Raw genomic sequence first — 66,197 nt, forward strand, 5'->3', positions numbered from 1 at the left:
ACTTCAATGTATAATGTCCTAAGTGCAATTGAGCAAACACCACCTCTCCTTCCTAATCTGACTTTTTAATCTTGGTCCACCAACCTTCCTTTTGAGGGCATATAAATACCAGCCCTTGGGCTCAGAGTCCCATCTCTTCTGCCACATATCTATCAAAATGGCTCTGATCTTACATTTGGTCTCACCTCTACACAGTGGAACATTAATATCAATTCTATCTTGTTTCAAAGCTCTTTAGCTAACTGGTCTATAATGTCATTCCCTTCCACACCTGAATGTGCTGGGACCCAGCAGAATCTCTGTGTCCTTGGATCCATCTGTGAAAAGCGGTAAAAAAGCATAAAAACTTCAACCAATGTAATTGTCAACCAGTTTCCCTTTATCACTGACTTCTAGTGGGTCAATTTCTGCAACAACGAGGAGCGTGAAGAGCGAGACTAAACTTCTCTGATGTTTTGGTCCTGTAGGTACCACGTTGTAGCAGTGTGAAGCACACCCGTGCACATGCATTGGTCACCGCCTTTCAAGGGTGTTGCATTCTGGGGATTAAAAATAGTCTGACTTGTAGGAGCATTACAAAAATCATGTGATCAAAGGTCAAGAAGTTTTGACTGCAGTCAACTGCAAGTTTCTGCAATTGCTCTTCACCAACTTCACCCTGCAGCCATCGCCTGCATTGTGAGAGGCTCTTTTGTCAACCAATCATATGGTTGTTTTTGTTTGACCCACACAAATGTGACCAAAGACATGACTGAAACAGGAACCAATTTGTCGTGATTAATGTGTACAGTGGATATAAACAAATACATTTGATATTTGAGGCTCTCTCTCAGTAACTGATTGTACAACGTGTACACACCTAATATTATATTATGATTTCAGTTTGTGAGTATGTGATATGGGGTTAGATACTGGTAACTGCCAAAATAATGGAAACACTTGAGTAAATGAAGGATAAAAAGTGTATTGAAAGCAGGTGCTTCCACACAGGTGTGGTTCCTGAGTGAATTAATTCATATCTGTTCATGCTTAGAGTCATGTATAAAAATGCTGGGCAGGCCATTATTTTGGCTACCATGGCTATGCCCCCATAGAATGACAATGCCCCCATCCACAGGGCTTGAGTTGTCATCGACTGGTTTGATGAGCATAAAAACGATGTAAACCATATTCCATGGCTCTCAGTCACCAGATCTTAACCCAATTTAACATTTATGAGAGATTCTGGAGCGGTGCCTTAGACAGCTTTTCTTGTGGAAGAATGGTGGGGCATCCCTCCAAAAGAGGTCCAGACACTTGCAGAATCTATGCTAAGATGGATTGAAGCTGTTCTGGCTCGTGGTGGCCCAACGCCCTATTAAGACACTTTATGTTGGTGTTTACATTATTTTGGTAGCTACCTGTCCATATTTATTTCAACATTATAAAAAAACATGTATTGTATTTAATTTCACCTTTATTTATACAGTTAAGTCAATTATGAACAAATTATTATTTAGAATGATGACCTGCCATGTTGATGTGGGCCTTGCTGTTAGAAAACCAGTGTCCGACTTTCGGCTGTCGCAGATGCACCTCCCCTTATTTCACTCCTCGACTTTTATCTACAGTCGGTTGCTTTAGTCTTACCACTCAAACACGTCTATTGTCTGCAGTGCTGCTCGTGGCAACGTCAACTTGCTGAATCTACCTGTAAATGATAAAGTCAATCTCAATGTGACCCGTCAGATTCAGAATCTTGAAAACCCTATTAGAAAGAAAAGCTTGAAAACCCCTTTTCATATTGGCCCCCCAAAAAACTAAAACCTGACCTGACCTGGGGGGCTCTGATGTTCCAGAACGAAAAGATTATTTATAATAAAGTTTACATGCATTAGCATCACTTCTGCGTACTGGCATAGAGCAGTAGAGGAGAGGTGTGCACACATGGGTAAAAAGGTTTGTAGCCTGTGGTCCAGGCAAATTTAGGCTTTTTATAAACGCATTTCATGCAATTCTACATCCTTTTAAATGACTGGAGACTTTAGACACATTTTTTTTTTAAATACCTCACAAATTATGGAAATTACAGGCAATTGTACACTGACACACTGAGAATCTGTGATCAATAAAAAATGACCTTGTCTTGAATCCATTAATAGCCTAGACCTACAGTAGGTGTGTGTGGAGACACATATTGTACAATATGAGGAAATTATAGTGTAAAAAAGTTACATTGACTCACCCAATGATGCGCAGCTCACTCACCTGCAATGGCTGATGCCTTGTGTCAAAAAACCTGTTTTACTATGGAAAACAATGCTGCTCACTCAATAGGCCTATTTGTTTTCTCTTTTCAGCAGGAGCCATTTGCTTTCCAATCTGTGTTTTCCCGCGATTGCATTTGAAATATTGGCCTGTTTTGGCTGCATGCTGTTTGTTCACTGACAGATTTGCCGTGTGTGCCCAACTGTAAGCATGTCTTGTGATTGGGCTACACAGAATCGACAGCTAAAATATTTTTTTTACAAGTTATTGACCCTCTGTGGTTAAATTATAGGCCTACGGCTGGTGTAGTCTTCTGAATTATTTCCTTTATTTCTGAACAGACATATATAACTTTGTTAAATATATTAAGATTTTTCAGGGGTGCTGCGGCACCTCCAGCAATCTTCTCGCAGCTATGATTCTATTTAAGCAATAAGGCCTGAGGGGTTGTGGTATATGGCCAATATACCACGGCTAAGGGCTGTTCTTATCCGCGACGCCGAGTGCCTGGACACAGCCTTTAGCCGTGGTATATTGGATATATACCACAAGCCCCCAAGGTGCCTTATTGCGATTATAAACTGGTTACCAATGTAATTAGAGCAGTACAATTTTATATTTTGTCTTGCCCATGGTATACATTCAAATATACCACGGCTGTCAGCCAATCAGCATTCAGGGCTCGAACCACCCAGTTTATAAAAGGAAATAAATGATGAAGTGAAATGCTGGAGAGATGAAAGCTGCAGGCTCGTGTCTATCAGAGCAGAGCGAGAAAGGGAATGTCATTCTAGTTCTGTGAGAGATACAGGCAAGCACCTCTCTCACCACACCTCTATCTCACCACCGCAATAGCCACGTGTTGGTCTATAGGCTACAATGTTGTGCAAACCAAACCATAAGCCCAGGCCGGCACAACTCAAATGCATTTTTTGAATATCAGGCATCTGCCATAGTTTCTGCCCTTGGGATAGAAAGAACATTGCTTACTAACTTCAACCTTCTGCAGAGGCAATAAAGGCAGCAGTATCACTCCATAGGCAACAAAACAATTGTATAACTCCTCTTCCAATGCAGCACAGTTCTAATCGTACCTTCTCTGCACATCTGCCATAGTTCCTGCCCTTGGAGTACCAATCTCTGCGTACATCCCCCACACACAAGGACCAATATGTGAGCACCGCTCCAGATCAGAGTTCTAGAGAAACATCCAGCTTGGATTGCATGGGGTAGGCACTGATGTCTGACTCTGCTTCTCCCTCACAAAACCTTCCCCAAAGTAATAATATCTATTGAGGAAAGTGTTTTATAATATGTGGGTCATTCCACCAATTGAGTACCTTTTTGGGTAGTGCAACTTGGTCTTTCACCAAATTTTAACATTCTGTAGTAAAGATTACATGGTAATCTTACAAGATTACAATTTAATAAAGAAATACGTTATCCAATCTCAACAGGTTAAATACAAAAAAGGGTTGACTGTAAAGGAGGAATGGAAGCTTGTGTGCAACAGGGAGGGGCAATTGAATGCAAATTTGAAATTGTCTACCTATCGGTAAAAGGGTTGACGTTATGCTCGACCCGCTCAGTTTTCCACCATAAAACACCAGAAAATGAAGATTAGAACCAGCTCACCTGCTTTTACACTAGAAGTTCAATGTTTCTTTTGACAAAAAAATAAAAGCAAAAGTTTCACCATATTAAAATGAGAGTTCAGTTCACGTAACTGTGTTGACCTTGTCATGAGGGACATACGTAAATAAATCACATTAAATAAATAATTGTCACGCTCGCTATCCTCAAACTCCCTGTCAGAAATCAACCAAGGCACAGCGTGCATGTAGTTCCACATCTTTTAATGAAAGTGAAACAACCAAAAAAAAACAAACAGGTAAACAGCAACGACCGTGGCGCAACCGCAGTGCCCACAAACACACACGGAAAAATAATTATCCACAAAACACAGGTGGGAAAAGGCTACCTAAGTATGGTTCTCAATCAGAGACAACGACAGACAGCTGTCCCTTATTGAGAACCATACCCAGCCAAAAAAAAAGAAATATAAAATATAGAAAAAATAACATAGAATGCCCAACCTAGTCACACCCTGGCCTAACCAAATAGAGAATAAAAAGCCTCTCTATGGCCAGGGCGTGACAATAATAATAATCTTAACTGGGGTTAAGTGGGTTAAAATCTTCCTAGAAATCACAGAGGGTGCACTGAGGGACTTTAGCAAGTCTTTATTCATATATATAATCAGATGTATTGAATTTTACATGTGGTTTATATTAAAGATCCGCAGTAGGGGAAATAGAGCCACTGTCAGTCCCACCTCCATTGTTATTGTTGACGAAGTGGAGGTGAGCGTCGTGCAACGTGGTGTTCTATCGTTTGTGCAATGATGTCTGAGGGGAAAAACTGTTTGTTGATGCAGTAACATCTTTGTTGTTGTTATATTGCAAAACGGATGAGGAATTCTCACCGTTAAGGATTCCAACTTCAAAGGAAACTTAATTTAATATAGCAGGCTTTTAAAACTCAATATTGGTGCACATGACAGTCATGTGACAGTATTTACATATACGTGTGGAGATACTCAAAGGGTGTCCTAGCCTGTGGAATAGGGAGTGTGTATTGCAGGCGAATCTGCCTGACACTTGTCCTCTGTAGGCAGGTAACCAGTCTCTGAAGGAGGACTTGAACAGGGAGACTGCAAAGTCCAGGCACAGTGAGAGCAGTGAAAATAAGAGGAAGTAACAAGCTGCACACACAGTAGTAAAATGTTAATGTGTATTAACAGAAATGCTGAGAAATTGACTGGTGAAGCAAGAGTGGGCAGATTTACATCAAGGCTAACACAAGCAAAGATCTTTAGCGCTTTGCCCGGCTCTCACCCAACCTAGGGCTCTATTCAATCCGTATCATGGAAATTTAGAGTTACAGAGATGTTGTGGTAGAATTGGTAATGGCTGTTGTAACTTCTCAAGAGTTATGCTATTGCTCTGTGTTAGACTGTGATGCATTTCATAGACTGCTATTATCACTGCACCCTAACAAAATGTCATTGTGTTCTGGAACGGTTGCCTGTATAAAATAACTGTTGTGTAACAATATGATTATATTATCACCTCCCACTATGTAAGGAACATGTAACCATTTACTGTTCAAGCTCCTTCCCTGACTGTGATCAGAGACGGATCTACCTGCCAGCTGCTCGTATGCATTAAAGATTTTTCTATTATACAATTAAACAGTCTCTGCCTTAATCTTTGGATCTAATTATCAACAACATTTGGTGTCGTAACACGGATGAGAGCGACTTGACTTTTTGGCCCGTTTCACTCAGCTGGGACACAGACATACCTCTGGCCACAATTAAGAAGGTAAGAGGGACTGTTTGTTTTCCAGCCAAGCCTTAATGGTGAAAGATCTCTTGCCCTCTTCATCCACAAAATGTTAGGGTTCAATACTTTTCTATATTTTCCTATAATAATTAATCTGACCAGTTAACATTGATCAATGGGAGCACAGGGGTGTCTAATAGTAAGGATTGGTTTTCCTACAATCACGTGAAAATACTGTTGGGGCGTATTTAAATAGAGATTGGTTTCTCTACACTTGCAGGTGAAGACTGTTGGATCAGTGTAAATACTTTTGGATCAGTTTAAAATACTGTTAGTTCAGTGTAAAATATTGTTTGATCACTATAAAATACTTTTGGATCAGTTTAGAATACTGTTAGTTCAGTGTAAAATATTGTTTGATCACTATAAAATACTTTTGGATCAGTATAAAATACTGTTGGACACAGACACACCCAGTTTATTTATTTATTTTTATTTAACCTTTATTTAACTAGGCAAGTCAGTTTAGAACTAATTATTATTTACAATGACGGCCTACCAAAAGGCCTCCTGTGGGGACGGGGATTAGGTTTGGATTCTCTACACTTGCAGGTGAATGCTGTTGTGTCAGTAGGAATACTGTTGTATCAGTGTGAATACTGTTGTGTCAGTATGAATACTGTTGTATCAGTATGAATACTGTTGTATCAGTGTGAATACTGTTGTATCAGTGTGAATACTGTTGTGTCAGTATGAATACTGTTGTATCAGAATGAATACTGTTGTGTCAGTATGAATACTGTTGTATCAGAATGAATACTGTTGTGTCAGTATGAATACTGTTAGGTCAGTATGAATACTGTTGTATCAGAATAAATACTGTTGTGTCATTATGAATACTGTTGTATCAGAATGAATACTGTTGTGTCAGTATGAATACTGTTAGGTCAGTATGAATACTGTTGTGTCAGTATGAATACTGTTGTGTCAGTATGAATACTGTTAGGTCAGTATGAATACTGTTGTATCAGTATGAATAATGTTGTGTCAGTATGAATACTCTTGTGTCAGTATGAATACTGTTATGTCAGTATGAATATTGTTGGGTCAGTATGAATACTGTTGTGTCAGTATGAATACTGTTATGTCAGTATGAATATTGTTGGGTCAGTATGAATACTGTTGTGTCAGTATGAATACTGTTGTATCAGTATGAATACTGTTGTGTCAGTATAAATACTGTTGTGTCAGTATGAATACTGTTAGGTCAGTATGAATATTGTTGGGTCAGTATGAATACTGTTATGTCAGTATGAATATTGTTGTATCAGTATGAATACTGTTATGTCAGTATGAATACTGTTGTATCAGTATGAATACTGTTATGTCAGTATGAATACTGTTGTATCAGTATGAATACTGTTATGTCAGTATGAATACTGTTGTATCAGTATGAATACTGTTATGTCAGTATGAATACTGTTATGTCAGTATGAATACTGTTGTATCAGTATGAATACTGTTATGTCAGTATGAATACTGTTATGTCAGTATGAATACTGTTGTGTCAGTATGAATAATGTTGTGTCAGTATGAATACTGTTGTGTCAGTATGAATACTGTTGTATCAGTATGAATACTGTTATGTCAGTATGAATACTGTTGTATCAGTATGAATACTGTTATGTCAGTATGAATACTGTTGTATCAGTATGAATACTGTTATGTCAGTATGAATACTGTTATGTCAGTATGAATACTGTTGTATCAGTATGAATACTGTTATGTCAGTATGAATACTGTTAGGTCAGTGCATTCGGAAAGTATTTAGACCCTTTTCTTTTTCCAAATGTTATTACATTACAGCCTTATTATAAAATTGATTAAATTAAGTTTTTCCTTATCAATCTGCACACAATACACCATTTTCATTGATCATCCTCAAGATGTTTCTACAACTTTATTGGAGTCCAGCTGTGGTAAATTCAATTGATTGGACATGATTTGGAAAGGTACACAGTAAAGCAAATCGTAGCCTACTATAGGAAACAAAATGCCACATCTGCAGTAACCAAGCTTTCCAGCCACTATCTTCCTATGAGCCAGTTTCTATTAATACGAGTCTATTGATGCATCCTCATAAAAATCTGTCAGTTTTAGCTAGAGATACATTTTTTTTGTTACATGGGCTGCATCTCAATCCACCGGATCCGCCTATCAAATCAAATCAAATGTTATTGATCACATACATATTTAGCAGATGTTATTGCGGGCGTAGTGAAATGCTTGTGTTTCAACAGTGCAGCAGTATTTAACAATACACAACAATACATACAAATCTAAAATTAAAAGAATGGAATTAAGAAATAGAATACAGTTTATAAATATGAGATGAGTAAAGCAGTATATAGCATTATTAAAGTGCCATTATAGTGCCCATTATTAAAGTGGCATGTGATTCCATGTCTATGTACATAGGGCAGCAGCCTCTAAGGTGCAGGGTTGAGTAACCAGGTGGTAGCCGGCTAGTGATGGCTGTTTAACAGTCTGACAGCCTTGAGATAGAAGCTGTTTTTCAGTCTCTCGGTCCCAGCTTTGATGTATCTATGTAGGCCTTCCGCATCTGCTGTAGAAGGTGGCAGAGCTACAGTGGTGTTTGTCAGACCATGAGACATCCCGAAAATCGGTCTTCTCATGAAAACATCTGTGAGTGTCCAAACGTTTTGGCCTACAAATGAATATGATCACTCTATGAAAGATTCGATTTTTATGAACAGATTTTTGCAGTTTTGCTACATCCCCCACAAGTGTCATGGGACTCCTCTGAAGGTAACCCTGAACTGGTAGAAAGAAAAAAAATGAATGGAAGTATGTAGGTAGTTTGGTGCCAACAAATAAAAGAGTGTTAAATATGTGTCCAAAAAAACTTTCTTATATATCCTAGATATAGGACAGACACATCAACGTCTTATTCCTTATGAAACACTTTTTGACTGTCTGTTTTGCCATTCATGAATCCATCATTCAATGCGTTTCTATGGGCAATAGTAGTAAAGGCCAAAATCAAAGTCAAATAGAATGTTTTGGGACAGAAAACCTGCAGCTAGGGTAGGATTATAGGCTAACCTGCGCTGGCTCCTCTCTTCCAAGCTGGTCAGGAACAGTCAGTGGAGGGGGCGGTGGATCCATTATCCTGGCAGCACTTGTTGAAGGGTGGGTAAGCTTAACACGTGGAGCTAGCTGCTGGGCTTGGCATCACTAGCCGGCTACCACCTGGTTACTCAACCCTGCACCTTAGAGGCTGCTGCCCTATATACATAGACATGGAATCACATGGGCTTGCTGCGGCTGCTCATCACTCTCCTTTTCCTTTTGGCCTTGTTTGGGTACTTTGTCAAAGCCAATTTCTGATTGAGATTATTGAAGTAAGCATATTGTTAGCTTAGCACAATTACTGGAAGTCTCCCACAGTAGCTCCTCTCAAAAACATGGAAATAGACATTCTAACTACTACAAAGCTGGGTGGGGTGGTTAGTCATTTATAGTCTTACAAGGCAATACATAGTCATCTAGATTGCATATATTTGTTTATTTTACTGATAATCATAAGAAACAAGATTTTATCCAATTTGTCATTCACTTTGCCGTTGGCATCACAATATTGTGTTTGTTTCATTATGACATCTGTAAGCGCACCATTGAGACAGATGCAACTTTGCGATCTACTGGCTACTGTACCAGGAGACTTCCAACAATTGTGCTAAGTTAACGATATGCTAACTCCAATAATCTCCAAACTACACACAGAGAAATAAAAATGGTATTCATGAGTTCATTTGACTCTGGGTAAGTAGAAAAACAACCTAAATCTCGCAGAATCCCAAATAGTGTTATTTGACCTGTGTCTTTTTTGACACGCAAAAGACACAAACGGCGTTCCATGAATTTGCTAGCTAACATAATCTGACTCCTGACCTTTTTCTGCTTCAAAAAGTCCCGTGGTTGATGACGTTTCCCATTTCCACCAAGCTATTGTTTATTTTTTTTAAACACATTTTAGTGTCAACTTAACCCGATTAGCATCATCTGATTGATGCTAGAGACAAAACCATTTGAACCAAAACACTTAATCAAAGATTTTAGATTTCATTAGAATAAATCCCTCCATAAGGCAGACATATTCAGGTCATACAAGCTAAAAGAAATAAACATCCACAAAGAAGATAAAGAACACAGATCACACACACTCCTTTTCATGTTTGTGTATTTGGCACATCCTTGCTATTAGGGGACAGTGTGTATGAGTCTGTATTGTCACAACGTAGGCCAATAGTTTATCCACAAATCACCTCAGTAATTCATTATTTTCTGTCTTTTGTAATATTGCTATTCAGACTTTCATTAATTGGGCACACCATCCAAATGGTTATTCCTGTTTGCTCTTCATCTCTTAAAGTCAGGGAGGCAGTTAGGTTTAAATCAGATCAGCAGGAAGAGTCTGCATCTCTGGAAAACATTCCCAAAACAACCATTTGGCAATGTGAGTCATGCAGCCACCCAACTAACAAATATTATCTAGTATGTACTCCAATAAGCTTTGTTCATCTGTGTCTGCAGATGTGTAAACTTTTCCCTTCTCCTTTGAGTGGATATAAATGATGTTTGATGTGCCAGGGTGAGCTTTCTGTAGAGTCAAATGCCCATGCCTCTCTCCAAAATGTCAAATTTGACATCCAGAATAATTCAATAATCATCTCTACCTGACCAACTTAAGAGCACTGCTCTTCAAACTATCACTGATGTCTGGCGAGGCAAAGGCTGAGTTTAGACAAGGCCAAAGGTAGCCATGCACAACCTGCAGTGCTGGGTTGAGTGGAAGGGGTCCTTCCCCAATCGCAGCATCATACAGATTGTCTCATCAGAAAGAATATTTTTTTTTAAATGACCTTTTGTGTGATGCAATATTTACAGTATAGGCAATAAGAATGCTGCACTGCTTTACTACAACTGCGAAATGTTATTGAATTGTAATCATGTGTTCAACCCTATAATTTCACAAGAAACTTAATTCATGTAATGGCCATTGCTAACTGTAATAGTTTATCTTCCAGAGTAATCCAAGGTTCCGCATTTTCAAACAAGTAGACCAAAAGAAATGCAAATGTTGACATAACGCTTCTTTAATTTATAGAAGGCACAATAGTTAGACACGTGTTTAGTAAGTACATACATTCTTAGTCAATCACATTCTTTTGAAATATCAATCACTGGATTAAAGATTCACAAATAGTACCAATCAAAATTCACAGCACTGGCACTTTGGTTATCACTTGTCTATTTTTGCTTAATTGTCTTCAACTCTTAAAACTTAAGCATTTGAAATAAGATGTTCAGTGGAGCTGCAGATTTCCAAGTACAGATTTATACATGTGTAACATTACAGTAGAATCACAAAAACATAAGTGCCACAAACTTTTGAGAAACATTAATTAGTGTGCTTTCAATGCTGGATCAAGTGTCGCTTTTTTATTTGCGCTGTTGAATCCTTCATGCAGTTGGTCAGGAAATCCAGGCATCTCTTGGAGTACTCCTCTGGAAAGTCACGGAAATGGCTCACGTGGGCAGGGGTTTTGAAGTCAAAGCTTTCCACAGACACCCCTTTCTCCTTTAGAGTCTTGACCATGAGCTCAACATCACTGTACCGAATCACTCGATCAGCTCTGGAGTACAGGTACAGCTGGGGCCAGGTAGGAGGGTGCTCCCAGATGGCATCATAGTGGTTCTTGTGGATGTACTTGGTTATGGGGTACAGAACCACCCTAAGCAGGAAAACAGTTACAGCAAACAGTGCCAAGAGAACACACCTCAACATCACATTGATTTTGGGTCCCAGAGTGGCTGTAAGAGCCCGTAATGCCCCCCTCACATTTCCACTGCCTGGGGCACTGTCCACCACAGTCCCAACTATACATAGGGTACTGAACTGTTTATGACTGTGCAAGAGCTCAACAATGTAGCGGTACAGCATGAATCCCCCGTTGCTGAACACGTGGAAAAATATAGGGCTGTTTTCCACCTCGTAATCATAGAGTATCTCAAGTAGTTTGTGGGCAGTATTACTCAGCTCCTTGTAGCCAAATGATTCAGAGACGAATACTGTCTTCAAGGGCGCAGTATAGCAAATAGTGACACAACCCTGGAACAAAGAGAGGGGGAAAGGTAAGTCACACATGAATAATGAAGTAGAATAATAATTTATTGAAATGACAGGAGACATTTACCACCACAATAATAGTTTTTACGCCAACCTGTTCGTTATAAATGGAGCTGTACTTGGCAAGATGTTTGTCTCTGCAACCAGCCCATCCCAGCAGTATGACAACTGGTTCCTTTGTTCCATGCCAGTGTCTTTCTAAAAGGAGAAAAACAAATCAGTTATCTGCTAAGTAAACTAACTGCATAACCAGGAAAACGAATTTAGCTAGCTAGCAAGCAGTCTTTTAGTCAGTCCAATTCAGCTATAAATGAATTATGGACAAACCTGCCAGTGCCCACGTTAACGTTGTCTAAATAGCTCATGGGTCTGTCTGACAGCTAACGTTAGCTAGATTAGTGTTGTTAGCTAGCCTAAGCAAGGCTAGATAAAGTGCTCACCCGAGATCAATGCATCTGGAAACACAATGTTATAGTCCATGCCATCATCTTCCATTCTGTAGCCGATTATATTACAGAACAATGAGCCCTTTTGCTATACGATTCATTTGGCTGATGCGCTGAACCTTAACGTTCTCGCAGGTTCGCTAGTCGCTACGGAAGTCAAGAGTTCGTTCATTGTTTCTGATTGGTTCGTTTTCCCTTCACTATACATCCAGTTCCATGTTCCTCCACGAGGTGACAGCCAATGTCCATATTTGAGTTTTCAAGCTACAGTAGAAAACGAATCGAATATTTCACTCAGAATAACAATTATTTGACAACATTATGCAATCTGTGGAATAACAATTTTGTAATTTATTTCGTTTGACCAAAATATATTTAGAGGTGTACCCTGTACCACATTATGTGATGAGTGTTGTAAGTTAGTAGTGTGAAATGTGAAATAACTGTATACTTCTAGAGTCAATGCATAGTAGAGGTAAATTAGTATTCACAGCTGGTGAAATTATTATATACGTTCAAACTACCATCAATATTCGAGTTAACACAGTCAAATATTGTACATTACACACACCCCATCAAAAACAAAAACATTAGTGTGTTGCATTCTTGTCCCTGAATGGAAGCCTCAGCTGTCAATCTGGACGTGAAAAGGGGGATCGCAGTTTAGTGGGAGTGTTAAAGGCGGTACATGGTCAATCTGCAGTCTGCACTGACCGTGCAGCATTACGGTGATATGGCCATTCATACCTCTTGCGCTTCGCAGATAAGCGCAGAGCTGTTGTGAAGGAAGTTGTCAAGAAAGTGAGTTTATGTTTAGGTTATACAGGACCTCCCGCCTTCACCGACCGTCAACCAATCATGTCAATGCGGAGCCATCCACAATGTTAAAACATTTAAGAGGCGCACAGCGATGCGGCACAGAGCTCAATATGTGCTTCTGTGTGTCTCTGGGTGCTCCGCAAAATTGCGTCACACCATCCATAAGGCCTCCGACCACATTTTCGGATCAAGCATAAATTGGCTCTTAGGGGAGCCAGTCAACACTGCGTAGCAGAGCTGTCAAACGACTGAACTGTCTTTAACCACTGCGATTGTGTTTTAATGAGAAAACAAATGCCACATAAGGTGAACCGCGAGTTTACATTTCGATTTGAGGTAAGCTATAATTCGTGTAGTTAAGAGTTACTTCGGCGTTGGCTGCGTAACTTCTCGTTTGTTAGCAAAGTGGAGTGGCTACCGTTAACTAGCTTCGCATCTTCTCTTGTTGACAAACTAAACTAACGTTACCGAGACCAGCTAACTACAAGCAAGTTAGCCAACTGGCCGCTACTAGCTCGTGCATGGTGAGTAGACCGACTGGCCTGCAAACTATTGCAATGAGATGGAAGTAACTGAGTTTGGCCTGTCATTTCATCAAGTTGTTGTTGAAGAGTCCAACATCTCATCATCTTCATGACAAACGACAAGGTAAGAACTCTGGCTAGCTCTGCCAGCATGCGAAGTTTGCTAGCTAGGTAACGTTAACGTTGGCGGATGAAGCCTGCCATACTGAGGTATGTGTCCGTTTCGTAACTAACGTTAACGTGAGCTAGTTGGTCAGCTAGTTTAGCAAGCTAAAATAAGCTAACTCACGTAATCACGGAAAGTGAAACGCGTGGGGTAAACAGACCAACATTTGTTGCAAGTAGTAGCTAGGTACCAGTAACAACAAAGTTACTTTAATTAAATAGTTTCAACGTTGTAGCTAATGCAGTAACTCATTGTTTATAATGGATTATTGCACTGAACTAATCAAACGGTAAGTGTTCAGATAATGCTGGCCAGGTATTTGATTAGCGTATTGTATCCGAACTCTTATTGTAGGTTATAAACAGATGTTATCAGATCAGAAGAAACTAGTCCCTCCCCTATGAACAAGACTGGGTCATTATTTAAAATGTCAGGTATGCCGTTGCTGCCTCGGATACCCATCCTTTACAGCTGACTGGGCTCTGAGAGTGATCATAAAAAATACATTTTAGTGAATAGAATCCATTGACTATTTCACAACCGAATAGAAACCTAACTAAATGTTCTCTACCCTCAAACACTCTCTGATCATCCCTCTTTTTTTCATGGGGATTCTTGATCTTGCGTTTCGTCATAACCAGATGACCCTCCTGATGGCGATTTAACAATAAACATATTTTATTGTAGCACATTTGAACAGCTGGATAGAGCACAAATACCTGGTGTCAGGCGACCACAGGGATGTCTAGGGCTTGACATTCAGGTAAAGATGCCAATGGCACACCGGACAAGTGCCAACCGAAAGCTACTGGCCCAAATAAAATTAACAAAATATTGTCCCGGGTCAGGATCTGTCAGGGAAGCAAATGATGCGCGCATAATTTAAATTGCAGGTTATTTTCTTTCATTTGGGCTGAGCAAGTAGCATACAAATTCAAGGTTTTTCAAATACTTTTTTCATGCACTTAATTGTCATTTTTATTTGACTACATTTTATATCTAATTGTTATAATAGCCAATATAAAAAACATCTGCATTAACACTTAGAGAATAATGCATGTTTTACCGCAACAGACTAGCGCAACACCCGAAACAAATGAAAGCGGCTAAATCTCATAAACATTTATCAGAAATTAAATCACAGAATAATTATTTTGAGCAGTAGAACTTCAAAATCGGTTACCATAACATCAAGGGCTTTAAGGACCAAATAGCCTCGAGGAAATGTCAAGTTAGGCTATTCCATGATGAGTGAATTGCGCATAGCAAATATTCAACCATCAACTAAAACTGAACTTTTTATAGCTGGTTTGCATACCCATTCTTGATTATTGCCTTAGTATTTACTAGTATATATCATAACTTGGAACATCTTTCCTACCGCTGTTGCAGCAACTCGATAGGACACCAATCTCAAATTAGGCTTTATTTGTGCGGCGCGCGTGTGATAAATCTTCGACATGACGAATTAACAGTTTCATGAATTAATCCGTTTTTTATCAGTTATATAGCCTAGATAAAAAAATTAAAAGATACAAAAAAAAAAAAAAATAGCATTATTACAATATTTTGTCCAAGCGGACCACTGACAGGGATGAGCAACTTGCCAGGAGGGTTTTCAAAACCTCCCGGGCAAGTCGAGCCCTGATGTCCCATGGGCATTTCCATCGAAAAGGACCCATGAGCACAAACGTGACGTTCATAGGACCATATATCAAATTGGGTGTCAAATGGAAGCTTAGTCTATGTTTTTGGGAAATGAAGGCATAAAGATATTTTTCAACCATTTTCCATAAAACATTTTTTTTTAAAGAACAAGTAAAGGCTTTGATTTCTGGATTAACAGATGAAAAAGGTGTTTTAGCAAGAATCTACTAGAAAGCTCTGAAAAGGTATTCATCAAAACACAATGTTTACATAGTCCCCTGCCAACTAACATCAACACTTCAATCCATTCGGAAAGTATTCAGACCCCTTCCCCTTTTCTGCATTTTGTTACATTTTTATTTATTTCTTTACATTACAGCCTTACTGTAAAATGGATTAAAAATATAATACTAATCAATCTACACACACTACCCCATAATGACAAAGCGAAAACAGGGTTTTAGAAATGTTTATCCTATTTACATAAGTATTCAGACCCTTTGATATGAGACTCGAAATTGAGCTCAGGTGCATCCTGTTTCCATTGATAATCATTGAGATGTTTCTACAACTTGATTGGAGTCCACCTGTGGTAAATTAAATTGATTGGACGTGCTTTGGAATGACACACACTTGTCTATATAAGGTCCCATAGTTGACGGTGCATGTCAGAGCAAAAACCAAGCCATGAGGTCAAAGGAAAAGTCCGTAAAGCTCCAAGACAGGATTGTTTCGAGGCACAGATCTGGGGAAAGATACCAAAATATTTCTACAGCATTGAAGGTCCCCAAGAACACAGTGGCCTCCATCATTCTTAAATGGAAGAAGTTTGGAACCACCAAGACCTAGAGCTGGCCGCCTGACCAAGCTGAGCAATCGGGGGAGAGGTGACAAAGAACCTGATTGTCACTCTGACAGAGCTCTAGAGTTCCTCTGTGGAGATGGGTGAACTTCCCAGAAGGACAACCATCTCTGCAGCACTCCACCAATCAGGCCTTTATGGTAGAGTGGCTGGACAGAAGCCACTCCTCAGTAAAAGGCACATTACAGCCCACCTGGGTCTCTGGTCTGATGAAACCAAGATTTAACTATTTGGCCTGAATGCCAAGCGTCATGTCTGGAGACAATCTGGCACTATCCTTACCATGAAGCATGGTGGTGGCAGCCTCCTGCTATGGGGATGTTTTTCAGCGGCAAGGACTGGGAGACTAGTCAGGATCGAGGGAAAGATGAACTGAGCAAAGTACAGAGAGATCCTTGAAGAACCTGTTGAGGACCTCAGATTGGGGCAAAGGTTCACCTTCCAACAGGACAATGTCCCTAAGCACAAAGCCAAGACAACGCACGAGTGTGTTCAGGACCAGTCTCTGAATGTCTTTGTGGCCTGGACTTGAACCTGATCGAACATCTCTGGAGAGACCTGAAAATAGCTGTGCAGTGAGGCTCCCCATCCAACCTGACAGAGCTTGAGAAAATCTGCAGAGATGAATGTGAGAAACTCCCCAAATACAGGTGTGCCAAGTATTCAGACCCTTTGATATGAGACTCGAAATTGAGCTCATTTTCGCATCGTACCCAACAAGACTCGAAGCTGTAATCGCTACCAAAGTACTGGGTAAAGGGTCTGAATACTTATGTAAATGTGATATTAGTGTGTTCTCTTTTTTTTTAACCAATTAGCAAAAATTCTAAACCTGTTTTTGCTTTGTCATTATGGGTTATTGTATGTAGATTGAGGATGTTTAAAAATATATATATATATTTTGTCTTGTGCCTTGTAAGTCCATTACCAAAAGCACACACATCTTTAATCATTTTGCTCCCTGATGTGGAGGGAGGATAATAAATGTTCACAGAAGTAACAAGTAATGGTAGACCTGATTTAGTTATAGTGATTTTACTGATATCAATTTTGTTTATGAATTATTAAGTGATTTTAAAACAAATTGGTAACAGAATTACCAAAATATCCGTAACGGAATTACTGCAACTGAATTGGCTACAATGGGAAATCATAGTCACAAACCACAGTTGGGTCACCTGCTACTCTCCTCCCTTCCACTGGCATACTGTGACGTTCAGCTCATTACTGTTTTCTTTCTTTCTATTGTCTGGTGGTCAAACTACGATTCACCGCACACAGTCGGAGTCTGGACAACCCTTCCCTCTACCTCTCTCTTTCCAGTTAATGTCAACTCTCACAGCTCTTAGTGATACCTACCCATGAGCCCCCTCTCTTTCCAATCAATGTCAACTCTCACAGCTCTTAGTGACACCTACCCATGAGCCCCCTCTCTTTCCAGTTACTGTAACCAGCATCCTCACCCACTGAGACCCGGTCGTCCATGGATGTTGACATTTGTTCGGTCCACCCTGGCCTTGACGTTAGCGTCCACAGACGGACCGGACTGGCCCGAATCTGAACCTAGAAGTATGTTTCACAAGTTTGGATAGCAAAGCAGAGTACAGTACAATGCAGTAGTACAGTATATTGTACTGAAATATACAGTACTGAACTCTGCTCTGCTGTATTGTACTACACTGTACTCTACTGTGCTGTGATGTCCAAACTTGTGAAACATGAGGAGAATGACATTCATATCCACACTTATGCATATCTGTGTAGAATAGATCAGGTAAACATGATGTAATTCTGTTACCGGGTGTAAATCCACTTCACTTACTGTAGTTCAATAACCAAACTATATATATATTTTAAACTCAAGGTGCCATGTCATAGTTGGCATCCCATTCTCTCTGCAGACGTACACTACATGGCCAAAAGTATGTGAACACATGCTCGTCGAATATCTCATTCCAGAATCATGGGCTTTAATATGGAGTTGGTCCCCCCCCTCCCCCTTTTGCTACTATGACAGCCTCCACTCTTCTGGGAAGGATTTCCACTAGATGTTGGAACATTGCCGTGGGGACTTGCTTCAATTAAGCCACAAGCATTAGTGAGGTCAGGCACTGATGTTGGGTGATTAGGTCTGGCTCACAGTTGGCGTACCAATTCATCCTAAAGGTGTTTGATGGGTTTTGAGGTCAGGGCTTTGTGCAGGCCAGTCAAGTTCTTTGGAGATTGCGTAGTTGTGTGCTTTATTTTATACACCTGTTGCTGACGTGGTTGAAATATATCCGAATCCACTCATTTGAATGGGGTGTCCACATACTTTTGGTGATGTAGTGTATTTTAATCTTAATTCGTAGCAAATATTTATGTTTTTGTAAAATGTGGTTGCGTAAAAGCAATAGGGTCCAGCTGCGACCTCATCTCTCAGGGCAGTCATCCACAGGGTCTCTATGCTTCCACCTACTGAGATGGCATCGCTCAGTGCATCTCTCAAGAAGAGTGGGGGTGTCAAAAGGAGTGGGTGTTTCGAATGGAACCATATAAGGAGAACTGGGGGTTTCAAACAGTCTTAACAGTAGGAGCGCTGGAATTCCATTAATTACTAGAACCGCCATGACTTGATATTTCAATGACTGTTATTTCAAATATTCAATAATAACTTACATTTTAAAAAATGAAGGTAGCTAACGTTAGCTAGCATTTACATTTACAGTATACTAAACCTTACATACATTGCTACCGATAGGTAACGTTCAAAGACGCAGCTCACAGTGAGTGAATAGACATATATTATTTTTTGCATAACTGAAATGTCTTACTGTCAACTCTGCAGGCCATGACTGACGTCCGATAACCCAAATCATGTCTTGAGTGGTACCTTTCAAACCCCCCACTTCTCAATATGATTCTTTTTGACTCCCCCACTTTTCCTGAGAGATGCATTGAGCGATGACATATCAGTAGGTGACATTATAGAGACCCTGAGGGATGACTGCTCTGAGAGGTTGTAGCTGGACCCTTCTCATTAAAAGGGAGATGTTACCAAAGTTTGCATCTGCACAGTTCTAGTGTTATTAAGATACCAGTATTGCGATAATAAATGCCATTTAGCAGACACTTTCATCCAATCATGCTTGCATACATGTTACATATGGGTGGTCCCGGGAATCAAACCCACTATCCTGTCGTTACAAGCACCATGTTCCACCAACTGAGTTACAAAGGACCACTGCGATACCAGATTTTCCGCTTCGTGTTTTGCTTCCTTTCTTCCTAGTATTGTGATACTGGTATTGTACCATATACCATTCATCCACAAAAATAGTTTTTGTATATATTTTTTTCAGTGGAAATCATTATGTAGTCCTTGTGCATGGAGTTGTATGATTTGTTAAACTTTGAAATTATTATTTTTTTTGGTATACATTTTAAATTGAAAAACTGATTTCAAAGTTTAAATCCGTTACCGTGGAATTGCCCTCATCTGTAATTTTGTCATTAGTGGCCCATTGTAAAATGCCTCTACTTCCTCCAGTTCATTATCATTGAGACTGATTTATCGCTTTGGAAAAATGCCTTATGTCCACACAAGCCTACATACAGTGCCTTCAAAGTATTCATACTCCTTGACTTATTCCACAATATGTGACCAGTTTGAATTCAAAATGGTTTCAGTTGAGAAAAGAAAATCTCACCCATCTACACTCAATACCCCATAATGACAAAGTGCAAATGTATTGAACATTAAATTCAGAAATCTCATTTGCATAAGTATTCACACCCCTGAATCAATTCTTTGTAGAAGCACCTTTGGCAGTGATTACAACCGTTGGTGTTTCTGGGTAAGTCTCTAAGACCTTTCCATACCTGGATTGTGCAACATTTGCCCATTATTATTACTTTTTTTCAAACATTGTCAAGCTCTGTCAAATTGGTTGTTAAACTCTACGGCAAGATCTGAAAATGATTAAGTGAAAACTGTAACTCTGCCACACAGGAATATTCACTGTCTTCTTGGTAAGCAACTCCAGTGTATACTAGTGTTTGTGTTATTATCCTGCTGAAAGGTGAATTCATCTCCCAGTCTCTGTTGGAAAACAAACTTAACTAGGTTTTCCTCTAGGATTTTACCTGTGCTTAGCTCCATTCTGTTTTTTTTTTTTATCCTGAAAAATTCCTCTGTCCTAACGATTACAAGCATTCCCATAACATGATGCAGCCACCATTGACCTTGAAAATATGGAGAGTTGTACTCAGTAATGTGTTGTATTGGATTTGCCCCAAACAACTTTTTTTTGTGTCCTGAATACAAAATGTTAATTGCTTTGCCACATTTTTTGCAGTATTACTTTAGTGCCTTGTTGCAAACAGGATGCATGTTTTGGAATATTTTTTTTATTCTGAACAGGATTCATTTTTTTCACTCTGTCAATTAGGTTAGTGTTGTGGAGTAACTACAACGTTGTTGATCCATCCTGTTTTCTCCTATCACAGCCACTGAACTCTGTAACTGTTACATCATTGGCCTCATGGTAAAATCCCTGAGCGGTTTCCTTCCTCTCTGGCAACTGAGTTAGCAAGGATGCCTGTGTCTTTGTAGTGACTGGGTGTTTTTGATACACCATCCAAAGTGTAATTATTGACTTACCCATGCTCAAAGGGATATTCAATGTCAGGTTAAAAATATATGTATAGTTTTTTAAAAATATATATCTATCAATAGGTGACCTTTGCGAGGCATTGGAAAATCTCCTTGGTCTTTGTGGTTGAATCTGTGTTTTGAAATTCACTGCTCGGCTGAGGGACCTTACAATTATCTATCTGTATGTGGGGTACAGAGATGAGGTAGTCATTCAAAAATCATGTGACCTGTTAAGCACATTTTTACTCCTGAACTTATTTAGGCTTACCATAACAAAGGGTTTGAATACTTATTGACTCAAGACATTTCAGCTTTTCATTTAACTTTTTTAATCTCTCAAAAAAATACAATTCCACTTTGACATTGTGGGCTATTGTGTATAGGACAGTGACAAATCTAAATGTCATCCATTTCAAATTCAAGCTATAACACAACAAAATGTGCAAAAAGTCCAGGGGTGTGAATATGTTCTGAAGGCACTGTAGTTGTATTCTCACCAGCTACAAAATGTAGGTTGCTGCTGAGATGCTAGGGAGGGAGGGAGTGAGGGAAGAAAGGGTTCAGACTGGAGAAGTCATGAATTCACTATCTGCATTATTGATATGACGCTGTTAAGTGTTTCTGCTTTGAATTAAGGGAAATGTATAATTTTAGTGACATTTATGACTTGTTCTTGTGAACCCAGACGACTAGGCCTAGCAGCAATTGAAATGGAAAAACAGCCCTCATATGTTATACATCCGTTCTGCTTCTGAAAAGCAGATTTACTAAAATAGCTGCTTTAAACATTCTTGGCAGACCGAGTCTGATCATTGTCATACACTTGCAAAATGGCAAAAAATGCCTTTAGTAATGGAGGAGGATAACATCCTTTTAAGGGTACGGCTGGAGCAGCAAAAAGATCCCAGAACTAGTCCAGTAACTTTGGATGATTTGATTTCAGTTGTTTTCATTTGGGATTGTATGGGGGATGGGAATCACACGAGGTTGAATTAAGAATAGCATTCTTCTCCCAGAGTTTTTAATAGCTTCTCTCTAGTCTCTAACTCAAGGAAAGGGGAGGACAGCAGAATAATCCAGAGACATCGCCTAGTTACAACCAGCCCATCGAGTAAGCTCAATAGACCTGTGCATGCTGGGGAAATCAGGGGTCCTTAACAAGTGCTGGATGCTTCAAAGTACTAGTGCCATGTGAAAGGTCATCCTCGCCCTCACTCAGTCATTTAAATCAAAGGACTTCTTCCTATGGTCATTACTCTGGGGTTATTATGTCTCCTTGTGTTCCTGTACATGCTCCCTTGTTCGTTTTAGGATCCCAGTCTTGGGCTTTGGCTTTATCTTGGCTTAATCTCATATAATTGGACAATCCATCCCTATTAGAGCCATTATTTGTAGGCTTGTCAGACCAGAGGCGGGTTAGGACCCCTGTCATGTGTGTCTAAGTAGATTGATCTTGTGTGAAGTAATGCTTTTGTCTTAGTATTTGAAAAAAGTTGGAGGAAATGTCAGAGGAATGTGAAAATAGATTAGGCTCATTATCCCCCTCATGACAACACAGCTGTGTTCTGTTTAAATGAACGGAATGGTGATTAAAAAAACACACACTGATTTATTATACTTCAGGGGTCCATAAAACACCATGTTTTCCATACAGATACTAGCTGAAACGATCAGTGTTTTCTGGCTTGTTATTTTTGTCCTGTGAACCATAAGCTTGTACTGTACATTCTAAACTACAGGAAAGTACAAATATTATTAGCTGGCACCAAAGCACACCATTTTCTCAGTCTGCCTGCTGAGAATGGATTTTGATGTTTCCTTCCTCTTAGGGCTGTAAAGGGTTGCCAAGCAGTTATCGAAAATGTGAAACCTTCATGGAGAAGTCCCCCACAGAGTTACCAGTGAAGAGACAATGATGGATCGGAACAAGCGCAACTCCATTGCCGGCTTCCCCTCCATGAGGCCAGATCGTCTTGATGAACTGGATGGTGGAGGGGAGTGGGCCCCGTCTCAGGTGGGAAGAGTGTGCCCATCATCCTACCGCGCCCTCATCAGTGCCTTCTCCTGCCTGACGCGCCTTGATGACTTCATCTGCGAGTGGATTGGCTCCGGCTTCTTCTCAGAGGTCTACAAGGTGGGTTTATGTTATGATTGACCTGAAATGCAAGAGTTTTATGGTAGGTAGGTGGTACTGGTAGGTAAATAGTAGATTGTGTGAGGACTGCTTATTCATTCATATCAACACTAGGCTAGGCTAGCAGAAAAGCTATGGTATGTCATCACCAGGATTACTTAGAAACATATAATCTCACACCCTGAGATGTCTCAGCCCTCATTCTGTTATTAAACCTCAGTGTGTGGTGCAGAATACAGTTAGTTAATACATTGAGCGAGTGACGAGGAGACGGCAACCAACCAAGAGGACTTTTTATTTTTTTTATTTAACTAGGCAAGTCAGTTAAGAACAAATTTATTTTTTACAATGACCGCCTAGGAACAGTGGGTTAACGGTCTTGTTCAGGTGCAGAACGTCAGATATTTATCCTGTCAGCTCGGGGATTCGATCTGGCAACCTTTCGGTTACTGGCCAACGCTCTAACCACTAGGCTACCTGCCGCCCCTATCGCTATAGTAGACTAATAGCTACCATAGTAGACTAATAGCTAATAGCTACCATAGCGAGGTTGATGACGTAGTACCTATCTTGACTGCATCAAACTGGGAGAAGCTAGTTAAGCTATCTAATGTGAGCTAGCTAGGCTAATTGAGGCTGCAAAGCTTTTGGGGCCTAGCACTCGGCAGCTGAGCCGTTATTACTTCTAGATGTTTCCACTTCACAATAACAGCACTTACAGTTGGCCCGGGGCAGCTCTAGCATGGTATACATTTGAAGAATTAACTATGACTATGACTGTACCACATTGAAAGTCACTAAGCTGTTCAGGAAGGCCATTCTACTACCAATGTTTGTCTATAAAGATTGCATGACTGTGTGCTTGATTCTATACACCTGATAGCAACGGTGTACGGAAATAGCCGAATCCATTAATTTGAAGCTGTGTCCACATACGGTGTGTGTTTTATTTATACATACTCACTCACTACCGTTCAAAAGTTTGGGGTCACTTAGAAATGTCCTTGATTTTGAAAGGAAAGCACATTTTGTTTTCGTCCATTTTTAAAATAACATCAAATTGATCAGAAATACAGTGTAGACATTGTTAATGTTGTAAATTACCATTGTAGCTGAAATATTTTTTAAACCAACAAAAAAAACATTTATGGAATATCTACATAGACGTACAGAGGCCCATTATCGGTAACCATCACTCCTGTGTTCCAATGGCACGTTGTGTTAGCTAATCCAAGTTTATAATTTTAACAGGCAAATTGATCATTAGAAAACCCTTTTGCAGTTATGTTAGCACAGCTGAAAACTGTTGTGCTGATTTAAAGAAGCAATAAAACTTCTTTAGACTAGTGGAGTATCTGGAGCATCAAATCAAATGTTATTGGTTACATGCGCCGAATACAACCGGTGTAGACCTCACAGTGAAATGCTTACTCATGAGCCCCTAACCGACAGTGCAGTTTAAAAAAATACAGATAAGAATAAGAGAAATTAAGCTGGCAGCTTCAATAAATAGTACCCGCAAAACACCAGTCTCAACATCAACAGTGAAGAGGCGACTCCGGAATGCTGGCCTTCTAGGCAGAGTTCCTCTGTTCAGTGTCTTGTTCTTTTGCCCATATGAATCTTTATTTTTATTGGCCAGTCTGAGATATGGCTTTTTCTTTGCAACTCTGCCTAGAAGGCCAGCATCCCGGAGTTGCCTTTTCTCTGTTGACGTTGAGACTGGTGTTTTGCGGGTACTATTTAATGAAGCTGTCAGTTGAGGACTTGTGAGGCGTCTTTCTCAAACTAGACACTCTTATGTACTTGTCATCTTGCTCAGTTGTGCACTGGGGCCTCCCACTCTTTCTATTCTGGTTAGGGCCACCTTGCGCTGTTCTGTGAAGGGAGTAGTACAGTGTTGTATGAGATTCAGTTTCTTGGCAATTTCTCGCATGGAATAGCCTTAATTTCTCAGAACAAGAATAGACTGACAAGTTTCAGAAGAAAGGTCTCTGTTTCTGGACATTTTGAGTCTAATCAAACCCACTGATGCTCCAGATACTCAACTAGTCTGAAGGCCAGTTGTATTGCTTCTTTAATTAGGACAACAGTTTTTAGCTGTGCTAACATAATTGCAAAAGGGTTTTCTGATGATCAGATCATTTTAAAATGATCAACTTGGATTAGCTCTGTGCCATTGGATCCACCATGCCATTGGATTACAGGAGTGATGGTTGCTGATAATGGGCCTCTGTACGCCTATGTAGATATTCCTCCAAAAATCTGCCGTTTCCAGCTACAATAGTCATTTACAACATAAACAATGTCTACGCTGTATTTCTGATCAATTTTATGTTATTTTAATAGACACAAAATGTGCTTTTCTTTCAAAAACGAGGACATTTCTAAGTGACCCCAAACCTTTGATCGGTAGTGTAACATACATACATACAGTACCAGTGAAAAGTTTGGACACAGCTACTCATTCAAAGGTTTTTATTTATTTGTACTATTTTCTACATTGTAAAATAATAGTGAATACATCACAACAATGAAATAACACATGGAATCATGTAGTAACCAAAAAAGTGTTCAACAAATCAAAATGTATTTTCGATTCCTTAAAGATTCCTTTGCCTTGATGACAGCTTTGCACATTCTTGGCATTCTCTCAACCAGCTTCACCTGGAATGCTTTTCCAACAGTCTTGAAGGAGTTCCCACATGCTGAGTACTTGTTGGCTGCTTTTCCTTCACTCTGCGGTCCAACTCATCCTAAGCCATTTCAATTGGGTTGAGGTCAGGTGATTGTGGAGGCCAGGTCATCTAAAGCAGCACTCCATTACTCTGTGGTCAAGTAGCCCTTACATAGCCTGGAGGCGTGTTGGGTCATTGTTCTGTTGAGAAACAAATGATAGTCCCACTAAGCGCAAACCAGATGTTGTCACCAGCAAAGCACCCCAACACCTCATCTATGCTTCACGGTGGGAACGACGCATGCAGAGATCATCCGTTCACCTTCTCTGCATCTCACAAAGACAGTGGTTGGAACCAAAAATCTAAAATTTGGACTCATCAGACCAAAGGACAGATTTCCACCGGTCTAATGTCCATTGCTCAAGTTTCTTGGCCCAAGCAAGTCTCGTCTTCTTATTGGTGTCCTTTTAGTAGTGGTTTCTTTGCAGCAATTCGACCAACAAGGGCTGATTCACATAGTCTCCTCTGAGCAGTTGATGTCTGTTACTTGAACTCTGAAGAATTTATTTGGGCTGCAATCTGAAGTGCAGTTAACTCTAACAGAGGTAATTCTGGGTCTTTCTTGTGCTAGTCCTCATGAGAGACCGTTTCATCAGAGCTTGATGGTTATTGCGACTGCATTTTAAGAAACTTTCAAAGTGATTGAAATGTTCTGTATTGACTGACCTTCATGTCTTAAAATAGTGATGGACTGTTGTTGCCATAATATGGACTTGGTCTTTTCCCAAATAGGGCTGTCTTCAGTATACCTTGTCACAACACAACTGATTGGCTCGAACTTTTAACAAGGCACACCTGTCAATTGAAATTCATTCCAGGTGAAGCTGGTTGAGAGAATTCCAAGAGTGTGCAAAGCTGTCATCAAGGCGAAGGCTGGCTACTTTGAGGAATCTCAAAGAAAAATTTGTATTTTCCTATTTTTGATGTCTTCACTATTATTCTCCAATGTCGAAAATAGTAAAAATAAAGAGAAACCCTTGAATGAGTAGGTGTCCAAACATTTGTGTGTGTGTGCATGCATGTATACATATCTCTTTTTAAACGCGCAGAGGCTCTGACTGTAGCCTATTGTCGCTTTGAGGACTTATGATTGGGCAACAAAAACAAGCTAAATGCACCACTCCACTTTCGTGAAAATCAAGAGCAGCGGCATAAATGATCCAATTTCTCCCTCGCGCACGCACAGCAGTCGCGTTCTGATATGTACAGGCCCTTCCGGATAAGTCAATTAAAATGACACATACCCGTATCAATCAGATCCAACCCAAACCTGTGACATTATTTAGAATTCTGGATTGGGTCTCAGGTATTCGGGTACAGGTGGATCCGTGAACACCTCTAGCACACCGATACTGTGGCCGCTCCTTATTACATTGATCTAGGCTATTGTCTCACAATCGACTGATATGGGACGTGCGAAAAGCCCTTTATTTCCACGTCGCTCTAGTTACGACATGAAAATATAGAAGGGCGGAAGAGGTTTATGATGGCGACTAGACGTTAGGCTACAATGGCTGTCTAAGTGCTATATCGTCCATTACACTAACAACCTGACAGGGTTGGTACTTCAACAGATATTTACTGACATTTTGAGGTCATGTTCGCTACGTTCACTTTTGGTGTAACCCACATTGTAATTTCCTCCAACCAGCGTCAGCGCTCATGAAAGTGACTTACTTTCAATGAGGGACTTTCAATTAGTTATAGGCTATAGACTTCAGCTTCACCTACTGAAAAGTCGGAGTCAGGGCATTCTATATTGATGTTGTCACAACCACCACAATGTCAGCACTTTCTATCTCATGCCTCTATCTTAGTCATACTATTTCCTTTCCATCTGTATGTATGAGTCATGCATACTGATGGACTGGAATTAGAATTCAGATTAGTTTCTTAGCTCAAACAGGAAACTAGCCTAATTACAGAAAGGAATAGAAGTGTCGCTATGTCTGGAGCTGTGATGCACAGTAATCTAATGGCCGCTTCAGAGCATGGCCACAGCGGTCTGCCTTAGAACAACTACTCAATCACTGCTCATTGGATTCAAAGGGTTAATGCAAAGGATCCAGTGCTGACTTGGTGAGGGAAGGGCAGCGTGTAGGGTCCTGCCCCAGGCTGCCTGAGGGGGCTGTCATCACACCATGTATTTTAGGGAGGGAATGCCCATCCAACCTGAATATGACTGGGGCCTTTACAAATAGTCCTTGTTGAACAAACCTTAAGAAAAAGCTTCCTTTATTCACACACACATGCTCAACCATGTTTTAAAAGGTGCTGTTTAATCCTTGGGGCCATAATATTGTTACATTGCAGCTGTTTCCTCTCAAGTCAAAATTATGACTTCAGCTCTATTAGTACAACAATATTGACCCTCGTTGCTTCTCACTTGCAATATTGACCCTCGTTGCTTCTCACTTGCAATATTGACCCTCGTTGCTTCTCACTTGCAATATTGACCCTCGTTGCTTCTCACTTGCAATATTGACCCTCGTTGCTTCTCACTTGCAATATTGACCCTCGTTGCCTCAGACTTGCTTCTCTAAATGCTTAACGGACACAAATGTTTCCTGTGTAATGAGAGTTCCATATTTGTCTAATCAAGGGGACAATGGATCTACATAAAATATAATTATCTGTTTGTCTTCGACTGTGTGTCCTGTCTACAGGGCTAGGTATTGAGGAGGCTAGCTGGATTGATGGAACAGATTGGAGGTGCAGGGTCTTGCTGGGGCAACATTATGGGTCTTTGTTTGAGCCAGGCTGCACTCTCTCTCCTGGTGGGCAGAGGATGGGAGTGGGGGAGGTGGTCTAGAGGAGGCCATCTGCTGCCTGCTCTTCTCCTACAGGGAAGACTAGCTGCACCTTTGTACTAGAACTTCAAGAGCGGCTAAAGAAGCACTATGAACTGGATACTCATCCAAGTGCTATGTAAATAAGGCCTAGATCGGCCTGCTTCCCTTTTCTGTACCTCAAACTTCCTTTTATCTCTGCTCTCCAACAAATGTAACCTGTAAACTAGCTATATAACCAGATAGGCATTGTATCTGTTACTGTATTCGCAGACCGACCTGAGTTGACTTTAACTTCTTATTCACTGGTTTCAGTGTCTTAATATTTCATCTGGAGGAAGTGAGCAGTAGCAGATACAGCTTATTTTTCTCACCCTGACTCATAACTTCCTGTGGTTGTTATGGCTTTGAGGAAGCAAATCAATCTGATCGTTGGGAAATAGTTTTATGTTTGTATTGTTGTAGTTAGAAAAGTGTTCTGCCTTCTCTGCCAAAGAAAAGGGTTACATTTTAGGTAGTTGTGATAGGCTAACACCTAGGTTACATATCACAACATTCATATTCTTGGCCTCGGCTCAGTATTCTTTCTAGTGCACCAATGTGTGGATGAAAGCCAGCCACTCATCTTTGATCACATTGGAGTTAATGCTGCAAGGAAGGCCAGTGACTGACCTAATTCACAGGAGAAATGGACTGTTTTACTTCCCGTTGTTATGGTTCTGAATGTGGAAGGACATTCATTTTGTTGCAGAAAGAGAATCTTTCTCCATGATCTTGGAATAACGATAATAGAGAAGTGTCCCCATGATAAGGGAATATTGATAAGGGAACGGTAGTGTTAAAGAGAAGCATTCAGATAATGCCTAAATGACCGGCTTGTTGTGTTCGTTGCAGGTACGCCACAGAGTATCGGGCCAGGTGATGGCTCTGAAGATGAACAAACTGAGCAGTAACCGCGCCAACATGCTGAGAGAAGTCCAACTGATGAACAGACTGTCCCATCCCAACATCCTCAGGTGACCTCCAGGAAACAAAACATCTGTCTTCCACTACATTTTGGACAGTTGATTTTTTTTGGGGGGGGGCACGGCACCATCCTCCAATATTTTGTATAGTTTGAATCTCAATCTGTCCTTTTGGAGAAACGGAACTAAAATGCCTTCTGCGATATTATACAATTATTTTTCATTCTTGGTCAGTTACAGATTAAATCATCCCAGCCTTTTAATAACAATCTCAAGGGGCTACTCAAAAAAATGGGTACAATACAGGGCTGGAAAAGTTCAGTTATGGTGCCATATTCAGAAATGGTGTCATTTTCTTACTGACTAATGGCCTAATCCCCTTTTTTTTCTAGAAAGTGACTCTTAAGTCATTTGTGAATCCTTCATCTTTGAAAGATACTTTGATCTGTAGCTTTCTGTCAAAATGACATTAGCCTCCCCTTTAATGGAATCAGTGGGGTAATAAATAATATGATGAACTGGGTGGTTCGAGCCCTGAATGCTGATTGGCTGAAATCCGTGGTATATCAGAACGTATACCACAGGTATGACAAAACATTTGATTTTTACTGTTCTAATTATGTTTGTAATCACTTTTTATAATAGCAATAAGGCTCCTCTGGGGTTTGTGGTATATGGGCAATATTCCGCAGCTAAGGGCTGTCTCCAGACACTCCGTGTTGCGTCGTACATAAGAACAGCCCTTAGCCGTGGAATATTGGCCATATACCACACCCCCCACACCATGCCTTATTGCTTAAAAATATGCCATTTAGCAGACTCTTTTATCCAAATTACAGTAATACGTGCATACATTTTAAGTATGGGGTGTGACCTTGATCTCTGCTGTTCCACAATATTTAACAATGGATTTTCTAGAACAACATCCTGAGTTTGAATTTCATTGACATGAATTCCCTTATGAGGAACAACCTTTCCCTTTTCACTTCTCACCAAAGCCGTTTATTTTCATATTAAGTTGGGAGCCTGCAAAATCGGCACACATACATATTTGACCAAACTCATCATGATAGAACAAATAGTTTGGGATTTATTATTGTATGACAATGTTTTATGTTGTCATGGACAATTAATATGGAACAATCTGAATTTCCTATCCTCAAATGGATTAGGCTGACTTAGGCTTTGCATGACACACTACAGAGCTCACATTCTGCTGTAGGTGGTGGGTAGGAAAGATATGGTCTGTGTGTGCTGTGTTACAATCACAGCTTTGTGGCATTTCTGTGGTGGTTGGCTGACGAGAATTCTGAGGGGTTCTTTGTCTGAGAAACCCTTCGAAGAACCCTCTGTCTCGCATTTATTGGGTCATAACTCAGGGGCGCCAACACTCGCTGTGTGTACAGCCTGGCTCGTGTGTTAGGATATTCATACAACCAGTTTGTCATTTACAAAAACAGACGGCCTTGACTGTGACTCCAGCCTCTTAAGATTTGGATGCAGTGGCTCAAAAAAAGAGGGAGAAAAAGAGATGGAATGTGGGTCAGGAGAGTGAGCCTCGTTTCCCCCTAGAAATGACTTTCTTGTTTGCACTGCTCTTGTTGGGTCTTTTCTTCCAGTGCAGAAGTATTTAACCACCAAGAGATTTGTCATTTTGCTCTCGAAAGGACTTTGCTGTCGTCCTTGGGCCAGATAATTACTTTTTTGAGCTACATATAGACCCACTCAAATCTTAAACTCTAGACCCCATAGCTTAGCTTTGTCATGTCAACATGAGAAGAGCATAACAGGAGATCCATAAATATGCATCCACATGTCTCATGGTATTTTGTGGTAAATCTACTGAACAACAATATAAACACAACAATTTCAATGATGTTACTGCGTTATAGTTTATATAAGGAAATGAGTCAATTTTAAAATAAATTCATTAGGCCCTAATATATGGATTTCCCATGACTGGGCAGGGGTGCAGCCAAGAGGCTTCAAACTGTAGAACCCAGTTCCTACATTTGAATTAAAAAATGTATTTTCTCAAACAAAACTATGCTACATTTTATCTTTGTAAATTGGACAGTGCAGTTAGATTTAACAAGAATTTAAGCTTTCTGCCCATATAAGACATGTCTATGTCCTGGGAAATGTTCTTGTTACTTACAATGTCATGCTAATCATATTAGTGCACGTTAGCTCAACCGTCCCGTGGGGGGGACACCGATCCCGTAGAAGTTTTTAATTAAAGACCGAAATAATTGTCCGTTTCATTAGCTGTCCGGGTGGCTGGTCTCAGCCGATCCCACAAGTGAACAAGCCGGAAGTGGAGGTCCTGGGCTGGCGTGGTTACACGTGGTCTGCGGTTGTGAAGCCGGTTGGATGTAATGCCAAATTCTCTCAAACGATGTTGGAGGAAGCTTATGGTAGAGAAATACATATTTGATTCTCTGTCGAAAGCTCTGGTGGACATTGTTGTGTGGCAACTGCACATTTTAGTGGCTTTGTATTGTCCTCAGTACAAGGTGCACCTGTGTAATGATCATGCTGTTTCTTCAGCTTCTTGATATGCCACACCTGTCAAGTGGCTGGATTATCATGGCAAAGGAACAATTCTCACTAACAGGGATGTCAACACATTTGTGTGCACAATTTGACAGAAATAAGCTTTTTGTTTTGTATGGAAAATGTCTGGGCTTTTTTCTTTTATTTCAGTTCATGAAATGTTCATTATACATAGAAACAATAACTGACTGATGTCTTTGTCTTCCTCTAGGTTCATGGGTGTGTGTGTTCAGGAAGGCCAGCTCCATGCTCTGACTGAGGTAAGAGGAACCACTGTTTGTCTTTGTGACTTAGAGCCTTGTATAGATGGCCTACACCTCAGAAACATGACTGCACCGCTTGCTGTCGTGTTTCAGGTCGGGATGTTGGGACACTGTCTTATTCTGTTTTTCCATCCACTCTATTATGGAATGTGATTCTAGAAATGATGGGTTTTCTAGCATCAGTATAGGCCTAAATGCTTTTTACTTGTAATGTAGCTAATACTGTCATATTGCTCATTGAGTCCTGTTGCAGTATGGTCAGCTTGTTATGTAATGTAAGTCTCAGATAAGTATAACTCACTGAAAGGTGACCTCATAGCCATGATTATAATGAAAAGGTATTGTGAATTTTTATCAAGGGTTTTTCTTCAGGTGAATGGGGGATGGGTTCCATTAGGGCTAAGGGTTATGTTATATTTCTGTCAAATTGTGCACAAAATGACTTGACCTATTTTTAACCTAAGTCGGTGTGTCCATGTAATCCAAATAGATAGCCCTGTGCTAATGATAAGCGTCGATTAGTAAGGGGAGTAGCTTTACGACTGACTGCCCCATCTGAGCCCAAGCACTCGTGTGAAGTGAATGATAGCAGGAAGTTATCCAATATGTGGATCCATGGAGATGAAGACTGGGAGAGAGGGGAAACTTCTCACACACCAGTCTCCTGGGGCTGTGGTGTCAGCAGCCTCAAGCCAGGCTGTGAATACTGAAAACATGGCATCATGGGGTTATGTTTTCCTGCTACTGCTGTATAAACAGAACTAGCTGCTAGCTACCAGCACTGTCTGCTCTGGCTGGATCCTGGCCGTAGCAACGGGCCTGATGAGTCTCCATGGTAGGAAATGAAGAGTCAAGTTACCGTGCAGCCACAGGCTTAGAGATGCAATCACTCATCAGGGCTCTACAGTGTGACCATTTTATTCCCACATATGCCTAAATATTTTGCTGTGTGACCTAGAATCTTAATTTAGGAGGACCAGTGCACCTAGAAAAATGAACGATTCTAGCTTTATTACCTCATATATTTTTCATTGTGTTCCTACATTTCTTTGTGTGCCTACACTTTTCCATTTAGAATCACTTGCTCCTTGTAAAGCCCTGCTCCTTGTAAAGCCCTGCTCCTCCGATCAAAACACCATTTGACTCCGCTGGCCCTGCCAGGGCCCATCGGGTTGGCACAGTAACCTCTGCTCTGCTTCCCACTGCCTGACAGACCTCGTTTACACATTAGGCAAAGACCGATTAGGAGCATTATAACCTGGGTAATCCATGAGCCACTGGGGGGATTAGGCTATTATTTGAAGCTGCTCGCAGTGGTCACAAGAGACAATTAAGTCCCATTTCCTTTCTGGCTTTCTTAGCTTTAATTCACGAAGGCTCAGGGAAAGCCTTGTCTTCAGCGAAGTGTATCAGTTAATGATTTCTAAGAGTTGCACCTGCCTAGAACAGTGTTTTATGCATGTTAGTTGTTTTGGATATTGTCCAGGCCTAGGCTACTATCTATATCTTACTATAAGTAAGATTACCTTTTTTAACATTAAAACTGTCTTCTCTTGAGATTCAAGTCATGTTTAGTTTTACTGCAAGATATGAATTACAACAATGTTTGTTAAAATGATGTATTTTAGTGTCTCTGCTGCTATGGCCACTTAGGATAATATGGATGATCTATCCCATTAACTGTTTTGCCTGTCAATCAATCACTGTGGGTGGGATGTTTGAGGCAGAGTTGGTAGGGTTTCAGACCTGTCAATCAATCACTGTTGGTGAGACATTTATGGAAGGCAGTAGATTACTAATCTAGACAGAAGAAATAGTCTAGTCTACCCTTTCAATGTAGTTTATTGTGGTTAAAATCTAAGAAAAAAGGTTGTGTTCTGTCAAGTAACATATTGTTTCTCAATAGGGAATCTATTTAAGAAAAAAAAAATGATTTGAACAATAAAACAGGTGTTAAACATAGGCCTGATTACCAACAATGATGAGACCGCCTATATGGTGTAGGTGAGAGCCCTGGCGAAAGCCCTGGGAGTGGTGCTAGGAAAATAACCTCTCCCTCAACGTCAACAGCAGAGAGCGCACGCCCCCACCACATCGAGGCCACAGTGGAGAGGGTCAAAAGCTTCAAGTTCCTCAGCAAGTTCCTCAGGACGTGAAATGGTCCCTCCACAGTGCCTCTTCGACCTCAGGAGACTAAAGAAATGTGGCTTGACCCATAAAGACCCTCACAAACTTCTGTCGGGCTGTATCTCCGCATGGTACGACAACTACACTGCCCACAACTGCAGGGCTCTCCAGAGGGTGGTATGGTCAGCCCAACACATCACCAGGGGCACACTGCCTTCCTTCCAGGACATCTACAGCACCTGGTGTCACAGGAAGGCCAAGAAGACCCGAGCCACGACCTGTTCATCCATCTAGAAGGAGGAGAGACCGTACAGGTGCATCAAAGCTGAGACCTGATAAACAGATTCTGTCTCCAGGCCATCAGACAGTTAAACAGTCACCACTAGCCGCCCAGTACTCTGCCCTGAACCTTAATCACTGTTCTAGCCAGCTACCACCCAGTACTCTGCCCTGAACCTTAATCACTGTTCTAGCCAGCTACCACTCAGTACTCTGCCCTGCACATTAGACTGCTTTGTTCTATGTACATAGTCATTGAACACTAGTCACTTTAATCATGTTTACATACTGTTTTACCCACTTTATATGTATAAACTATATTCTAGTTATGGCTCATCCTATATAACTACTGCTGTACACCTTTCCTATTAATATACTGTCTACACACCATTATACACTCAGTGGCCAGTTCAGTCACTTAGCAATGGCTTGCCATATAAAGCTAGCAAAAAGGCATCCGGGCATTCAGTTACTGTACGATTGAACGTTAGAATGGGCAAAATGAATGCCGTCCGTTCACAAACAACCCATCACTAGGCTACACCAGTGACTGTATGGGACTACGCTGACGAGTCACTTTAGCGGTCACCGGCAGGTCTCGACGTGGGCTTCGACTCCTAGGAAAATACAAACAAGATCTTTGGTTTACATGTCCTGATGCCATGGACATATAACTACGTTGTATGATTCATGAATTGAAAAGCGGGATATAGGAGATTTGACTTTATTCAGTCTGTTTGACACCTTTTATGAACTACTCAGCACAAGCTGTTTGGTCTTCCATTCAAATAACAGTAAATAGCCTATATGACCACCGATTCTGTGGCTGGCTAAACACGCAAAAGAAAATGTAAGTGAATGTGCCATAAAACAATAATTACGTGGATTCCAACTCCTCTTTACCACTTACATTACATGGGACATAAATTCACTCACAGGAGACGACGAATAAGAATCATGCTCTCCCTCCTCCGTGAAAAGAAATGTTACCGCAGCCAACCACAGCGCACAAAAATAACACCGGTACTGAGCGGCAGGTGAGACAGCAGACTGGCAAACCAGAAGTTTGGCTTTGACAAAGGCGCCTGTCATCGCTGTCTGTGACTGACAGGGGCCTGTGCTATCAATAGATCACTAAAAGATGCATATTGTTCATTCTAGTGGAAAAAGGCTATACAGACTTTTCTGACTAGCCAATTTAAACATTTTAAATGAAAAGAAGCCTAGTTAATGAAGTGGGGGGAAAAGTAGCCAGCTGACAATGTGTTTGTTATCGTCCATTTAGCCAACAGCTGGCGCTTGTGGAAAACATTGCTAGATTTGTTTCTCCATCAACATATCCTGTTTAGTCACATTTTCACTGCCTGGGTTCTGCCCTTTTATCCTCCAGTCCACTACTCTTGCTCTCTGTGTTAATGGCCTTCCCTTCTCCAGGTTACCTTGTCAGGGTTTGGGGTGGAGGTGAGTTGATGTGGCCTTGTAACCTTACTTGTGTGCCTAACTTTTGGCCTTGGCTCATTCATCTGATCTGGAGACTCGCCTCAACCCACAGGGTGCATGGAGTGGATCATGTCTGCACTGACCGACTGGCAGCAGGATTTGTCTGGGCTTTACCCCTGTGAAGTGGAGGCTCCTAGTGGAGCGTTAGGCTGGCAGACGACAGATGCGGGGGGCTACAGAGGAATTTGTAAGGCAAACAAGCTGTAATCCTCTCCTGCGTCTGGGATTGGTTTGGGGATGGGCTGCAGGGCAGGGCAGGGGGAGAGAGTATTACAGCGCGGTGGCCTTTCAGCGCGTAAGACCAAATGACGCGCGCACACACACACACGAGTTGGTGTGTTTCTAGGTTGACTTATTATTAGGCCTACTTCCAACATTCTACCTGAACAAAGGTAGAAGACTGCAGCACAAGTCAAATGTGTGTGATGCTTTAACCTCCGCTTTGGGCGGGCTAAATTCCATTGAAAGGTTAAGCTGTTAAAGGTACAGGCTAAGGGAGTTTAGTCTTCGTTCACATCATTTATTTACAGTTTCAACTGGGGGAAGACATGCGTTTTGACTAATATTCTCTTTTCTAGAAGTCCTCAATGTATTCATTGACAGTTTGACAAGAAACCTAAAACACACTCCGTAGTTATTTTCCAAATTTTTGTTTTGTGGATGGATTAATCATTCTACATGATATAGGTTAGGCTAGTTCTGTGTGGGACAGCCAAGCCTCTTCCGAGCCGACAGAGCTATTTTTAAAACTACTGAGTGGATTTCCAATTCACTTAGCTTTTTCTGCAAGCAGGCAGTCTTGTCTGTCATTGTCCTCAGCTGTGCTTGGCATTAGCATCAATCTATGTTTAGAGTGCTCAGAGTAAGTCGATTGACTTTGACTGGTCTTCCTGAATGGGGCGGGGCATAGCCCCAATTGACCAACAGGATGCTGTAACAATGTCTGTACAGAACATTACTTCATATCTCAATAACTCATGTAGAGTATGTACACGATAGTCATTGAATTCAATAGTGTACATTTACTGATAATGTGTACTTTTTGCTCACATCAAGGTGAAAGCCTGTGACAGAGGACAACTTTCATTTGAAACCTTCCTAAATTGTTCTGTTTTCCCCCTCTCGACCTTTCTGCAGTACATCAACGGTGGGAACCTGGAGCAGCTGTTGGACAGCAACAAGCCTCTGAGTTGGGCAGCCAGGATCAAGCTGGCCTGTGAGATCGCCAATGGCCTGGGCTACCTGCACTCCAAAGGCATCTTCCATCGGGACCTCACCTCCAAAGTGGGTGGCAGTTGACTGTGGGTGGATGCGTCCGAAATGTGGTGCACTGTTTCCTTTCTGAAACAGAGATAATAGATCTAGTCAGCATTTATATACAGTCACGTGTGTTTCAGTGCATTTTCTTCAAACCATAGGAGTTGGGACCTGGTTACCATGCAATAGTACTTGACGTTATTGTGATTCTCTGGCTGTATCGGTTTCTTGTATTGCGGGTTGAAACTGAGCCACGTGGTGCTTTGACTCATGCAGGGTGTAAACCTCTTTGACTTGAATCTAATCAACCAGCATGCAGTACATAAAGTTCATTTGTGATTCAGTTCAAGTATGACTGACTGAGCATTCACTGACGCTTTCCCTTCATAAATGTCAGTCATTTTAGAAGCTCATCATGGAATTTGTGCTCACTGTTTGTCCTCAGAACTGCCTGATCAAGTCCGATGAGAACTGCTACACTGCAGTGGTTGGAGACTTTGGTCTCGCTGAGAAGATTCCCAACTATGAGTAAGTCATTTCCATGGTAACGGTTATATATTAAACAGGGGCCAGTGCTATACAAACACAATGTTGGTTTACATTCATTGCTTAAACAGTTTTTAGCACGATACATAAGATTTAAGATCAGGACTGAAATTGAATCCCACGGTTTAATTATTATTTTTTTAACTCTAAAAAGAAAATCAAGATTTGCTTCTTTGAGTCCAGTGAAATGTCTCTGTAGTAAATGAATGTGGGGCTGGGAGGTAAAGGGATGGACAAGTGCCAGTAGGGGGGAGGGTCATTTGATTAGGCAGGAACATGAAGTACTGTTTTGGAATAAACTGGTGCTCTAGGCTAATAATACCAGAGCAGGTTAAGAAGGCCGCTCTCTTTCTCTCTCCAGGCTATGACTTCATTATTACATATTAATCTGATGAAGAATCGACCTAACAAATATTTTGGCTTGTTTGATAATTGTTGTGATAAATATTGCAAAAATAGTCAAATTGTGTTTTGTTTTCTAACCTTTTATTTAACTAGGCAAGTCAGTTAAGAACAAATTCTTGTTTTCAATGACTGCCTAGGAACAGTGGGTTAACTGCCTTGTTCAGGGGCAGAATGACAGATTTTTTTACCTTGTCAGCTCGGGGATTCGATCTTGCAACCTTTCGGTTACTGGTCCAACGCTCTAACCACTAGGCTACCTGCCACCCCGATCTACTGTAATGAATTGCATTATTCGCTCACCCAAAAGGCTTGTAACCTCCAGTCTAATGTTTATCTTCCTGTACTTGTGCCTGCAGTGGTGAGGGGGAGAAGCTGGCTGTGGTGGGCTCTCCCTTCTGGATGGCCCCTGAGGTGCTGCGAGATGAACCCTACAATGAGAAGGTATTGGTATTTTATTAAGATCCCCATTAGCTGTTGCAAAAGCAGCAGCAGCTCTTCCTGGGGTCCACACAAAACATGATACATAATACAGAACATCATTAGACAAGAACAGCTCAAGGACAGAACTACATACATTTTTAAAAAGGCACACACAGCCTACATATCAATGCATACACAAACTATCTAGGTCAAATAGAGTAGAGGCGTTGTGCCGCGAGGTGTTGCTTTATCTGTTTTTTTAAACCAGGTTTGCTGTTTATTTGAGCAATATGAGATGGAAGGAAGTTCCATGCAATAAGGGCTCTTTATAATACTGTATGTTTTCTTGAATTTGTTCTGGATTTGGGGACTATGAAAAGATCCCTGGAGCGATAAGTGTGTGTGTGTGTGTGTGTGTGTGTGTCAGAGCTGTCTGTAAGTTGACTATACAAACAATTTGGTATTTTCAACACATTGTTTCTTATAAAAAGAAGTGATACAGTCCGTCTCTCCTCAACTCTTAGCCAAGAGAGACTGGCATGCATAGTATTTATATCAGCCCTATGATTACAATTAAGATCAAAACGTGTCGTTCTGTTCTGGGCTGCAGCTTAACTCAGACTTTCCTAGCAGCACCGGACCACATGACTGGACAATAATCAAGATTAGACAACTAGTCTGCAGCGCTTTGTGGAGTGTGGTGTCAAAAAAGCAGAGCATCTCTTTATTACGGTTAGACCTCTCCACATCTTTACCATTGACGGTAACGCCAAGTCATATTTTTTTCTCCTCAACTTGTCCAACAGCCACACCATTCATTAGCAGATTCAGCTGAGGTCAACAATTTAGGGAATGATTTGTACCAAATATAATGCTCTTAGTTTTAGAGATGTGCACTACCAGTTTATTACTGGCCACCCATTCCAAAACAGACTGCAACTCTTAAAGGGTTTCAGTGACTTCATTAGCTGTGGTTACTGATGCGTATATTGTTGAATCATCAGTATACATGGACACACATGCTTTGTTTAATGCCAGTGGCAGGTCATTGGTAAAAATAGAAAAGAGTAGAGGGCCTAGAGAGCTGCCCTGCAGTAAACCAAACAGATCCACAGATGATGCAATCTCTATTGCACTTCACACTGCCCTTTCCCACCTGGACAAAAGGAACACTTATGTGAGAATGCTATTAATTGACTACAATTCAGCATTCAACACCATAGTACCCTCAAAGCTCATCACTAAGCTAAGGATCCTGGGACTAAACACCTCCCTCTGCAACTGGATCCTGGACTTCCTAATGGGCTGCCCCCAGGTGGTGAGGGTAGGTAGCAACACATCTACCACACTGATCCTCAACACTGGAGCTCCCCAGGGGTGTGTGCTCAGTCCCCTCCTGTACTCCCTGTTCACCCACGACTGCATGGCCAGGCACAACTCCAGCACAATCATTAAGTTTGCAGACGACAACAGTGGTAGGCCTGATCACCAACAACGACGAGACAGCCTATAGGGAGGAGGTCAGAGACCTGGCCGGGTGGTGCCAAAATAACAACCTATCCCTCAACGTAACCAAGACTAAGGAGATGATTGTGGACTACAGGAAAAGGAGGACCGAGCACGCCCCCATTCTCATCGACGGGGCTGTAGTGGAGCAGGTTGAGAGCTTCAAGTTCCTTGGTGTCCACATCAACAACAAACTAGAATGGTCCAAACACACCAAGACAGTTGTGAAGAGGGCACGACAAAGCCTATTCCCCCTCAGGAAACTAAAAGGATTTGGCATGGGTCCTCAGATCCTCAAAAGTTTCCACAGCTGCAACATCAAGAGCATCCTGACTGGTTGCATCACTGCCTGGTATGGCAATTGCTCGGCCTCTGACCCCAAGGCACTACAGAGGGTAGTGCGTACTGCCCAGTACACCACTGGGGCTACGCTGCCTGCCATCCAGGACCTCTACACCAGGCGGTGTCAGAGGAAGGCCCTAAAAATTGTCAAAGACCCTAGCCACCCCAGTCATAGACTGTTCTCTCTACTACTGCATGGCAAGCAGTACCAGAGTGCCAAGTCTAGGACAAAAAGGATTCTCAACAGTTTTTACCCCCAAGCCGTAAGTCTCCTGAACAAGTAATCAAATGGCTACCCGGACTATTTGCATTGTGTGCCCCCCCCCAACCCCTATTTTACGCTGCTGCTACTCTATGTTTTTCATATATGCATAGTCACTTTAACTATACATTCATGTACATACTACCTCAATTGGGCCGACCAACCTGTGCTCCCGCACATTGGCTAACCTGGCTTCTGCATTGTGTCCTACCATCCGCCAAACCCTCTTTTATGCTACTGCTGCTCTCTGTTCATCATATATGCATAGTCACTTTAACCATATCTACATGTACATACTACCTCAATCAGCTTGACTAACCAGTGTCTGTATGTAGCCTCACTACTATATATAGCCTCTTTTTACTGTTTTATTTCTTTACTTACCTATTGTTCACCTAATACCTTTTTTTGCACTATTGGTTAGAGCCTGTAAGTAAGCATTTCACTGTAAGGTCTACTACACCTGTTGTATTTGGCGCACGTGACAAACTTTGATTTGAGATCCTTCCATTAAAGAAAACCCTTTGAATTCTATTAGATTGCCATATTGTGGATTCAGAGCCGAGGTTGAAAAGTTTTTTTTTTATGGTCAATAATATCAAAGGCTGCACTGACATCTAACAGCACAGCTCCCATAATCTTATCAATTTCTTTCAACCAATCAGTCATTTGTGTCAGTGCAGTACATGTTGCCCTTCTCTATAAGCATGCTGAAAGTCTGTTGTTAATTTGTTTACAGAGAAATAGCATTGTATTTGGTCAAACACACATTCTTTTCAGCAGTTTGCTAAGTGCTGGCAGCAAGCTTATAGGTCTGCTGTTAGAACCAGTAAAGGCCGCTTTACAACTCTTGGGTAGCGGAATTACTTTAGCTTCCCTCCAGGACTGAGGACAAAGACTGTCCTCTAGGCTCAGATTAAAGATATGACAGATAGGAGTGGGTATAGATTCAGCTACCATCCTCAGTAGCTTTCCATCTAAGTTGTCAATGCCAGGAGGTTTGTCATTTTTCATGGTTAACAATTATTTTTCCACCTCTTCCACAATAACTTTACAAAATCAAACTTGCACTGCTTTTCTTCCATTATTTGTTTTTTATACATTAATATAATTACTCACTGTTTGTCGTGGGCATTTCCTGCCTAAGTTTGCCCACTTTGCCAATTAAATAATTGGCAACATCAAATGGTGATGAATAAGCCATCAGATTCGTTGAAAAATGGTTTTGAATTCCGCCCATAATTTAAAGTACTCAAGTTTTTTTCCCATTCAATCTTTATATCATTGATCTTGGCTTCTAATAAAGATTCTTATTATTTTTGTTTAGTCACATAATTTCTAAATTTGCAGTGAATAAGCCATTCAGATGTACAGCCAGACTTACTCCTTTTGCCCCATCTCTTTCAACTATACAGTTTTTCAATTCCTCATCAATCCATGGAGCCTTAAGGAAGGTCCCTGATCTCTAACCCTTGACCTCTACTCTTGACAGGACTGGACAGGACTACTGGTCTGATACACATCAACCCCTCAAGCTAAGAACTCATCTCAAACGCCTGTCTCTCTGTTTTCTTCCGTTTCCAGGCAGATGTGTTCTCCTACGGTATTGTCCTCTGTGAGATTATTGCCCGAATACAGGCCGACCCCGATTACCTTCCTCGCACTGAAGTTAGTATTGCTCCATTTCCTCAGTCCTCCTCATCCCCTTGATACATCACATTACATAAGACCCATATCTGGGATTTAGTTGAAATGAATTTCCTGCCTGACCTCTCTCTCCCCACTCCCTCCATGATAGAACTTTGGCCTGGATTATCATGCCTTCCAGCACATGGTAGGAGACTGTCCTCCTGACTTCCTGCAGCTGGCCTTCAACTGCTGCAATGTAAGTAGGCCCTCAATCTCTCCGTTTTCCCAAAACACAACTGCTTCCAAAATCTTTATTCCCTTGTGTGGAATAGAAACTAGAAACACAATCTGATCGAGCAGTACCCCTGATCTTGTTTGACCTGGCTGCTGTATCCCCCCCCCCCCCCCCACTCCTCACCATGTCCGTGTCCACTTTCTCCAGATGGACCCCAAGCTGCGACCCTCGTTCCCTGAGCTGGTAAAGAGGCTGGAGGAGATCCTGTGTCGGCTAAAGGCCGAGGAGTCTGAACGAGAGAGGATCCCCCTCTGTGGGGACATCGATAAGAAAAGCATCCCTAAAGGTGATGCCTCCAACCTCCTATCTAACCCCTGACTGCCATGGCAGTGACTCTGTTTTATGGAATAGCATGATCAAACATCATTTTATGAGGATAGCATATCATATGCACGATCAAAACCATAAACATCACCACCTAACAAACTCCATAAAACAACACAAACTGTGTAAAGATGCCCCTCAGCAATCCATTTCCCTTCAATGTACATTTCTACAGGCAATGAAAGCTCGCCTCGCATGCCTGCCATGTTAGCCCGCAGTCCTGCACCCCGCAGTCATTGACACCCAGTTTCCATGTAATAGCTGCACGGTGCAGACCAATGGTTTCTTGGAACCAGGAAGAAGCTGTTGTGCCTCCCAAATGGCACCCTATTCCCTTTTGTAGTGTAATACCTTTGACCACATCCCACACTATGTAGGGAATAGGGTGCCATTTTGGATGTACCCCAGGTCTACTCTAAATAGGTCCAGTTGCAAGCCAGGGATGTCCTTTCCTTCCCAAGCCCTGTCCCAAATAGTCCCCTCAGTCCTTTCCTCTACTTTTATGATGCACAGTGTCTGCTTGCAGGTTCAAGTTGCCTTACAATTTAGCACGAGGTAAATCTCTAACCTCTTGAGTGTTTCGCAATCACCTGATTCTTTGAAGCAAAGAATAAGATACAGTACGGTTATTTGTTGTTAGGTGGAAACCACCTTCCTTTTGAGTAGGTTGTAAATAATTTGTATTTTCTCAGATCCTATTTCAATTCTAATTTGGTTCAGGGGCCATTTGGAATGTTAGGGCATGGCTTTGTTTTTGTTTAGCTGGCTTTCATTCCTTGGCCAGTCATTCCCTCTTCACTGTTTGTTTACCTTCTGGATCTACTTTCTCTGAGGCCCAGTCCACTTTAGTATTTCTACTTTATCTTAATTATTTGCATGTATTTCCCATAATGTTTTGCCCTATGCCATTTACTTCTATGTAAGAATTTGACTGTGCCTCGTTTATTTTTATATCTTTGCATATATTGCCCCCTGGTGGCTACATTGGGAACGAACACTTCAAAACAATAATGTGTTGTGTAGTAGAGATTTGACTTGTCTCGCTCTTTCTCCGTGTCTCTTTCTCTGTGTCTCTCTGTCTCTGTCTGTCTCTGTCTCTGTCTGTCTCTGTCTCTGTCTCTCTCTGTCCAGGTGACAAGGTCCAGGGGATTAAGAGGTTGAACCCGTTGGATCTGGAGGATGATAAGATCTCTCCCAAGTCACCTCGTCCTCGCCGCAACATCTGGCTGTCCCGCAGCCAGTCAGACATCTTCTCCCGCAAGCCCAGCCGGAAGGTCAATGTCCACGACCCCTACTACAACCCGGGCCCCAGGGCTGTACCAGGGGCCCGCAAGATCAACCCCTTCAATGCCCGCGAGGACCTGTGCGGAGGCAAGATCAAGTTCTTCGACGTGCCCAGCAAGTCTGTGTTCTCCCTGATGTTCGACCTGCACTCTCCCCAGGACAATGTGTTCTCCTCTGGGACCCAGATCCACTCTGGAGCCCACATCCACCCAGGTATGTGGCAGGAGACCTGGTTTACTGGCAGACAGTGCCGCTCTCTGCCCGCCTCCCCCCAGCTGGCCCTCTTGGATGGCTGCTGCCCCCTTTCTGCCACTGTCTCCAAGTGTGACCCGGCACAGCTGGGCCAAGAGGTCCGACAGAAGGTGCTCAGCGCCTGGGCCGGGAAATATGCTGTGATGGAGATCCCTCCATACTGTGGGGGGAAAGAAACAATAGAGGAGGAGAACAGAGTAGATGAGAGCGGGTCTCTCTCTCCCATGCCCAGTGACCGTACAGAGGCTATGGACTGCTCTAGCAGCCAAGGGAGTCCAGAGGAGGACAACGTCAAAGACAAACATGTCTGCTGCCCCATGCAGGCCCAGAATGGAGGCCCAGTGAAGGACAGTAGAGATGCTGTGTCTGAGGAGATGGAGGCTGAAGACCAGGAGGGCATGCAGCTGCAGAGCACTCCCTGTCCAACTGTCACTATCAGCCCAGCCACAAACCAAGACCATCTAAATCCCATCATACTGGTGCCTTGTACGGCCCCACACTCCTCCACAGAACTGCCCTCTAAGTGTGACATCATCTAGGCCTTAAACAGGTCAAGGAGAACGGGAGCCTTGTGTGAACTCGTTTTTAACCTAGAGAGACACTCCTCAGATAGGAATGGTGACGTGTGACGTGTGATGATGATCAATGCTCTGCAGATATTCTTTATTTTTTAAAGATTTCTATTTAATATACTGAAAAACGTGTATTTTATTTCTTAAAAAGGCACCCCTAAACCAGGGGTCTCGTAATTTGTTGAGGTTCTGTGTGTATGCTGCTTTTAAATCACTGCCTTCTCCTTGATATTCAATGGTATTGTGTTTATCTTCTGCCCCATGTGGAAATGTAGGAGAGTAGATGCATATGATATTAAAGTAACACTTCTAACACTTACTAGGGAGAAAGGGTTGAATTCTGAATGAAAAACAGCATACTCACTGTCTTTCCAACATTGAGACCCCCACCCCTGCATCATCTTGATTAGTGGTATTTCTGTACTATACAATGGTGCCTGCCAGAAAGGAGAGCCAGACCATATCAAGGCTAGTAAAATTAGTGTGGTTCACCAGACTACAGAGGTCTCTTATGGAGACTAAAAATAAACTGCTCTTAAATTTGCGGTAAAACCAAATACTGTTTGTGTAAATGTGCACGCCCACGTGCACTGGAAATGGTTTGTACGTACCTTTTTAACATATCTATGATTTAAGCGTTTGGTATAACCTGAGTGTCCAAACATTGGGAACTGCTGTTTCCATGAGACTGACCAGTTGAAAGCTATGATGTCACCTGTTAAATCCACTACAGTATAGATGAAGGGGAGACAGGTTAAATAAGGATTTTTAAACCTTGAGACATGGCTTGTGTGTGTGTCATTCAGAGGGTGAATCGACAAGACAAAATATTTAAGTGCCTTTGAACGGGGAATGGTAGTAATTGCCAGGTGTACCAGATTGAGTTTGCGTGAACTGCAACGCTGCTGTGTTTTTCACGCTCAACAGTTTCCCGTGTGAATCAGAATTGTCCACCACTCAAAGGACATCCAGCCAACTTGACACAACTGTGGGAGGCATTGGAGTCAACATGGGCCAGCATCCCTGTCGAAGGCTTTCGACACCTTCTAGAGTCCATGCCCTGACAAACTGAGGTTGTTCTGAGGGCGGGGGGGTTATTTTATGTCCGTCCTCCATCATGGAAAAATTATGGCATCATGAGTGATATGTGTTAAACTTGTGGAATTAGGTGTGGCTTGAATGTGGGATCACATGTTGAGGTGGGTCCTATTTTGGCCTTAATTTGAAAGCTCTGTTGGGTATAAGGAACACTAGTTGGCATGGATGCATCACTCTCTCTCACACACACACACACCAGTTGGCATGGATGGATCACTCACACACTTTGGTTCACTACTCTCTTGGCACATGTTTTGGTCTACTGAAATGTTCCTGTCTAACCACTTTAATAGGAAATTGCACTTGAAAGGAAAACATTTGAACTTTATCACAATTTCTATGCAATAGATGTAAACTGCATCAGGATAATTTTACATAGAGGATCTATTTTGATGTAAAAATCAATATTCCTTTTTAGGTCTTACTGTTTGAGGTGTGTGTGGATGCCATGGTGTGATGGAGATGTTAGAACTATCCTGTTTTTTTCCTCCGTCTTGGCTGATGTTTGAACAGGTAACAGGATCTTTCAGGCAAAGCTGAAGAGCTTACAATTCAATAGTTTTTTACGTTGATATAGAACATGTGTCCGCAATCGTTTTTAAAATAAATTGCTAACTTTAGCTTCTTATGCTTATTTCAGTGTGATCCTATGAACATAGTCATACCGAGTGCACTACAGGCTGATGGACTAATGTGAAATCGTCTCACTTTTCCTGCCAAACCTCACATCAAGTTGTTAAGACACAAATGGCCATGTTTGTCATATAACCAAGGAAAAGCCTTTTTATTGAAACATAATACTGTATCAACAAAGATTTAAGATGTGCAACAAAGCATGTCTAACTAAAAAGGCTTTATTATAAACGAGGAATACATTTGGTTCCATTGAATGTTTATATAGTTCCCTCTGCACTGCTAGAAAAGCTTTTTCCCCACACAATGTCCATCTTGTGCATGTGAGCCTTGGAGGACTTGGAGAAGGTGCTCTTGACAATATGCATCGGGACACATTTGCCACTGAGGTAAACTTTGTTCAGGCACTCAGGGAGCCAGGACTCTGAACACGGTGGCTCACCTACTCTCTCTGTCAGAGTGGCGGCGTAGGAGAAGATGTAGCCGGTCATGAATGCATCGAACCCTGCCCGGTGGGAACCTCCTTCCAGCTTCTTCCTCTTGGACTTTTCTTTCTTCGCTGCATCAGATGTGGCCAGAGGCTGTGGCTCTGACACATCATTGCCTTCCACCTTTTCTTTGTCAGTCTTAATTTCTTCATCTGCAGACACAGCCTGTGGCTCTGCGACTCCGTTGCCTTCCTCTACCTTCTCGGTTATCATTTTCTCACCGCTCTCTGACCCCTGTACCGGAGTCCCATCTACCTGCTCTGTAGCAGGGGGAGGTTTGCTGTCTGTGTCAGGGATCACCTGGTCCGGGCCCTGCTCTCCATCCTCCAGCTCCATATGGGCCTGCTTATTCTCGGAGGCACCTTCAAAGTCCACGTTTCCCTGAGAAGAGTTTTTTCTTTTCCTCTTCCGTTTCTTTTTCTTTTCCACCTTGTTTTTTTCATCGTGCTGGATGATGAGGTCAGTGTCATGTGACAAGGGACACTGTGACCCATTGGGGCACCAACCGTAAGCCTGCAAAATACAGAATGTTAGGTTAACAAAATAGAGAAATTGGACTTATTTGTATGGCAGCACAGCCCCTGAAATGACTTATCAACTGTATAAAAGCTTTCTCTTATCTTGCCAACCCACATTGTCACACCTGAGAAGCAGAGGTTCTGTTGTCTTTGGAGGTTAACTTTTGAATCCAAACAACTCTGATGCTTATAAAAGGGTATTTCACTTTTTTGTTCCTGAACTGATGTGCTGCGATACCTACACTTTCCCATGAGCCATGGTGCACCTCTCTCACTCAACATGCTTTGTAACTTAGGCTTTGCCTTGTATGTGAACCCATTCAAGTTATTAAATAATACTTGCTTTGATATTCGCTCCTCATTACCATTCCTTGATCTTAGTTGGCCAAATGCATAATACTTGGGTGCACAAGGTTTACATAGTGTCTTGCATAGGGCTAGTTATCTTATGTAGGCAGATAATTAATTGAATGGGTTAATTGCTTAGTCTTATTACGAGTTGCATGTGTAAAAATAAAATACTTATATTACCCCATTGCACGTGTGTCAGCTGAAGTGTAACAGGGTCATAATGCAGGGTCAAGACACTGCATTGTTCAGATTCAGTTTTATTATCATTAGAAAAATAGCTTGGTTATACACTAGTTATTGCATAACAGTCCATGAAATGCCCCAGTGCTGATCATTATGGCACAAATTTTTGAGATCCTTTAAAACAGAATCTGTGGTTGCCTACAAGTTTAAGAAGTGATGTACTTACAGAGAAACGCTGGCAGACATTCAGCGGTCCCTCCAGGCTAGACCCGGCCAGGCAGGGCCTGAAGTCCACATAGCTGGACAGGTGGCCTGAGTATTTGCAGAACTCCAGGAACAGATGGTGCCCATTACCACCAACCTCAAGAGACTTGCTGTTGTCCAATTTACTGTGGGGGAAAAAAGAGCACCAAAAATACTAACTACTTCCTTGAATGTGTAGTAGTAGTAGTAGTAGTAGTAGTATGGGTGTGTGTCATATTTAGTTTACTAACCATTTCTTGTAGGCATACTCCAGGTAAGAGGCAGCAAAGCGCAGCTCATACTCTGTGGCGTACTTGGTGTCATATATCCCAGCTGGGAACATCTGGGACAGGTCAGCAGTGAAAGTGCCAAGTTTATCTGGCAGGTGGGCATAGAAGCACTGATACAGGAACACCATGTCGATCAAACCATTGTGTAGAACCAATGGCTTGCGAGCACGCAGGAGTTCCACAAACAGCATCCGCATGTTTATTCCATGGGAATCCCCTCCCTGGATACAAGAAAGGAACAGAACTCTGGATCACTTAAATGTAAAAAATAAGGAATAGTCCAGGATCTATGACAGATCACAACTTTATCTCACCTTGTCATTGCCCTTGAGATAAGGGACACCCTCAGCATATTGTTTGTTGAAGTCAAATCCATGTTGCACCAGGAACTGCACAGATTGTGGTTCAATTACATACTCCTCACTGCAGAGCAATGTCAGGTTGTACACCTGAACAAGGTACGTATCATCATCCTGCAAAGAGATATAATACATCAAATAAAACAATGTAACATTTTATGTTAAGCTTTCTGAATGTCAGAATGTGCAAAGGATACATTTACCTTGTTTTCAAGTTTCTTAAAGCAAGCAAACCCAAGGGAGAGAATGGAGCGTGTGCGAGCTGCATTACATATGGCTTTGTAACGGTCCTCTATGCATCTTAAAATTAAAACAGAGATCTAATGTAAAACTTGAGATTGAGATAGCATAGTGAAAGTACATTGGGTAAACCCAATTAAATCCCTTTTTGACCGCATCCCTTTAGACATGTTTGCCTGTGGAAGAAGTGCATTTTTGGACCTGAATGACAAAACATTTAGGAGATAGAGGTGGTCAAGGTTGACCCATTTTGCATACCACATACCATGAGACATCCGACTTTCTTCATCACCGGAAAAGATAAACGGTTGAGTTTGATAATTTAATCAAAATAGTATCAGATGTTATATTTGCATATGTTTAGATCCTATTTCACATCGGAAGTTTTTGTGTTGTGCCCGCCATCAGCTGAGACAGCATGCTCTTGAATACAGGGTGGCTGTCATTTCAATCCTAGAAATACATTTCATAGAATGGACCTATCCCTTCAGACCACAGCAACTTAGCTGGTATACCATTGAAATGTAAATTGAATTGAAATTTGAACATTAATTAGTACAACAAAGATCACCACCACTGTCGAATATCAACTTAAATCATGTATTTTATATTATCTATATTTCAAAGGGTTTCCTATGGAGGTTTGATAGTATAATTTAAAGGAACATATATGCCCATTCAAGTCAACATACTCTGATGTATGGACCTCCATCTTTGTAGTACCATTTTAAAGTTGACATTTCAATGTTATTCCCATTTTAGTTCATTTATCAGCCAAAACATGACACCCACCCTGTATCCAAGAGCATGTTGTGTCTGAACTGATAGCAGGCACAATAAAAACCTTAGATGACGTCAAATAGGGTATAAGCTACAACATATGCAAATATGAAGAAGAAAAATAGGAATGTACGTGTTTTTTGTAAATAGACTTGAAGTTAATGAAAAAAGAAAATACTTATAGAAAAGTTTGACAACCCTGTGTATAAGCTTTTAAATGATATAAATCTCAGCCTATTGAAAAGATAGATGTCTCATGGTATGGGATGCAAAATGGGTCAACTTTGAGCACCTTTATCTCTTGAATGTGTTGGCACTCAGGTCCAGAGTCGCTTTCTAAAAACTTCTACAATTGGCAAAATGCATGGGAGGTTTTGCTTAAATCAAAAGGGGTTCTGTCAAAAAGTGACTGAATTCAAATGGATTTACCCCATTAGCTACATTAAAGAATGAAGAAAAACCCAGAATCAACCATACTCACTCTGCCAGCAGAGCTTTTCTGCTTCCAAGCCCACTCAATTCCTGAAACAAAACATGCAGACATTATATGACATTAGTGTCAATGGGCTTAGAGACGTAAAACCATCAATGTACCCACAGCCGTTTGTCTGCAAAGCTCGCTGTAACACTTACTGTATCCAGTGCAATGAAGGAGGCTGTCTTGATTGCAAGGACCATAGCAGGCCACAGTTCTTTGAAATTATCATTTTGCACATCAATAACAGGGACTATCATGGAGGATGTCATAGCTAACTAGTTAATATATGGAACACAACCAAAATGTTCAACTCAGTGTAAGCTAGTTAGCTAACTGAACATGGGGAGTGATTAGACTTATTGAATGATCAGGGAGCTCATTGCAAAAGGTTTTCGGTTGTCCAGTGAAAGCTTCCTGTTCACTACTATGCGTTATTCTTCGTTTGTCGGATTGCATTGATTCGTTTCTCAACAATCGTTTTCAGGGAGGAAGACCCAAATTCTTGGCAAGAATTAAGCGCAGCTGTAAACATCCAACCAACGTGGTCTGAATGGGTCCTTACAGATTGTACACCAGCAACACACAAAGGACCCCAGTAGGAGTGGACAAAGTTTTCTAATTTAAAATGTTAAACCTTCGTTTTTACCATCCTATAACCATCCTTTCAATATGGGGACGATGTTAACTAAATATATATTGTATATTTTGTTAGTCTGCATAAATCGAATTTTAATGGAGGATACTTTATAGTTCTCTGGAAGAAATATTTGAAACATGCAGTCACATGGGCAGCTCAAACCCGTGACGTTATCAAACAACCGTTGAGGGCAGGTGCGCCATTTTGGCTCAAACAAAGTCGGAAATTATTTACTTTGCAATTTCATATTATTTGGCATGCTAATATCGCTTAATACTTTTGTGAACCTTTGGGATGATAAAATATCTTATGTGAGCTCATGGTTCAACCATGTTCTATTTAGTTTTGTTTCCTATGAGAACAAGTGTAAAGTTCTGGTAGCCTTCGCTAGCTACAAGCTAGCTCTGTTGTTTGATTGGAATGCAAGTAACTGGGGCTATAGTTCGCTTGCTAGCTAGCTGCATGCAGCAGTTTTGACTTGTTAGCGCGATAGGTATGGGTGGGTGTTCCGCTCCAAATTGCTCAAACTCAACAACCATTGGGAAGCAACTATTTCGTTTTCCGAAAGAGCCTATACGCAAGAATAAATGGCTTGTAAACTGCCGGCGTAATTTTGTACCAACTCCACATTCCAGACTGTGCCAGGCAAGTTTATGGGTGACTAATGTTAACCTTTACTGTCTAGCTAACGTTAGCTAGTTTGGTCCACCAGTCAACAATTCCCAACTCCAAATTACAACAAAACATGTTGACATGTTTGTCTACACTTTGAATATAATAACTTATTTGATTTAGTGCAATATATAATGCACCAAGAGAAAATACATCGATATTTAGCCAGCTAATCCTACAGCTATGTCTTCTTGCAGGACCATTTTGAGCTGAGTCAGTTTGAAGAAATAGCCAGGTCGCCAGCAGGGGGAAAGAAGCTGAAACCAAACGCTATCCCCACTCTTTTCAGTGTGCAAAATCCACCTTATCCCATCACCCCACAGATAGTGCTACCTTTCAAACCAGAGCCAGGTAACTACTTTTTTCTTCATTTCTCAAAATCACAACATCTGTCAAAATAGATATTGGCACATTATCAGATTGTTGAATACTGGTAGGCCTAATGCAAATGTTGGTCCAGTTGTGCTAACATTTTTTTTTAAAACTGTTAGTTCCTGATTGTAACAGTGCATCAAGTGAGTGATTCAGATGTGTTGTTAATGTTCTCTGTATACCTAGTAGAGAGAGATCTGAATGTGGGGGATCATGGCTATGCACGGCGGCAACCAACTCTGGGCATGGAGGAAGATGCTGATGAACTACACAAGGCAGAGGAACGTCCTTGCACCCATTGTCAACCTTACAAAACCCTGCTGGAACAAGAAATGCAACACACTGCCAGACTTCAGAAAGAGGTGTGTTGGTAGCTACCTTTTCCCAACTAATTTCAAACGATTGCCTCATATTTCCTAAAACATCTTTCTCTAGTCAAATCTTTTCAGTGTAAATTATGTTATGTGAAATTATACAATGGACCCTTTACACTTTCAGTCATTAGAATTTTCTCACAGAAGAACAACATAGCATTTTGTGAGAATCTTAGAAAAGATAACACCTCAACATGTTAACTTGTGTGCAGGCTGAGGAAATGAAGAAGAGGATGTTCAAACTGGACAGAATAGAGAGGGGCCTCCAGACATTTCTGTATGAAGACCAGATCCGTGCCCTGACCCTGACCAAGCGTTCCCGGAGAGCTGTGTGGTCCCACGAGACAGTGCTGAAGGCTCGTAAAATCCGATGTGCAGTCGGTGCCAAGGGTTATGAATTCCTTCGGGAGTTAGGCTACCCTTTGCCCTCTTATAGAACTTTATGCAACCGCCTGGAGGAAAAAATCATGGTGACGACAGCCATGGGCTGTGATGAGCTTGCAGAGCTTGGTCTAGGAATCATATCTACATGTGACAGTCCAGAGGGAGATGGGGACAATGAGGAGGCTTTCATTGGAGTGATGTCATGACTCATGAATGAGAGATATTTGATCAATTTGTTTGACTATGTGTTTCATTTTGAAGAATGCAAGGCAAAATGACAGGACAATATAACAGAGACTGAGGACAGCTAGTAGCCCTATGCGGTGAAGAACATGTGGAAGCATATGTACAATGGGAGATGTTAGTGTTAAAGCGTTCTTGCTTCTGGACTTGGTTTCACATAAAAGGTTTTTTTTTTTTTAGAATGGTTTACTCATGCTAAAGAATTTGGTGTTTTATTTTGGGAATGACACGTAAGCTCCTTCAAAACAATAAAGAGCAGCAGTCATCTGCCTTAAAGCGGCAATCGGCAGTAGAAACAATAACAAAGCGGCCTCCCCACCCCTGGCTCAGTAAAAAGCTGAGCGATGGGGCTGGAGAAATTGAATATAGATGCAAGGATTGACCATCCATGATATCAAAATTATAGTTTTAATCATGTTTTGAGGCTATATAGTGTTTGTTACATTTTCTTTGTCTACAAACATTGGAGTAAAACAAGCTTATATTTGGAGTTCTAATGGGGTTTGACAGTTGAACTAAGTTCACGAGACATAAGTTATATTCTTCAAGAATCAATGAGTACACATTCAAGTCCAAAAATGGATGTAGCAACTGCTGATTGCTCCTTTAAGCTTTGAAGCTGCAATTTCAAATCACCTTTGTGCTCAATGTGAGGTCATAATTCAGAAGCTACGCTAAATAATTTGTTGTGCACCTTTTTTCTTCAGAATGTTTGACAAATGCAAAGGAAGAGCAGAATTTTTACCCCTGTTTGCAGAGTTTTTAGTTGCTCTTCATTGTCACTTATGTTAAGTGGACAAATTGGAGGATTCGTTTGTATTTTGTAATGGGAATCTGTTTAGCTGCATTTGGAAACTGCAATGCAGTATGCAGCCTTTGGAGAACTGTGGTAGCTGCATTGTATACTGGCTGCGCCCCCTGAACTTAGGCTGAATAACCTGAGGCTTCTTTTGTTACAATCACTAATGGGATACTAGCCAGCAAGCAGAACCTCTGGGTGGGAGGAGGGTTGTAGAAAACACACTAAAGAGGCAGGAGAGTATGCAGTACCCTGATCAAAACAACGGTACTGTAAAATAAAGAAATCTATCTAGTAGGGCTGGGAATCGCCAGGGACCTCATGATACAATATTATCACAGTACTTTGGTGCCGATTCGATGTTTGGTATTTTATTAGATTTCCCTTAGCTGTTGAGGCAGATACTCTTCCTGGGGTCAACACAAAACATGAAATGTGAAATAATACAGAACATTAATAGACACAAAAAAATGCATACGTAGCCTACATGTCAATACATACACACAAACCCTCTTGGTCAAACAGGGTAGAGGCGCTGCTTTATCTGGGTTTTTCTTTTATATGTGCTGTTCATTTGAGCAATATGAGATGGAACGCAGCTCCATGCAATAATGGCACTATATAATACTGTACGCTTTCTTGAATTCATTCAAGATTTGGGCACTGAAGAGACCCCTGGTGGCATGTCTGGTGAGGTAAGTGTGTGTCAGAACTGTCTGTAAGTTGACTTTGCAAACAATTTGGGATTTTAACACATCAATGTTTCTTATAAAAAGAAGTGATGCATTCAGTCTCCTCAACTCTTAGTCAAGTGTTCCAAACATATCACTCATATGTCTTCTGCAAAGGGACAAGAAAGAGACTTGAGAAAACAAGTTTTGATCGGTCATGGAAATAAAAGTGCTGAAAACAAATTGGCTCCATATTTAAGAAGAAGATGGTGAACAAGCTATGAATAAGAAATACTAGAGTTTTGGTGCAGGTACAGTCAACCAGCGCAAATATAGTATTGCAATATTGTCAAAATGATACATCGTCAAAAAAATATACCAATATGTAACTCCATTTTTTTTTCATCACTACTATCAAGTAGGCTGCCTATGTTTGTGGCTTTTGTTTTTTGTGATGTTGAAGTGTTCACTTTTATCAACAGTGTGAAACATTGTTTTGCAAAGGAGACCATACCTTACTCATAGTACTATAACTATACTGAACAAAAATATAAATGCAACATGTAAAGTGTTGGTCCCATGTTTCATGAACTGAAATCAAAGATCCCAGAAATTTTCCATATGCACAAAAAGCTTCTTCTTCTCAAATTTTGTGCACAAATTTGTTTAGATCTGTGTTATTGAGAATTTCTCCTTTGCCCAGATAATCCATCCACCTGACATGTGTGACATCAAGAAGCTGATTAAACAGCATGATCATTACACAGGTGCACCTTGTGCTGGGGACATTAAAAGGCCACTCTAAAATGTGCAGTTTTGTCACACAACACAATACCACATATTTCTCAAGTTTTGAGGGAGCATCCAATTGGCATGATGACTGCAGGAATGTCCACCAGAGCTGCTGCCAGAGAATTGAATGTTAATTTCTCTACCGTAAGCTGCCTCCAACGTCGTTTTAGAGAATTTGGCAGTACGTCCACCCGGCCTCACAACCGCATATCACATGTAACCCTCCAGCCCAGGATGCCACATCCGGCTTCTTCACCTGCGGGATCGTCTGAGACCAGCCACCCGGACAGCTGATGAAACTAAGTAGTTCTGTCTGTAATGAAGACCTTTTGTGGGGTAAAACTCCTTCTGATTGGTTGGTTCCTAAGTGGGTGGGCCAATGCCCTCCCAGGCCCACCCATGGCTCAGCCCCTGTCCAGTTATGTGAAATCCATAGATTAGGGCCTAATGAATTTATTTAAATTGACTGATTTCCTTGTATGAACTGTAAATCAGTAACTGCATGTTGCATTGATATTTTTGTTCAGAATAGATACTATGAAACTGATTCATGAAACAGGAACTATTCTGTTGACATATTTATCATATTTGGATTAGTATTAATATAGCGCTCCTCTGGAATGTTGTGACCTTTGAAAAGCCATGCCCACCACCCTGTAGATTTACTTTTAGCCTGTACTGTACTTTGACCTAATCATTCAGGGTAGAAAGAGCATTGCTATGGTCAAAATCAATTGCAGTGTTTTTCCAAAATTCTGAGAGCCAAAAGAGGTGCAGAAAAGACGTTTCTGATTTTTGTTACTCCAAATATGAAAAGACCTTTGGTGCTGAAGTTATTTGGAGTTCTCAGAATCAGACATGCTACTTGTAGACGTGTTTGTATGTCACGCATTTATTCTACTCCCACACAGTTGGACCCCTGACCCACTTCTTGGTAAACCTTGCTAAATTGTGATCAATGATTCCGCATTGTGGAGTATATATGCAATCAGTTTGATAATGTTGTTTTTGAAGATTTACACAATCCTTTTTGTTCTATAGTTTTCCTGTTTTGGCATTATTTGTCAGCCATCACACACAGTATATGAGCATGGAATCAGCATGGAAAGAGCATGGAATTCAGTGCCTTGGATCTGGTGTCTATAACATTCATTAGAATACAATACCATTTGACAAATTTTCCTGACCATTAATTACATTATCCAAAAATGTAGCCTCATAGAGAAGAGAACATATCTGGAATTGACAGGTTAGTGTTGGGTTTCACAACCCTCTTACCCTAAAGTAAACACTGGCTTACTTTGTTTGTTTTGGGGGCAGTGCTTACCTGAGATAAGGGCTTAAAAACAGCAGTGTAACATTGTATTGCTTAGTTGTGTGAAGCAGAAGATAGGCTCAACGAGGACAGAGGTCAGTCCAGGTATCATGTCATTCAGTAGTCCATATTTTGCATACTGTATGTAGCAGAGACTATGGCTATGTTCCTTGCTAGTGATACACACGGAGAGTTGTAATGACCGTCACAACTGAAAATGAACTTCTGACATCGGCCTCTCTCTTGGAACTCTTTTTAGGTGAGGTTTGGAGGACATGATGCAGGGTCTCTTGACTCTGTGGCTGTGTGCTGCTCTGCCAGGGCTCCTATGCGCATCGCCTCTGTTAGTAGAAGGGGACAATGATGCCTCCAAGATTTGCAAGCCTGCACCGCACTGGGAGATCAAGGGCCATGGGGCCCCCATGAAGGAGCTGCTGGGAAATGTAGTTGTTCTGGCTCTGCTGAAAGCAAGCTGACACTTCTGCCGCACACAGGCCTCCAAGTAAGAGAGAAGTCTTCAGAATCTGTCTTGCATAACATTACTGTAAACCTACTGCAACATACTGTTATTATACCACTGTGCAAAGATTTGGTATAGATTTCAGTAAGATGTAATAATAATGTATTTACAAACAAATGTATGTAAAGTTGTTGATGTAATGCTGCTGGTGATCCATTTCAGATTTATTGAGAGCAGCCTTCCCAAACAGTAGAGAGAAATTATCTGAATTATGAAATAATGGGAAATGAGTAAATAACGCCATCTAGTGGCAATCAAGTGGCACCTCGTCATGACTGATCTGCCATTGTCCTGTTGCTGCTGAGTAGACTAGGAGGCCTGCGTGACAAGCTGCTCCGCAGCAACCTGACAGACGTGTCGTTCCTCATCGTGAACGAGAGGGAAGCCCAGTCCAGAGCCATGTACTGGGAGCTGAAGAGGAGGGCACCCCCGGGCATCCCTGTCTACCAACAGGCCCCGCTACAGGACGACGTCTGGGAGGCCTTGGATGGAGACAAGGACGACTTCCTGGTATATGACAGGTAATAATGGAAGGTAACACTGCCGCTATTACCTCGCTTTCCAACCAATGTGCAGAAATTGAGGCGCAAAAACCCTGATGGACCATGATAATGGTGAAATGCCTTGGTTTTACTTAAAGGTCCAATGCAGCAGTTTTTTTTCTCAATATCAAATGATTTCTGGGTAACAATTAAGTAGACCAACCTCATGGTGATTGTTTTCCATTAAAATTTTAACTTTTTGAAAAAATAGCTTCTTAGCAAAGATACATTTCTCCAGGAATACTTTTGCTAGGACTGTCTTGAGTGGGGAGGGGAAAACTGAAAACGAACTGTTACTGGCAAAGGTTTGGAACTCTCTTTCTTATTGGTCTATTAACTAATTTACAGACCAAAACACCATCCCACCAAAACATGCTTTTTAAACAGCTCTTACACTAACAGGGCATTATCATCATTTTCACAATTTCACTCTTTTGGGTCGTAAACAATAAATAAGTCATTTTTTCAACTTCCACTGTCCTCCAAGAGTAACTGAATTACTTCTTCACTTCAATATGACAGGTAAGAGCCATCAAAGAGGGCCAAAATACTGTCATGTTGTTTCTCAAAATGATACATCTCTCATGAATAAGAAATGGGCTTGTATTGATGGAAGGAAACCCGTCAGCCCTAATCTAAAGCTTACCACTGCTCTTTGACTTTAATGTTATGAAGTATCTATCAGGTTTTATTGAGACATTTTCTATCTACAGAGATCTTTAGAACTGGTGTGACACCTCATTTGTGTGGCCATGTAATGTATCTCTCTCCTATCCCCTCCTCTCTCTGACAGATGTGGGAGACTGACGTTCCACATAGTCCTACCCTACAGCTTCCTCCACTACCCCTACATAGAGGCAGCCGTCAGAGCCACCTACCACAAGGACATCTGTGGCAACTGCACCGTAAGTGAAAGCACAATTATTAAGGGAACTGTAGACATTTCATTTCAGTTTGGCTCCTCAATTGAAAACACTACTGTCTGCAGAAGTGCTCCATAGAAATACAATTACTAGAACAGGAAAACCCCCACAGACTCTTTTCTTTCTAGTAATTCTCTCTCTATGATTTGTCCTTGAAGCGTAATAAAGGTTCTGATTAGTAAACCAAATAATAGAGATCTCTCTGCGGATCTCCTAGGTGTATTTTTAGCTTGTACCTATTTTGTTAACGTTAGTTTGTTCTACTCTTTTACAGGTGGACTCCAACACAACCTCCTCAGCTGGGTGGAACAGCACCCGGAGAAACGAGACACTGAGCAGTTCAGAGATGCGTGTTAATGAGACAGACAGTACAGTGAGGTCTATTGATGTCGATACCGTCAGCAACCCAGTTCCAAGTGATGGACCCCAGATGTCAGCTGAGGGGGGTGGTAACATGTCACACATACATCATCAGCATCATCAGTACCCCCACCACCACCAGCAGCAGCATCAGCACCACCACAATCATGGGTCAGATGCAGATAAACAGGACTCCAATTAACATTGTCTGTGTCGTTTCTGAGATGAGTAATTGTTAATTAGCATGGTGGTGGTGGTGGCTTGTGTCAGTGACTTGACAGTCCGATAAATAGTTTTGTATGAATTAAATTAGATTTTGTCTGTGCCTGTCAATTGTGTCTGATAAGGCAAATCTGTACAGTAAACTGGAATTATTTAGGCCCTTGAAAACAGTATGTCTTCCCTACATGTGGTCTGGTGACAGGTCCTGCTCTCCTCTGCAGTTTATGAAGTCTGCAGGTCAAACTCTACGGAGGTGTCTGTAGATAGATGCTGTGCTAAGGAAAGTTGGACTGACAGTCACCGAACCCATGCAGGGCAGTGTGCTGGACTTCAGGGTATACTTGTCAACGTCTTGACTATATTTCCTATTCATTTTGCAACTTTCATTTCATGTATGTTTTCATGGAAAACAAAGACATTTCTAAGGGACCCCAAACTTTTGAACGGTAGTGCATGATATATACGTTCCGGACTCCGACATAAGATTTACGTTCCAGGTTGCTGCTTGTTCACAATTAAAAGTATGATTATGTTGTTGTATGAATGTAATCAAAATCATTTCAATTTGTTGTGTTTCTATGTTCATAAAGGGTGGGGCAGGGTAGGTTTATTTTGCTTGTCTGGAGCAGTGGTGGGGAAAGTACCCAACTGTCATACTTGAGTAACAGTAAAGATACCTTAATAGAAAATGACTCAAGTAAAAGTCACCCAGTGAAATCCTACTTGAGTAAAAGTCAAAACGTATTTGGTTTAAAAAGAAAACTTAAGTATCAAAAGTAAATGTAATTGCTAAAGTATACTTAGGTACCAAAAGTAAAAGTATAAATAATTTCAAATTCCTTGTATTAAGCAAACTAGACGGCACCATTTTCAAATTTTTTAAAGTTACGTATAGCCAGGGGCACGCTCCAACTCGGACATAATTTACAAACAAACGTGTTTAGTGGGTCAGCCAGATCAGAGGCTGTAGGGATGACCAGGAATGTTCTCTTTATAAGTGTGTGAATTAGACAATTGTCCTGTCCTGCTAAGCATTCAAAATGTGTACTTTTGGGTGTCAGGGAAAATGTATGGAGTAGAAAGTACATAATTTTCTTTAGGAATGTGGTGAAGTAAAAGTAAAAGTTGTTTAAAATATAAATAGTAAAGTAAAGTACAGATACAGTACCAAAAAAAAAAAGACTTAAGTAGTACTTTCAAGTATTTATACTTAAGTACTTTACACCACTGGTCTGGAGTTACTGACAGTGGATACAGGGAGGAAACCGAATATGAATACATCAGCAAAACTTAAAAAGTAGAAATAATAAGAGTTTCATAAAGTGATCTAAGACAAGCACCCAGGGCAGACAGTGGGGAGGGGGCAGACAGTGGGGAGGGGGCAGACAGTGGGGAGGGGGCAGACAGTGGGGAGGGGGCAGACAGGAGTAGGGAATTCGTAATGCAGTTTGGATCTAGTTGTCACGGTCGTCATATGGAGGAGACCAAGGCGCAGCGTGGTAAGCTTACACACTTCTTTATTAAAGAAAAAACACCGAACAATCTATACAAAACAACAAAATGAACCGTGACGCTAATATGAGAAGTGCAGAACAGGCAACTAAACATAGAATAAGAACCCACAAACTACCCAAGGAATATGGCTACCTAAATATGGTCCCCAATCAGAGACAACGATAAACAGCTGCCTCTGATTGGGAATCAATTCAGGCCACCAAAGGCATACATAAACCTTACAAAAACCTCTAGACATACAAAATCCCCTAGACAATACAAAAACTAACAAACCACCCTCGTCACACCCTGACCTAACCAAAATAATAAAGAAAACAAAGATAACTAAGGTCAGGGCGTGACACTAGTCTGACTCTGAGCTGATGAACAACTCTGTTGCTCTATCACTGATGTGCCAGAGAAGCGGTTGGTGAGCTGAATTAGTTGAATGAGTCTTACCTTGCTCCTACTGACCTGTGAGCCATACATTGTTAATGAGCAGTAGGGCTACATCTCAGTGTCATTAAGTGTTTGACTTGGACTGAAATAGGTGCCAGTACTGGTGTTGGGTGCCGGTACTGTTTATATTTAGGTACAGGAGCTCCACAATACTTTTGAGCTAATATTCTATGAAGAACAGGAGCTCAAGCATTAGAACATTTGTGGTGCCGGAGTACTGGTGAGCTCCTGTCTAAATCAAGCACTGAGCGTCAATATTGTTTCACCTTTATGTAAACTCATAGGCTATTTCCTAAAGAATACTAGGTCAATGTTACTGTTTGTGTTTGGGCCTAGGCCTATATCTATTCACTATTCTTTGAAACCATACATTTATTCAAGTTAAATAGCTTCTCACAAGTGGGCAAGGCATGAAATAGATAGCCTAGGGCTCGGCTATAGGCTAAAATACCATGCACAGCAGGTGGATTACCTCATTGCCGCGGGGGGTGATGGTAAACGACAATTCAGCTCACTCATATCGCCATCAACACTCAGAGAGAATGCTGCGTTGGATGGCGGACAAATTCAACCATGGTTAGATGGTTTGCGACCATCAGATCTGCAATTTGTGCATTCCGGTCGATGAGTGCAGCCTACGAAGTAAGTTCTGTTAATCTCGCACCTGAATATAGACAATTACAGCCTATTATAAATGACTTTCGTATGACAAAATCAGTTAGGCCTAGCCTAAATAGTTATTTTGTCATTTCTAAAATGAATGTCTCTCTAGTCTAGACTGTAGTGGTATAACCAAGGGAAATACCTTAATCATTTGATCATCACCATTGTCATCATCTCCACTATTCATGCCAACACCTTGTTATTTCATAAAGAGCTATACACACTTCTGTGAGAGAGAAAAAAATCATAAATGTGTAACTCTTGTAGGCGACAGAGTTAAAATACAGAAGAGGTTATCCGAGGTTCAATATGCTGTGCCGTTGTGTAAGGGATTTCCTAAATCCTCCTGAAGCAAGAAGCTAAACCTGCTTTAGCTTATCCAGCTGGCCGACTGATTTGAGTAGCCTATCAACAAAACGCCTCAGATACAGTATTTCTGTGCGTGTTTTGCAATTGTGACCCTTTTCATAATTGACCAATCTGACGTTAGGTGGCAGTACTGTCGCTTTCATAGACATCCTTCTGAAATCTGCTGTATGAGTTCTAAAATGTAAACTTCTAGGAGCAAATAATTCACACCAACTATTTGGATAGCTTCATCAGAGTTAATATTTACTTCATATAATGTAAAGTGATAAAATGCATTTAACTCATCATATAATGCATTTTTTGCAGCGTTTAGGGATGGCCACAACATGGCAGAAAATCCAACTGTTCTACCAAGGGGTTCTAGATAATGGAGGTAACTGTGCCCAGCTTCTAAAACCAGACCGTGCTGACTGAAGTTACCAGTACAAGACCAACATACGTGAATCATTGCTTCACCTATCCATTTTCTTATCCTATAGTAATGCTGTCTCTGTGTGCTTTCAGACAAAAGAACTGACAGCTGGTTGCTGGTGTACTCACCTGTGCCAATCACTTGCATCTTCCTGTGCTACCTGCTCCTCATATGGGTGGGCCCCAAGCTGATGGCTCAGAGACAGCCAGTCAACCTCAAGCCTGTGCTCATCATTTACAACTTTGCTATGGTCTGCCTGTCTGCCTATATGTTCTATGAGGTATGGAAACAGTGGAAAGCATGGATAACTTGTAGCTATTTTACTCATATTGGATGTGCTTTGGATCTACTGTACACATTACAGTACCTATCTATATCCTTGTTATATAGTGTGTGTGTAAATAAGTGATGATGAGTAGCTATTTCTCTACCTGTAAGCATGTAGTATTTTAATGCATTCTCTCTCCTCAGTTCACAGCGTCATCCTGGTTGGCAAACTATAGTATATTATGTCAGCCTGTGGACTACAACACCAGCCCACTGGCAATGCGGGTAACTCATGTCCACTGCAATGCTTTGCAATTGCCTTAATGTACATATACTGTGTGTAAATGATTTATAATCTTAACCTACTGCCGAAATGTATCTTCTATGTGTCCTGAACAGATGGCCAAGGTCTGCTGGTGGTTCTACTTCTCCAAAGTCATCGAGCTCAGTGATACTGTAAGTACACTTCAGGGATTCTACTATCCCAGGTTGAAGCAAAAACGGTGTGCTCTTATTACATCTCTTCTATCAAGACATCTTTAATGTGCTGTCTTCTGTCCATGTGACTGTAGCTAATTGTGTTTCTTGTCATATTCTTGTATATCTGTCAGGTTTGATAAATAAATGAAATATGACACGTCTCTTCCAGCTTTTCTTCATCCTGAGGAAGAAGAACAGTCAGCTGACGTTCCTGCATGTCTACCACCACGGCACCATGATCTTCAACTGGTGGGCTGGGGTCAAATACGTGGCAGGAGGCCAGTGTAAGGGTTGTCACATTACTACAGCCGAGACGGTGATTCATTTACCCGGTGCTAGACCCAGACAATTATGTCCTATATGTAACAGTATGGCACTGCACAATCTATTTCTTGTGTCTGCTTCCTGCTCAGTATTGGTTGAAATAATGATTAGGCTATTCATAAAGGACTTGTTCTGTAGGAGACATACAGTACACACACCCACACATTGAAATGCACCTGACATTTCAATGACTCTGGAACACATGCCGTGATACCTACCGTGTCCTTGGAACTGTTCCACACCCCTGCTATTTGAAAAAGACATTTGCAGTGGTCAAAGGAGTCATCAAAATAGACCAGCTAGGAACAACGGCAGGATTAAGACAAGTTTTTGGCACTAAGATGCTGTATAATTTGTTTAAAACGGCGGTGAGTTTGCAGAAAACAGCTGGCGAAGCATCTTAGTGCAGCATTTGCCCTCCTTTAGGTTTATAGATAGTCAACACAGCCTGGCTATTTATTTTCACATTGCATGTACTTAGATGGGCAGATAGTTAGTTACGCCTTGAGATAAAATAAAGGATGAATCAAAGCCTTGTCATTCAATTAAAGAACCCAGCTTTAGAAACAAGTTATAAACAACTGACCTTGTAATAAATGAAGAACTGCTGTAAACGGATCACTGAATGAATCGCCCATTCCCTGTGTATTGTGTGTTCTCCTCCCTCCAGCCTTCCTTATAGGCCTTATCAACTCATTGGTGCACGTGGTGATGTATCTATACTATGGGCTGGCAGCGCTGGGGCCTCACATGCAGCAGTATCTGTGGTGGAAGCGCTACCTCACTTCCCTGCAGCTGGTGAGTAGAGTGGCCTTGATGCAGAGCCTCTGCTACAGTATGGCCTCCAAAATAGCACCCATACAGTACATTCACTAGAGTCGAGATAATACAAATGTACATTTACTTTATATCCTGTAGGGGATTTTACCCTAAGAACCTCAAAGTGCTTTAAAACCCCCTTTAAAAGTCCCCGATATTACCGGTTCTGGGCTGGTTCTGACTGACATGTTGGTATGCAAAGCACTATGTGAACTTCACAGGGTCCAGTGTCTTATATTGGCAGAAAGCCCCATCCGTCTTGTCTCCACTACCACTCTGTCAGCAGACCTGACTTGAAGTATACGTTTTCAAACCCCACATTAGCATAGGGAGTGACATGTCACATTTTCTGGCTTATCCAGACAAATAATAGATTTGCTCTCCCTCTGAGCAACTGAGACAACATATTAAAAGGGAGAGTCTAGCGATTTCAGGTATCGTGGTTTCATCTCACTGTGATATTCTGAGCCGGATTTAGAACTCTCAACATGAAAACATTGTAAATTATTTCATAGAATTGAAACACGACCACTTTCTTTTGGTCACTAAGGGACAACATAACTTTGTGTGTAAAGCTGAAGTTGTAACGAGTCTGCAACAATTCGAATGGCGTTGCTCAGAGGAGGCTTGGCAGAAAATGCTCTGTCTTCAGTTACATTAGGGCAAAAAGTATTTAGTCAGCCACCAATTGTGCAAGTTCTCCCACGTAAGAAGATGAGAGAGGCCTGTAATTTTCATCATAGGTACACTTCAACTATGACAGACAAAATTAGAAGAAAAAAAATCCAGAAAATCACATTGTTGGATTTTTATGAATTTATTTGCAACTTATGGTGGAAAATAAGTATTTGGTCACCTACAAACAAGCAAGATTTCTGGCTCTCACAGATCTGTAACTTATTTAAGAGGCTCCTCTGTCCTCCACTCGTTACCTGTATTAATGGCACCTGTTTGAACTTGTTATCAGTATAAAAGACACCTGTCCACAACCTCAAACAGTCACACTCCAAACTCCACTATGGCCAAGACCAAAGAGCTGTCAAAGGACACCAGAAACAAAATTGTAGACC

At 41.3% G+C, this 66,197-nt stretch overlaps 6 protein-coding genes across 12 annotated transcripts in view; 4 read left to right on the forward strand and 2 right to left on the reverse strand.

The window, feature by feature from the left end:
* Window positions 1-10,753: 10,753 nt before the first annotated feature.
* On the reverse strand, window positions 10,754-12,450 carry tmem53 (transmembrane protein 53). The gene is made up of 3 exons (XM_021613283.2): window positions 12,249-12,450; window positions 11,903-12,006; window positions 10,754-11,790 (listed from the first exon to the last, which is right to left on the reverse strand). The coding sequence occupies exons 1-3, from the start codon at window positions 12,301-12,303 to the stop codon at window positions 11,095-11,097; spliced, it is 855 nt and encodes a 284-aa protein (XP_021468958.2). The 5' UTR covers window positions 12,304-12,450; the 3' UTR covers window positions 10,754-11,094.
* Window positions 12,451-13,003: 553 nt separating this feature from the next.
* On the forward strand, window positions 13,004-47,068 carry LOC110530325 (dual specificity testis-specific protein kinase 2). Of its 5 annotated transcripts, none has more exons than XM_021613278.2 (12): window positions 13,004-13,409; window positions 13,551-13,597; window positions 22,738-23,042; window positions 29,464-29,585; window positions 32,302-32,350; window positions 37,397-37,543; window positions 37,962-38,044; window positions 38,824-38,908; window positions 42,582-42,665; window positions 42,796-42,882; window positions 43,069-43,207; window positions 44,377-47,068. In XM_021613278.2, exons 3-12 carry the CDS (start codon window positions 22,821-22,823, stop codon window positions 45,318-45,320), a joined length of 1,962 nt encoding a protein of 653 aa, XP_021468953.2. In that variant the 5' UTR covers window positions 13,004-13,409; window positions 13,551-13,597; window positions 22,738-22,820; the 3' UTR covers window positions 45,321-47,068. The 5 variants fall into 5 exon arrangements, with proteins under 5 accessions (XP_021468953.2, XP_021468952.2, XP_036841862.1 ...); XM_021613276.2 differs by having other exon boundaries at window positions 13,006-13,409; window positions 13,551-13,721; XM_021613277.2 differs by having other exon boundaries at window positions 13,004-13,597.
* A 139-nt stretch (window positions 47,069-47,207) lies between these two features.
* On the reverse strand, window positions 47,208-51,596 carry LOC110530326 (target of EGR1 protein 1). Its single transcript, XM_021613279.2, has 7 exons — window positions 51,170-51,596; window positions 51,018-51,058; window positions 49,720-49,816; window positions 49,472-49,630; window positions 49,119-49,378; window positions 48,851-49,013; window positions 47,208-48,085 (listed from the first exon to the last, which is right to left on the reverse strand). The coding sequence occupies exons 1-7, from the start codon at window positions 51,281-51,283 to the stop codon at window positions 47,345-47,347; spliced, it is 1,575 nt and encodes a 524-aa protein (XP_021468954.2). The 5' UTR covers window positions 51,284-51,596; the 3' UTR covers window positions 47,208-47,344.
* Window positions 51,597-51,806: 210 nt separating this feature from the next.
* On the forward strand, window positions 51,807-54,543 carry LOC110530327 (THAP domain-containing protein 1). 2 transcript variants are annotated; one of them, XM_021613281.2, is made up of 4 exons: window positions 51,807-52,296; window positions 52,521-52,674; window positions 52,885-53,057; window positions 53,282-54,543. In XM_021613281.2, the coding sequence occupies exons 1-4, from the start codon at window positions 52,147-52,149 to the stop codon at window positions 53,657-53,659; spliced, it is 855 nt and encodes a 284-aa protein (XP_021468956.2). In that variant the 5' UTR covers window positions 51,807-52,146; the 3' UTR covers window positions 53,660-54,543. The 2 variants fall into 2 exon arrangements, with proteins under 2 accessions (XP_021468956.2, XP_021468955.2); XM_021613280.2 differs by having other exon boundaries at window positions 51,809-52,296; window positions 52,882-53,057.
* A 2,730-nt stretch (window positions 54,544-57,273) lies between these two features.
* Window positions 57,274-60,404, forward strand: selenop2 (selenoprotein P2). 2 transcript variants are annotated; one of them, XM_021613285.2, is made up of 5 exons: window positions 57,274-57,368; window positions 57,533-57,775; window positions 58,102-58,314; window positions 59,129-59,240; window positions 59,533-60,404. In XM_021613285.2, exons 2-5 carry the CDS (start codon window positions 57,549-57,551, stop codon window positions 59,818-59,820), a joined length of 840 nt encoding a protein of 279 aa, XP_021468960.1. In that variant the 5' UTR covers window positions 57,274-57,368; window positions 57,533-57,548; the 3' UTR covers window positions 59,821-60,404. The 2 variants fall into 2 exon arrangements, with proteins under 2 accessions (XP_021468960.1, XP_021468961.1); XM_021613286.2 differs by having other exon boundaries at window positions 57,298-57,378.
* A 1,787-nt stretch (window positions 60,405-62,191) lies between these two features.
* The window catches only part of elovl8a (ELOVL fatty acid elongase 8a), a 7,036-nt gene continuing 3,030 nt past the window's right edge, over window positions 62,192-66,197 (forward strand). Inside the window, exons 1-7 of the mRNA XM_021611266.2 lie at window positions 62,192-62,435; window positions 63,132-63,198; window positions 63,330-63,517; window positions 63,709-63,789; window positions 63,904-63,960; window positions 64,154-64,268; window positions 64,979-65,106. Of these exons, the coding sequence (XP_021466941.1) occupies window positions 62,367-62,435; window positions 63,132-63,198; window positions 63,330-63,517; window positions 63,709-63,789; window positions 63,904-63,960; window positions 64,154-64,268; window positions 64,979-65,106 (705 nt within the window). The 5' untranslated portion in view covers window positions 62,192-62,366. The remainder of the gene's footprint in view (window positions 62,436-63,131; window positions 63,199-63,329; window positions 63,518-63,708; window positions 63,790-63,903; window positions 63,961-64,153; window positions 64,269-64,978; window positions 65,107-66,197) is intronic.

This window comes from Oncorhynchus mykiss, chromosome 8, assembly GCF_013265735.2.
Source record: "Oncorhynchus mykiss isolate Arlee chromosome 8, USDA_OmykA_1.1, whole genome shotgun sequence".
Taxonomy (NCBI): Eukaryota; Metazoa; Chordata; class Actinopteri; order Salmoniformes; family Salmonidae; genus Oncorhynchus; species Oncorhynchus mykiss.

What these genes read in the sequence shown, in the direction of transcription:
- tmem53 (XM_021613283.2), bottom strand. Translation starts at nt 12,303, where the DNA reads ATGGAAGATGATGGCATGGACTATAACATTGTGTTTCCAGATGCATTG. An exon ending in TCCAGATGCATTGATCTCGG is followed by an intron (nt 12,007 to 12,248) that starts GTGAGCACTTTA and finishes TTCTCCTTTTAG; the next exon opens with AAAGACACTGGCATGGAACA. An exon ending in GCTCCATTTATAACGAACAG is followed by an intron (nt 11,791 to 11,902) that starts GTTGGCGTAAAA and finishes TCTTTGTTCCAG; the next exon opens with GGTTGTGTCACTATTTGCTA.
- LOC110530325 (XM_021613277.2), top strand. Translation starts at nt 22,821, where the DNA reads ATGATGGATCGGAACAAGCGCAACTCCATTGCCGGCTTCCCCTCCATG. An exon ending in TCTTCTCAGAGGTCTACAAG is followed by an intron (nt 23,043 to 29,463) that starts GTGGGTTTATGT and finishes TGTTCGTTGCAG; the next exon opens with GTACGCCACAGAGTATCGGG. An exon ending in TGGCCTTCAACTGCTGCAAT is followed by an intron (nt 42,883 to 43,068) that starts GTAAGTAGGCCC and finishes CACTTTCTCCAG; the next exon opens with ATGGACCCCAAGCTGCGACC.
- LOC110530326 (XM_021613279.2), bottom strand. Translation starts at nt 51,283, where the DNA reads ATGACATCCTCCATGATAGTCCCTGTTATTGATGTGCAAAATGATAAT. An exon ending in TTAAGAAACTTGAAAACAAG is followed by an intron (nt 49,631 to 49,719) that starts GTAAATGTATCC and finishes ATCTCTTTGCAG; the next exon opens with GATGATGATACGTACCTTGT. An exon ending in GAGTATGCCTACAAGAAATG is followed by an intron (nt 49,014 to 49,118) that starts GTTAGTAAACTA and finishes TTTCCCCCACAG; the next exon opens with TAAATTGGACAACAGCAAGT.
- LOC110530327 (XM_021613280.2), top strand. Translation starts at nt 52,147, where the DNA reads ATGGGTGGGTGTTCCGCTCCAAATTGCTCAAACTCAACAACCATTGGG. An exon ending in ACCTTTCAAACCAGAGCCAG is followed by an intron (nt 52,675 to 52,881) that starts GTAACTACTTTT and finishes CTGTATACCTAG; the next exon opens with TAGAGAGAGATCTGAATGTG. An exon ending in CTGCCAGACTTCAGAAAGAG is followed by an intron (nt 53,058 to 53,281) that starts GTGTGTTGGTAG and finishes ACTTGTGTGCAG; the next exon opens with GCTGAGGAAATGAAGAAGAG.